This window comes from Helianthus annuus, chromosome 11 (genome assembly GCF_002127325.2).
Source record: "Helianthus annuus cultivar XRQ/B chromosome 11, HanXRQr2.0-SUNRISE, whole genome shotgun sequence".
Taxonomy (NCBI): Eukaryota; Viridiplantae; Streptophyta; class Magnoliopsida; order Asterales; family Asteraceae; genus Helianthus; species Helianthus annuus.
The window spans coordinates 40,877,878-40,949,966 of record NC_035443.2 but is presented as its reverse complement, the minus strand read 5'-3'; the positions used below and the strand labels follow the sequence as shown (position 1 = coordinate 40,949,966).

The 72,089-nt window shown below is 36.9% G+C and overlaps 3 protein-coding genes across 3 annotated transcripts; 1 reads left to right on the top strand and 2 right to left on the bottom strand.

The window, feature by feature from the left end:
• Nucleotides 1–28,032: 28,032 nt before the first annotated feature.
• LOC110890154 lies at nucleotides 28,033–32,041 on the bottom strand. The gene has a single exon (XM_022137726.2). It carries the CDS (start codon nucleotides 30,943–30,945, stop codon nucleotides 28,084–28,086), a length of 2,862 nt encoding a protein of 953 aa, XP_021993418.1. The 5' UTR covers nucleotides 30,946–32,041; the 3' UTR covers nucleotides 28,033–28,083.
• Nucleotides 32,042–51,947: 19,906 nt separating this feature from the next.
• On the bottom strand, nucleotides 51,948–52,475 carry LOC110888188. The gene has a single exon (XM_022135728.1). It carries the CDS (start codon nucleotides 52,473–52,475, stop codon nucleotides 51,948–51,950), a length of 528 nt encoding a protein of 175 aa, XP_021991420.1.
• Nucleotides 52,476–52,691: 216 nt separating this feature from the next.
• On the top strand, nucleotides 52,692–55,790 carry LOC110888187. The gene is made up of 3 exons (XM_022135727.2): nucleotides 52,692–54,066; nucleotides 54,334–54,959; nucleotides 55,092–55,790. Exons 1-3 carry the CDS (start codon nucleotides 52,692–52,694, stop codon nucleotides 55,788–55,790), a joined length of 2,700 nt encoding a protein of 899 aa, XP_021991419.2.
• The last annotated feature ends 16,299 nt before the right edge of the window (nucleotides 55,791–72,089 follow it).

Here is a 72,089-nt window from a genome sequence, read left to right as displayed (position 1 = left end):
TGTTCCACTGAACACAACCTAAGAGCATCACCAATAGGTGATTTTTCAATATTTTTCAATGCCTATGTGGCATGTTTGCATGTTTTTCCTATTGTGATGTTCGTTTTTCATACCCAATTTTTGGTGAATGTATGTCTACAAAAACAAGAAAAAATGGATGGATGGTGGGTCCATTCGCAGACAAGTGGGGTTGGGTATTAATTTAAAAAAAAGTGGTGATAATTTGTTAATGGTTTTAGGTTTTCTTATTGGGTGGGTTTAGGTGTTTTTAAAGAATTGGTGTTTTTATGAAGAGGCAGCTGACGTGACACATTTTTATGTGTTTTTAGGCTTCCTTATTGGTGATGCTCTAACTAGTTTAATCAATTGTTTATTACATCAAACAAAACCTAACTAATTTATGAAATTGGTTGTTATACAAAATCTAAATGGCCTGGTCTATTCGCACACGCCTTTTGTCTTTTTGCACATCCAAAGCGCCGCGCTATGGCCAAAGCGGGGCGCTTTGGTCTTAGTCAACAGACAAGGACTGACAGAAGTCAGTCCTTGTCCTTGTCTGTTGACCAAGACCAAAGCGCCCCGCTTTGGCCATAGCGCGGCGCTTTGAATGTGCATTTTAAACAGATTGGTTGGGTTGATGTGGGTTAGTTTGGTAGGGATTTTTGGTTGAATTAGTTTGGTAGAGATTTTTGGAGGAAAAAATTTTTATTTTAGTTTTATTACATATAATTCATAGTTGTTTTATAATTACGTCATTATTTTTATAGAATGTGTATAATATAAGTTCTTAACGTTTTTTATTTTGTTAAATTAAAACGAGCACGTTAAATAAAATGTACAGAAAGCCATAACAATTAAACGTAAACAATCCAAAACCAACGTGATGTAAATAGAAGATTAACTGCAATATATATATTTATATCAGTTTGTACATACAATACAAAACAAAAAGGTACAACTGAGTACATAATACATAACAAAACACTAAACAAACAAACTAAGGTACTAATCCTCGTGCGGTGGGGACGGTGGGAGGGGAAGTGGAGGCAACCCAGCGAGCTCTCGTAGAGCAACGAGCGTCTCGACGATCCAGTCAATGTGTGCGCCCTGACGTCTGAGGCGCCGGTCGAAGTCCCGAGCCACCTCACGCGCTGCCGGAAGCAGGTCAGCGTAAACGTGCTGCGGGTACTGTGGCGGCTCAGGAGCTGGCTGAACTGGTGGTATCGGGATCTCCTCGACCTGCTCCTCCTGCGCTGGATCCTCGAATATAGGCTGAGCCTGAGCCTGAGCCTGAGGCTGATCGATGCCCAGAGCCTGTAGCTGAGCCTGCCGAGCGGCCTGCTAAACATCAGGAGGGGCTAACACTCCAGGCCTCACCTCAATAACAACCGGGATGACCTCCGGCTGCCAAATCAGCCCGTCAGCACCCCTGAACCTCAGACCGACATCAAAGGTACGGGTGATCTACATGCTAGATACTGACGCGCGGCCCAACCTGGATGACGGGACCGGATCGGACAGCAGCGGATCATGCTCGGGCACGATCCCTAGCGAGCGTGCAATGGCGGTGATGTATGAGCCAGTGTGCAGCTGCCCGCGGAGCTGCCGGTGGTATGCTGTAGAAAAGTAATCTGCCAGGCTGGCTGCTAGATCGCAGGGCTGGCGGCGTAGTAGGCAGTATAGAAAGAAAAGGTCACTGAGGTTAACCTTCTCCTTGCTGGAACCCCGTGGCACGATAGTTGACGCGATAACATGGTGCAGGTATCGGTACAAGGGGTCTCTAATGGTGGTGGCCTTTTGCCAGGATTTCCCAAAGGGAGCCCTGGAAATGGCCCTCCAGAAACTGATAAGCGTCTGCCTGTCCATCATCGTAACCGCCTGCGTATATAAATCAGTATCAAGCTCAGGCTCTGTGTACAAACCTGTAACGACAGCAAACTCCCGCACACTCATCTGAAACTCTTGACCGGCGAGACGGAATGTAACCTCGTGGACTCGAAAATCCGGGTCCTCCACGTAATCCGCCGGATGCGGCGCGTATGTAAACGTAGAAAGAAACTCGACCGTAAGCTCAGGGTACGAGTCCTCCATCGCTAACTCAAATAGGCGCGACCAAGAAGTATCTAGTCCAACTATATCACGCGCCCGCTCGACCTCTCCCAAGGTAGTCAGCAGCTCCTAGTCTATCCCTACATGCTCCCCAATCTCTATGGTGCGCAACCTAGCGCATCTCCCCCTCGTCCGTGACCCCTGCGGAAACTGCAGGTACGGACATGCCGGCTCTCCCTCGTCCCCCACCTCTCCCTCAGCCTCCATATGCTCAATCTCGTCATCAGAGGAATCCATCCCTGCACGTTGAAAATATAATATTAAATAAACAAATAATATTAAACAAATAATAATATTAAATAAACAAATAATAATATTAAATAAACAAATAATATTAAACAAATAATATTATTAAATAAACAAATAATATTAAATAAACAAATAATATTAAACAAATAATATTAAACAAATAATATTAAATAAACAAATATTAATATTAAATAAACAAATAATATTAAACAAATAATAATATTAAATAAACAAATAATAATATTAAATAAACAAATAATAAAATTAAATAAACAAATAATAATATTAAATAAACAAATAATAATATTAAATAAACAAATAATATTAAACAAATAATAATATTAAACCATATTAATAAACAAATAATAATATTAAAAAATATTAATAAACAAATAATATTAAACAAATAATAATAATTAAACAAATAACAAATTAAAAAAAAATAAACATGAACCAAAGCGCCCCGCTTTGGCCTCGGCGCGACGCTTTGGTTCTTCATTTTGAAGAACAGAACCAGCCCCGATCGATTAAGGCCCCAATCAACACAATAATCAACATGTAGGTTATACCGAAACGATTAAGGGTGTTCGATCTTACCTTTTAGCGGTTGAAAGCTTGAAAAAATCGAAATCCGGCTCTAGTGTGTGAAATCGCACCTTATGTGTGTGTTTTTTGTTTTTGGGTGAAGTGGGGGAGAAGCTGCCCCGCTTCAGGTATAACGACGGACCGAAGCGCCCCGCTATGGCCATAGCGCGGCGCTTTGGTGTCCAAAACGTAGCGTTATGGCCATAGCGGGGCGTTTTGTGCCTTTTTTAAATTTTTTAAAATTGTTTTTAATTCACAAAGGCGTTGATAAATAGTCTAAATTTTACGTTTTTTCCATTATACATCATTTTTTAATATATATGGACTATACTGCAAGTTCCGGATCAAATCGGTTAAGTGTGATGTCTTATTCCGTTATTTCGTATCATTTTGGTTTGAAAGCACAAGTACTCCTGTGAGAAGTGTTATGTGTATCAGCCGCCTACCGTACATGAACATGACGTATTTTTTCATTAATTGTAGTATTATGATGTATATTGTCATTTTGGGTCGTACAAGTGCGTATTGAATCTGATTGGGTCGTGTCGGTGACATTCGGTTTTTAACGTGATGTAACGCATATATTGAACAAACACAAACGTGATTATTATTAAACACATTTAAGATACATCGTGAACATATGGGGTTAGATTAAGGTCAGGGGGACGATACGTAAGCATTTCGTACGCGTTGATCTGATCCATGTATAATGTATGCCAGGCTGCTGCGCGCTCTGTTCTGTTCGCTCTCCAGAGTAGGTTTGGGGGAAGCATTGGATAACAACCTCCAAGCTCTACATGTATGAAATGCCCATTGTCGACGAACACAACCGCAACCACCAGGGGAGGTTGCTCAGCTTCGTTTGGCCCGCCCAGCAGAGGGAAAATTGTATCGCTCCCACGAATGTCGAAGGTGTGAACAATCACACCGTATCGTTGGGCAATAAGAAACCCCGTCTCAGGCATCGTCATGTAATTTTCGATACCTGCTCGTCCCACCCCCTTGAAATCGATCCGTGTAACCAGCGCATCATAATGTCATATGTTTTCCGGATTGAAAACCTGCCTCCAAAGCGATTCGTTCATACGTAACTCCTTTAGAAGTTGTTTCTGGATCATCAAATATGAATTTTGTTTCACTCCTAACCCAACAGCCACCAATCGAAACCCACAATGACCATCTGGTTTCACGTCCTTTATTCTAACGATGTATGGATGGATCACTTTGGGAATCTGAGATGCGTAGTTGCGGATCGCTATATCCGTCTTAGGACCGAGCTTGATCATCGGGAAATCAGGGTGTAGGTTGAGCGGTTTGGTATTCTTTTCTCTTCTAGAATCTTCGGGTGATATGTACGAGCTGTGACGGGGAAGATCGTCTGAGGCCTCGACCCAAGTTTCTTCTGACGGAATGTAAGAGCTTTTCTAGCGGTTTCAACCTTTCTTTCTTCCTGCGTTTTCAATGTTGGGCGACCACGAGTTTTCTTCAGAACAGCAGGAGGTTTTTTGTTATTGTTCCCTGGATTGAGGATTTGCTGAAACTTTTCAAAGAAGCTCCTTTTCACTTGAGGGGGTGTTGGATCGATCTGTTGTTTCAATTTTTCTAATTCCGTGTCTACATCGATATCCTCTATGTTATTCCTTGCAGGCTTGAAATCAAGCTTCTTCCAGAACACGTCTATGTGTGTGATCCTGATTTGCTGACCTGTGGATGAAAACAAATTAGGTGGCAAAATCATACCGAGAAAGGTCAAAAATATTAATTACCGTTATTTTCCATCTTTTCCAAACGACAGGCACATGGCAAACCACAACTAGTAAAAAGTTGGCAACCACAGCTTGCACCGTAGGCTCTCAACCCGTCTTCCTTACGTTTTAGTTCCATACTCAAAAGCTCAATCACATATATTGAAACCTTTCTGAGAATATATGCAAGCATGGGCTGATTCTTGTGGTGCGTCATCACTTTTCGGAGGCTTGTTTCAAAGCTACTTCTAATCTCGGCGTATTGTCTATCAACAACATGATCAACATACAGTACAAGTTTATCCAGTGTGTTGCGATGACTTGGAAAGTGACTTTTTAATGTTACATGCATGCCCTCAACCCTGTTGGTCGTAGTTTGGTGAAAGTTGATAGTTTTGTTAATCCAGCAAGATACAAACTTTTCACGGTACAGATCCAACCAGGATTTCTTCAAATAATCAAAAACCTCTAAAATTAAAAAACGTAAATAGTCAGTTTTTGTTATTATATAAAATTTGAACATAATTATGTAAGAAATACTCACGTTCACGGTCATCTTCTTTCAGCTGTGCTTCAAGGTTTTCCATGTTATACCTGTATATTTCCTCGGTCGTAGACTCGCACAATGTAAAATGTACGTACGAATTCTTTCCACTCCTTGTCAGAGAATTTCTTCTTGCTGTTCTTATTAATATTTTGTTGAATATGGAACCGACAAAGATACTTATGCGCTTTTGGAAAAACTTGTTCACACGCGTTCATTAGCACAAAATCCCTGTTTGTTAAAATCACGCGCGGTTCCATACATCCTGCCAGTGTAGACTTGATCCTCTGCAACACCCACAGGTAGTTCTCTGACTTCTCAGCGGAAATTACCGCACAAGCAGCCGTAAACGATTTGTTTGTCGACGTCATGCCTACGACCTGAACAAATGGCAGGTTGTACATGTTCGTTTTGTAGGTGGCGTCAATCATTAGCACATGCGGGAAGGCACACCACATAGTGAATGATTTTTCGTGAACAAAGAAGACGTCTTCAACTTCGTTCGATATCTCATTCGTGCGCATGTAATAAGTGTATTTTTTTTCGATAAGAATGTTTTCAAGTTTTTGCATCGGAGACTTACCGACATTTTTTTCGGCGTTGATCTTCTGAACAACGTTATGTATATATCTTTCGGAATAAGCTTTCTAGCCGGATTGTTTTTTGTCAGCGTTCGCCAGATACTTTGGTTGGGAATATCTTGCTCTGCCAACTCCTTAACCAGTTTTTTGTCCTCTGAAGAAAGCCTTCTCGCATACGCGTGACCCTCGAAGTTTTCAATAGGAGTGTGGTTATGCTTCGCCTTCGTCACCTCGATCCTCCAAACACTTCCGGATGATTCCGAAAACCCGATCATCTCGAACGGGCAGCCTATTTTCTTGCTACCCGTTTTCCTCTGTGTAGCTATACTCTTATGCTCCCCACCAAAAGTACATTGAAACCAAATCTTATAATTCTCTCCTCTTTTATTCGACCTCTTAGTCACAATGAGGTAACCATTGTCTTTTGCCGTGTCTTGTTGTAACAACTCTCACTAAAATTAATAATTAGGATGGTAATTGTCTATTAAGGAAATCCTAATTGAGACACCCAAGTGATTCTGCATAAACCCTAAAAATTCCAGAACAATCGGAATCAGGATCAGGGCCCCTAAAACTCAGGGGGGGGGGGTTAAACCCTAGTAACGATTATCTAAATTAACTCGTTGTGACAGTAGAATTTTATTATTCTGTCAACTCAGCATGCCTAGTCCCAGACCTGGCTACCCTATAACTAGACTGCTTCCCTTACGGACCGTAAGGGAAGTGGCTTACGGTCCGTAAGCGTGTCCAAAAATCAGTATAAATAGCCGACATTGGCACTTGCATTCTGTCTCTGAAACGACGTAAAATTTCTTTACGTAGAACGAGTTATAGCAGAAACAATACAATTAACACACACGATTCACGAAGTGCTGCCGCAATCAGGGTAATAACTCGATCGCTATTACGATTCAACGTCCGATCGATTATAACTATCCAACGATTGTTTGAGTGCTACTCAAATTGAGCTGATACTTTGTTATTCGTCGTGATTTCAACTTGAATATTTGAGTGCTGTTCGAATTCGGACTATGCTCTGTTATTGGTTGTGAATCCGTTGAATTATTAAGTATTGCACCGTACTAATCGTTGTGAGGGTTTAATCTCGTGAATTGTCGTAACTGCTGTATTAGTTACTAACCCCGTTTGTGTGTATTATGAATTAAATTAGGTTAATCAAAGGCTAATCAGTAGGCTTATACTCTGCTCGTAAAATCCACAATGTGAGTCATTCTCTTTAATCAAATTATTTCCAAAACCCTATTTATTTTCAAAGGTTATAATTACAGGGATTAAGTCTTTGTAATCACCAAATTACAGCCGGTATGTGGGGTTTTGTATACATTACTTGTTTCCCGTCACACTTGGACAAACGGGTGGCCAAGGGGTGATCTGACCACAGTCACAGACACCATTGGACAAATGGGATAGCCAATTGATGGTCGAGTGATAAATACTGTGGGTAGTTGGGTTGATATCAGAAACATTGTAATCGCTCTTAATACTGTGAATTATAACAAATGTGTCGTTTTAGTAAAATGAATGATTCACTCAGTATTTCCCTGCTGACAAAACCTTTTTCAAACATGTTTCAGGTGATCTGTTGTGAGCAAAGAAAAAGTGCCGTGGCACACTACAAGCTTAGAAAAGTGGCTCAATGTAAATAAATAAAGAAACATGTTTTGAGAAATAAAGATTTCCCTGTGAAATCACCTTATTGTAAATTATGGGATTATCCCTATATTATATAAAACGAGCAGTTTTACTATTAAAAAGATCCTATTTTAGAAAGCTTCCGCTGTCATTTAAATAGATACCACGGGATTTCCTGCCTCGCGGCTCTGGACCGGGTTAAACCGGGGCCAAGGGCCGTGACAGGAAAAGGTGGTATCAGAGCCATTGTTTTAAGCTTACTGATTTAAGCTCACTGATTTAAGCTTACTATTGATTTTAGCCTATTAAAGTAATTGAAAAATACTTAGGAATTTGAATTACCATTCTGTGAATATGTGTTTTATTAACTGATTTATTTGTTAAGTTACAGTATGGGTAAACAAAGATTATCTGCTATCTACCACAAATTAGATACTGCACCCATAGAAAAAGGAACCTCTTCCTCCAAAAACCCAGCAAATATGGAAGAAGGAATTTTTATCCGTAAAGCAAATTATGAAAATCCTCTTACCCCAGAGAAAAGAAATTCAATTCTTAGGAAGGGTCAGGAGAAAATAAAGAAACCCCAAGCCAAGAAAGTGAGGTTTAATCCGGAAATCCAGGAATTTGTTACTAGTCCACCTTGGGAGGACGAATTAGATGAGAAATGGGCATATCTTTATATGCTAGCTACCGTAGCAGAAAATGCAAACCTCTAAAAAAATCAATAGGACTGATCTAGTAGAAAATTACTACTCCGTAAATAAATAAATCAAATCTAGTGTGTTCTCTTTCCTGATTATCCTTTGTACAAATTGGTATGCAATAAAACTTCAATGTTTATTTGTTAAACTTTGTTCCAAAGTTTTAACTTAGCACTTTGTGCATTTTGCATATATGTTGCACAACATGAATGAGATATCGGAAGCATTTCAGAATCTCAACCTCTACCCAGTACCAATTGAAGTCTCCCACGACTTTACTGGTTATATTGCTGACATAGAGGAACCCCTGGAATTCCAAGCTCCACCGCTGGAAAAAGCAAAACCTAAAAAGAGAAGAAGATATGTAGGATGGAGGAAAGTGCGCAGGAGGAAGCCAGCCACTAGGAGACTTCCTAAAATAGAAAATCATGTGAGTAAAGGAAAAGAAATAGAAACTGGAGAGAGTTCCAAACAAGCAGAAATAGAAATAAGGGAAGATATTAAGCAAAAGGGAATAGAGATCGGAGAGAGCTCTAAACAACCTGAGGAGATCACATTCCAAGACGAAATAGACCGTCTACTGGCAAATTGTGATGTCATAGAACCTATCAACAATAATCTCTACTCTTACCCTGCCACAGCCCAATTCCCAATAAACTTAGAACCAGCTATTCCAGACCCACTAATCCACACACGACCTTTAGGCCAAATGGAATAGTGGTGGACAAATGACTGGCAATTCCAAAATATGATCAATAGTCCCTATACTTTACTTCCTCAATTTGATCCAGAACCTATCCCCAACCCGCCAATGAGCTATGAAAACCTGGCCGAACTTCATCAGTTTGGTGAAGAACTGATAGGTACAGGGAATAGGATCCGGGAAATAGGGGAACAAATCTCCTGGAAGTACGACGAGAGGGAGCGTCATTACTGAACTGCCAGTTGATCAAAGAATAGTGGGGTTGGAAAGTCTGTCTGTATAATAATAGTAATAGTGAAATCTAACTCTGTAAAATGGGAAATAAAACATTGTAAGAAAGATAGTGTGTATTGACGCCTATATAATCTATCAAACAAAGTAGAAGTCGAGAAAATCGACAATTTTGGTTATAGATATGTGTTGTAAGGTTTTATGTGTTTATGTGTAATTGCCTTATTATATCTAACTAGCAATTATTTGACACTAATAAATTACACTTATACTAATTATCAGATGGAAAACGCTAGTAATGAACCAGTTAATGAAGAGAATCAATCTGAGCAAAATCAGGAAAACCAATACATGACTAGACAAGATATTGAAAATATCATCACTCAAGGGATAGCTAATGATATTCCTGCAATCATGGCTGCTGCTCAGAAACCTGTTGAGCCGCAACAGATTATTCCTAGTAAACGTACCCAGGAAGACAATTTTAGTCATAGTGTAAATGGAGGCAGCAATCATGACAATAACAATCCACGACAGGCTCCACCTCCTAAGAAAATGAAAGCTGCAACGCCTGGTTTCACTTACAAAGAATTTCTTGCCTGTAAACTAGCAGAATTTGCAGGTAATGAAGGGGCAACTGCAACACTGCGTTGGTTAGAGAAAACCGAAGCAGTAATTGCAATAAGTAAGTGTGCCGAAGAAGATCAGGTCATGTATGCTTCAAATTTGTTCAAAGAAGGGGCGCTAGAATGGTGGAACACTGTATTACAAGCGAAAGGAAGAAGGATAGCCTATGCGATGAACTGGGAAGAATTTAAGAGTCTTGTAGAAAGAAAATTTTGTCCCGATTACGAAAAGGAACAAATGGCAAACAAGTTCCTGAATCATCGTATGATAGGCGTAAATTGTCGGGGATATACTTCGACATTCTTCGAATATGCGAGAGTGGTACCTACCCTGGCTTCGCCGGAAACGGTACTCTTTTCCCGTTATATTTGGGGATTAATCGGAGAAATCCGTAACATCGTTAAAGCTGCGAGACCACGCACTATTGACGATGCTGTGGAGTTAGCTAATACTTTAACCGATGAACTGGTACGCACAAGAGAAGAAGATCGAAAGAAGGAATTGGCTCAGAAGATTACCCAAGGATTTCGTGTGGGTAATACTAAGAAAAGAGGAACAGGACAATCCTCATCACCTCCTTTCTGCAGAAATTGCAAGAAGAAACACTATGGACAATGCAATATAATCTGCAACTTTTGCAAGGCAAGAGGACATCATGAAGAAGACTGCAGAAGGAAAACAAGAATCTGTTATAACTGCAGAGAAACGGGACATTTCCAATCTGAATGTCCTAAGTTAGCCAAACCAGCAGACAATAAAGCTAAAACGGCCGATAGAACAACCAAGAAGAATGCCCGAGCATTTTAATTAACCACTTAAGAAGCTGAACTCATCCCAGATGTGATAGCCGGTACGTTCCTAGTTCACGACGTGTTTGCAAAAGTATTATTTGACTCTGGTGCAAACCAAAGTTTTATTAATACTTCATTCTGTCAAGCTCTTAATTTACCATTAACCACCCTTAGGCAGATCTTTACAGTCGAAACCGCAGAAGGGAATTCTGTTAACATAGATAAAGTTTTGCAAGAAGGAAAAATAGAACTATTAGGCCATAAGTTTTCTGCAAATCTGTTACCTATGAAATTAGCCGGATTCGATGTGGTATTAGGAATGGATTGGTTAGTAGCCAACCATGCTCGAATCCTATGTGATCAGAATTCCGTGGAAATTCGTACCCCCACAGGAGAGGTGATTTTGATTACAGGAGATAGACCTCGAAAGCCACTGAAATTCATCTCAGTAATGAAATTGGCTAGCTATTCGAGAAAACAAGAAATGGTGTATATGATTTCTGTAATCATTAACACTAAAAGTAAGGAACTTCAGAACATCCCTGTAGTCTCAGAGTACCCAGATGTTTTTCCAGAAGAATTACCTGGGTTACCACCCGATAGAAAGGTAGAGTTTAGAATTCATTTAATTCCGGGTACTACACCAATAGCTAAAGCACCTTATCGATTAGCACCCACCGAAATGCTAGAATTGAAAAAGCAATTAGACGAATTACTAAGCAAAGGATTTATACAACCTAGTTCATCCCCTTGGGGAGCACCAGTGTTGTTTGTTAAAAAGAAAGATGGATCAATGAGAATGTGTATCGATTATAGAGAATTAAATAAGGTTACAATTAAGAATCGATACCCATTACCTAGGATTGATGATCTTTTTGATCAACTTCAAGGAGCTAGATATTTTTCCAAAATAGACTTAAGATCTGGATATCACCAACTGAAGGTACAAGAGGAGGATGTCACACCCCGACCACGTAGAACATACAAAACGTGGCGGAAACGTCGGGGAGTGTTGTAACAGAATCAATTGTTTCAAATCCATGGCAAATGAAGTTTCGTTTTATAAATCAAACATGAAAGTTTACATTGTCTAAACAAGAATCAAAGTGTACATAACATAAATTAACTAGTTCTTGTCTCGTTTTAAGTCACTAAGGCATAGGTCCGCCTAAGTATGTCTTGATAAGTCCTATGCATCATCTCCTGAAAACACATGTGAAAATAGGTACGTCAGCATAAAAATGCCTGTGAGATACATTGGTTTTGTGAAAACGAAATTCATGACCTATGTTTGAGAAAATGTTTAGTCATGAACCTCGTATTTTGCTTTGTCTTGTAAATCATTTGAAAAACGGTAAGATCAAATGATATGTATAAATAAGAAGACACTGTATGGTTAAACGGATAACCATGAAAAATGCATTTGTATAAGATAAGTCGTTTGTAAAGCAATGTCTCGTGAAAAGTGTGTTATTTGTATAAAATGTCATATGTCTCAAATTGAAATGATTCAAATAACGCTACGATATGTTAATACCATACAAACACTTATATATAGGAAGTACCAGCGGCGTATCCACCATGCTTGTATCATATTACACACGCCTCGTTACTTAATCACTTACTCAAACCAAACCATCAGAATGAAATGTTTAACAACGGTAGAAATGTTCATGTATAGTTAAATGTCTATTGTCAAATGTAATTCATGTCAACGGATACAACTGGTTTACACGGTTCAATGGTTACAGACGGTTCATGAAATCAAAAGGGTAAGACGGTTCACATAGTCAAATGGTTACAACGGTTCAAAATGTAGCATAATGTGTTCATATGCTGGATGAGCATATACAACAGAAATGCAATGTAAAACAATGTACTAAGTACGCACACAATGGGCATACATAGCATGTAATGTAAAACAATGTACTAAGTACGCACACAATGGGCATACATAGCATGTAATGTAAGACGATGTACTAAGTACGCACACAATGGGCATACATAGCATGAAACGTAATGTAAAGCGATGTACTAAGTACGCACACAATGGGCATACATAGCATGTAATGTAAAACGATGTACTAAGTACGCACACAATGGGCATACATAGCATGAAATGTAAAGCGATGTACTAAGTACGCACACAATGGGCATACATAGCATAAACACAATGAAATCATGTACTATATATGTACTATCGAACATAGCAAGTATATGATGTGAAAACAGGAAAGCATGAAAGTAACAGATAGGCACATGTGTTTCACCCCAAAACAGTTTGGAAAACAGTAAAAGAGGGGTTCAATGTACTCACCTGAGATTGCTTTGAATTCCTTGTATAATAACCAGATAAGGCTAGAGGTCACGGGATATCAAACGGCACCTAATAGGTAGCTATATTAATATACCGGACTAAAATAGGAGGGTCGGATAGTATGCGGGTTCGTAAACCAAACGAGTATGGAGACTCGTGTAATATGGTTTAACAAAGCCTACATACTAAAATGAAACCTAACCTAAGTGCTTACGCCCCATCATGACCCGTTTAGGTAGCTTAGGCTACCCTAACGCGTCGTTCGCGTAGAACGCGTCTGGAACGCCTAACATCGTGACCACAAGGTATAACCTCGGAAGGTTATAGCTATAGTCACCTAATGTGTTTGGTCGGATCCTAAAGATCGACCAAATGGGTCGGGTTCGAAAGTATAAGCGATGGTTTAGATCGCTTACCTTACGACCCTGTATAAGCACTAAACTAAAAGTGACGAGCTAAGCATGTTAGAACATGCTTAACTAAGTTTAGAAAACAGGTTTGACATCAAAACAAACGGCTTTGATGCTCACGAGTAGTTTGGTTACAAAATATGCAAGAATGCACATTTTGGCTGAAACTACGACCCGTCACTGAGCCTAGTTAACGTGGTGATCAGTAGGTATAGTCACTACGGACTATAACCATCGTGATCACGCTCACGTTATGAAGTTCCATGAACTTCGCATCGACCATAAGCTGGTCAATGCAGAAAGTCAACAAAATGTTGACTTTCGGACTCGAAAAGCGATAAAAGAGCGAAAGAAGACTTACGGAAGGTCCCCGAGTGCTAATCTAGATCAAATAGCTCAGGTATGGAACAATGGTTCCAACTTAGAGCCTTAAGATCAGATTTTGTGGGTTTTTGGAACAAAGGGGGGGGGGTATTTATAGGAAAAGTGGAACCGTTAGGATCGTTTATCGAATATCGTGCCGCGATCTCGAGCGTACACTTGTCAAATTCTTGTGGTAAGTCAGAACTTGGCCCTTGGCTCCTGATTGGGTGAAAGGGCATTGCCCCTTGATCGAACGAAAGGTCAAACTACATTAAATGCAAAGATTTTTCTGTCTGACAGTCTCACGCGCCCCGCGTAAGGATTTGGTAAATCCTTACGCGCCCCGCCTAAGGTTCCCAGATCAGAATTTACAATTTTGGTCCCTGCACTTCAGAAACACGTATTTTGGCCCATTTTTGGCACGTTTAAGCCCCGTTAACCTCATTTCAAGGCTCTAAGATGAAGTTAAAGTGTAGGGGACATGAAATATGCTCAAAAATATTCCGGATGTCGGTTCGTTTGGCCGTACGATTGCGATGTTCGCTTAATTACGACGGAATGCGCATAAGCGCGAAAGACGATCCAAATGACGCGACGAATGGATTTTTCTCATGCCCAACACTAAGGCATAATATAAGGATGCTTACATAAATTTTTGGATGTCCGGATGTATTCAGAACGTAAGTTATGCGCGAAAGTGCAAACTTGTGCACTTTTTGACACTTTTAGTCCCTGAATGATCCAAAAGTTTGTTTTAGCATACCAAACACCTCAAAGCCTATTTCTAAGCTATGTAGAGGATATTTAGGGTATGTTTAACTTATGAACATGTTCCGGAATGTTCGTTACAGTTCAAATTGGCATACTTTCGCAGTTTGTCAAGTTTAGTCCCTGTAAACGAATTAACTTGTTTTTGCTATACCCAAGCCTTCAAAACTTATTTCTAAGTTATGTAAAGGTTATTTAAGGTATGTTGAGTATATGTTGATGTTCCGGAGTATTTGTCGCATTAAACTGAGTACGTTTACGCACCAGTTTGCGTATAATGCTCTAGAAAGCAATGTAGAGTTTGAAATTGAACAATAATTGATATGTGCAAAACATACACATATTTATACAAGATCCCAAGTATGAAATACAATATTTCATCGGCTTGGTATTTGTTTTATGGTCGCGGTGACACAGGTGTCACAGTCTCCCCTACTTTAGGAAATTTCGTCCCGAAATTTATTCGTAGGAGTCTACTTGTGAATTTGCCAAATAACCACCAATGATATGTAAGGCAATATCTTGTCATTTCCTTAACGGTCATTCTTCCGAAACGAAAATGAACAGACGGGTCATTTTCAATGGTTGCTTCATCAGAATTGGAAATGAAGGATTACACAACGGATATTCATTTCCTCAACGGATAATCTTCAGAAACGAAAATGAACAAACGGGGTCATCTTCAACGGTTGCTTCCTCAGAGTTGGAAATGAAGTATTACACAACGGATATGCATTTCCTCAACGGATAATCTTCAGAAACGAAAATGAACTAACGGAGTCATCTTCAACGGTTGCTTCCTCAGAGTTGGAAATGAAGGATTACACAACGGATATTCATTTCCTCAACGGATAATCTTCAGAAACGAAAATGAACAAACGGGGTCATCTTCAACGGTTGCTTCCTCAGAGTTGGAAATGAAGTATTACACAACGGATATTCATTTCCTCAACGGATAATCTTCAGAAACGAAAATGAACTAACGGAGTCATCTTCAACGGTTGCTTCCTCAGAGTTGGAAATGAAGGATTACACAACGGATATTCATTTCCTCAACGGATAAATCTTCAGAAACGAAAATGAGCAAACGGGGTCATCTTCAACGGGTATTCTTCAGATTTGGAAATGAAGGATAAACGGATATTCATTTCCTCAACGGATAAATCTTCAGAACGAAAATGAACAAACGGAGTCATTTTCCTCGACGGGTATTCTTCAGATTTGGAAATGAAGGATAAACGGATATTCATTTCCTCAACGGATATTCTTCAGAAGTGAAAAATGAATAGCTAGTTCATTTTTCCTCAACGGATGCTTCATCAGAATTGGAAATGAATAGGGTTAACTCTAGACACATGACAGAACTTCCTGTGATTTCTGTGCACTAAATTCCATAATTATGTATGCATCCATAATTACGCAATCCCTTGCACAGTCCGCACAGTTTGTTTTGTAATGTTTTGGGGAAGGATATCAAACTTGTGACGAGGGTGACTAGACTTCCATCGGTTCCTTTTAATTAGATCGACAGGGGATCCTCTTGGTTAGGCCACCAAGGAGTCCTTTCAGCTATATCATCACAGGATATCCCTAACCAGATTTTTGGATGAATCTGTTTAGCTAGACCACTCAAGGGGTCTAATTATGAAGTAGTACTTCATAATCCGAGGGACTTAACTATAACATAGAAGTCCATTGAGGATTTTAAGTAATGCCTTTGGGCATCCTACTATGAATCTCTTGTACACAGATATGTAAGATTCTACGAAGATTTGGATAACATAATTTGGATCACACAACAATACATAAGGAAACACATAAGCACATAGTCACATAATTGTTTATTTTGATCATAATTTGTTATTAACTTGTTATCGATTGAATACGGATATGGAAACCTGTCGACGGATCTCAATGTTCACTGGAATCTATCTGAGAAGATAGAAAGATCTCCCAAAATTCGATTTTTGATTACAAGGAATCACCACATTCGAATGAAGGTATACAACAATTAAAGACTTACGGGAAATTCCTAGGTACCCTATTAAGGATTTATAGTGGTACCTTGGGTATTCGTCTTGTGTTGTAACCTGCGCCTTGTACTTCGTTTCCTTGGAATAAACGGGTACTTAGGAATTCCGTGGAAGACGCAAGCGATTATAGAATGGGAGAATTTTGGGGGTAGTTTGTTCTTCAAGGAATACGGTTCCTTGATTGTCGGTATTGCAAGGGATATGTCGTTTATACATGCAACCATCGAAATACATTGCAATGTAAATGAAAGATTTATTTATAAACAACGATATCAACTGTTCCTTGGATCTTGACAACAAAAGAAACTTAATACATAAGACATGATTATTTCTAAACGATGTTGTCTTCTAGTCAGTCGGGTGATCATCCTTGTGCTAGATTTGCATTAGCAAGCTTTGGGCAATTTCTTCGGAAATGACCCATCTCGCCACAGTTGAAACAAGAATCTGGTAGGAAACGACCTTGAGCGGGATTGTTGCCAGCTTGGTTTGGTGCAGCTGCAGCTGGGCAGATTCTTGTTGTATGGCCTATGAGTCCACAAGTTTGGCATTTGCGGCACTGTACATTGGCGTGATGATGGAGGCTACATTGGTTGCACAAGGGTGCAGTTCCATTGTATGGTTTTCTAGCAGGGGGTTGAGCTGGTTGGTTGGGGACGGCTTGACCATTGTGAGCGACCACGGCGAAGTTCTGAGAAGCCTTTCGCTTCCTTGACTTCTTAGGAGATTCAGTCTGTTCATCCATGGTCTTTGATTCCTCGATTGGGTTCGATTCCCCGGCTGATTTCTTGTCACCTTTTCGAAAAAGTTTATGCTTTCTGATCTGCGATTCAGTCAAGGTTGCAGATAGCTCAATGGCCTGATGGAGTGTGGTAGGGTTGCTACCAGTGACAATGTCTTGTACCGAGTCAGGCAGGCCGTCGATGTACCTTTCGATAGCCTTGTCGAGTGGGGCGACCATAGTCGGGCAAAGTAGACTCAACTCCTCAAACCTATCAGTATATGCCCTGTGTTCGCCACTATCTTGTTTCAAATCATCAAACTCCTTCTCCAACGCTCGTTGTTCATGACGAGGACAAAACTCTCTCATCATAAGTGCTCTCAGTTCAGCCCATGTTTGTGCTAGAGCAACATCTGCACCACGGTCTCTCATTACCCCGTTCCACCATGTAAGAGCCCTCTTCTGAAACACACTCGAAGAAAACTCGACCTTGCGATTTTCCGGACACTGCACGTGGCGAAAGGTATTCTCGATGCTCTCGAACCATTGGAGAAGCCCAGTTGCTCCCTCAGAACCACTAAACTTGAGTGGTTTAGCCGAGTTAAAGTTCTTGAAATTGCATGTACCATTGTTGTTGTTGTTGGCTTGGTTCCATTGAGCAAAGAGATTTGGGAATTGAGCAGCCATCTACTGCGCAATAATTTCTGCCAGCTCGGCAATTGCTATCTGGTGTTCGCGTCGAGGAGGCATTCTAAAAGAGGAAAACATGAAAGGAAACAAATAAAATGGTATTGGGTAAGAATAGGATGTTACAATCACTGACCATAATCACGGTTGATGGTCACTTGTTTGAATCATGAAGCAAACAAACAACACCAGGGCTGAATCAAAGCAAATAGATCCTCATAGTGTATCGCGAAGACATGCTCGCCTATAAGTGGACACTCACCCCAAGAGTTCCCAGGTAAGAGTGACTAGTCCGATTATGCGGATTTGTACGAACACTCTAACCTTAGACAGAAAACCCAGGGTACAGGCATTCACCCTTCCAGTTCGCACGTGTTCACACTATTTAGGACCCAAAACTTTGACGGGAGTTTTGAAAATTCAAAGGGGTTCAAAACCTTATTACAAAGGGTTCAAAACCTTATAACAAAGGGTTCAAAACCTAGTAATCAATCATCCTAGAACAGATGATTGGTTTTCAAAGCGGTTTTGAAATTTATGTTCTTGTTGTGGTCGTCGCCTAAGGATAGGTGACGGTATTGTTTTGTGACTAAACGCAAGTAAACTCGCGTTAGGTTCCTAGGAAGGTTATAGACTAGGTCAAAGCATTACTAATAACCTAATTCCCTATAACCATTGGCTCTGATACCATATTTTCTGTCACACCCCGACCACGTAGAACATACAAAACGTGGCGGAAACGTCGGGGAGTGTTGTAACAGAATCAATTGTTTCAAATCCATGGCAAATGAAGTTTCGTTTTATAAATCAAACATGAAAGTTTACATTGTCTAAACAAGAATCAAAGTGTACATAACATAAATTAACTAGTTCTTGTCTCGTTTTAAGTCACTAAGGCATAGGTCCGCCTAAGTATGTCTTGATAAGTCCTATGCATCATCTCCTGAAAACACATGTGAAAATAGGTACGTCAGCATAAAAATGCCGGTGAGATACATTGGTTTTGTGAAAACGAAATTCATGACTTATGTTTGAGAAAATGTTTAGTCATGAACCTCGTATTTTGCTTTGTCTTGTAAATCATTTGAAAAACGGTAAGATCAAATGATATGTATAAATAAGAAGACACTGTATGGTTAAACGGATAACCATGAAAAATGCATTTGTATAAGATAAGTCGTTTGTAAAGCAATGTCTCGTGAAAAGTGTGTTATTTGTATAAAATGTCATATGTCTCAAATTGAAATGATTCAAATAACGCTACGATATGTTAATACCATACAAACACTTATATATAGGAAGTACCAGCGGCGTATCCACCATGCTTGTATCATATTACACACGCCTCGTTACTTAATCACTTACTCAAACCAAACCATCAGAATGAAATGTTTAACAACGGTAGAAATGTTCATGTATAGTTAAATGTCTATTGTCAAATGTAATTCATGTCAACGGATACAACTGGTTTACACGGTTCAATGGTTACAGACGGTTCATGAAATCAAAAGGGTAAGACGGTTCACATAGTCAAATGGTTACAACGGTTCAAAATGTAGCATAATGTGTTCATATGCTGGATGAGCATATACAACAGAAATGCAATGTAAAACAATGTACTAAGTACGCACACAATGGGCATACATAGCATGTAATGTAAAACAATGTACTAAGTACGCACACAATGGGCATACATAGCATGTAATGTAAGACGATGTACTAAGTACGCACACAATGGGCATACATAGCATGAAACGTAATGTAAAGCGATGTACTAAGTACGCACACAATGGGCATACATAGCATGTAATGTAAAACGATGTACTAAGTACGCACACAATGGGCATACATAGCATGAAATGTAAAGCGATGTACTAAGTACGCACACAATGGGCATACATAGCATAAACACAATGAAATCATGTACTATATATGTACTATCGAACATAGCAAGTATATGATGTGAAAACAGGAAAGCATGAAAGTAACAGATAGGCACATGTGTTTCACCCCAAAACAGTTTGGAAAACAGTAAAAGAGGGGTTCAATGTACTCACCTGAGATTGCTTTGAATTCCTTGTATAATAACCAGATAAGGCTAGAGGTCACGGGATATCAAACGGCACCTAATAGGTAGCTATATTAATATACCGGACTAAAATAGGAGGGTCGGATAGTATGCGGGTTCGTAAACCAAACGAGTATGGAGACTCGTGTAATATGGTTTAACAAAGCCTACATACTAAAATGAAACCTAACCTAAGTGCTTACGCCCCATCATGACCCGTTTAGGTAGCTTAGGCTACCCTAACGCGTCGTTCGCGTAGAACGCGTCTGGAACGCCTAACATCGTGACCACAAGGTATAACCTCGGAAGGTTATAGCTATAGTCACCTAATGTGTTTGGTCGGATCCTAAAGATCGACCAAATGGGTCGGGTTCGAAAGTATAAGCGATGGTTTAGATCGCTTACCTTACGACCCTGTATAAGCACTAAACTAAAAGTGACGAGCTAAGCATGTTAGAACATGCTTAACTAAGTTTAGAAAACAGGTTTGACATCAAAACAAACGGCTTTGATGCTCACGAGTAGTTTGGTTACAAAATATGCAAGAATGCACATTTTGGCTGAAACTACGACCCGTCACTGAGCCTAGTTAACGTGGTGATCAGTAGGTATAGTCACTACGGACTATAACCATCGTGATCACGCTCACGTTATGAAGTTCCATGAACTTCGCATCGACCATAAGCTGGTCAATGCAGAAAGTCAACAAAATGTTGACTTTCGGACTCGAAAAGCGATAAAAGAGCGAAAGAAGACTTACGGAAGGTCCCCGAGTGCTAATCTAGATCAAATAGCTCAGGTATGGAACAATGGTTCCAACTTAGAGCCTTAAGATCAGATTTTGTGGGTTTTTGGAACAAAGGGGGGGGGGTATTTATAGGAAAAGTGGAACCGTTAGGATCGTTTATCGAATATCGTGCCGCGATCTCGAGCGTACACTTGTCAAATTCTTGTGGTAAGTCAGAACTTGGCCCTTGGCTCCTGATTGGGTGAAAGGGCATTGCCCCTTGATCGAACGAAAGGTCAAACTACATTAAATGCAAAGATTTTTCTGTCTGACAGTCTCACGCGCCCCGCGTAAGGATTTGGTAAATCCTTACGCGCCCCGCCTAAGGTTCCCAGATCAGAATTTACAATTTTGGTCCCTGCACTTCAGAAACACGTATTTTGGCCCATTTTTGGCACGTTTAAGCCCCGTTAACCTCATTTCAAGGCTCTAAGATGAAGTTAAAGTGTAGGGGACATGAAATATGCTCAAAAATATTCCGGATGTCGGTTCGTTTGGCCGTACGATTGCGATGTTCGCTTAATTACGACGGAATGCGCATAAGCGCGAAAGACGATCCAAATGACGCGACGAATGGATTTTTCTCATGCCCAACACTAAGGCATAATATAAGGATGCTTACATAAATTTTTGGATGTCCGGATGTATTCAGAACGTAAGTTATGCGCGAAAGTGCAAACTTGTGCACTTTTTGACACTTTTAGTCCCTGAATGATCCAAAAGTTTGTTTTAGCATACCAAACACCTCAAAGCCTATTTCTAAGCTATGTAGAGGATATTTAGGGTATGTTTAACTTATGAACATGTTCCGGAATGTTCGTTACAGTTCAAATTGGCATACTTTCGCAGTTTGTCAAGTTTAGTCCCTGTAAGCGAATTAACTTGTTTTTGCTATACCCAAGCCTTCAAAACTTATTTCTAAGTTATGTAAAGGTTATTTAAGGTATGTTGAGTATATGTTGATGTTCCGGAGTATTTGTCGCATTAAACTGAGTACGTTTACGCACCAGTTTGCGTATAATGCTCTAGAAAGCAATGTAGAGTTTGAAATTGAACAATAATTGATATGTGCAAAACATACACATATTTATACAAGATCCCAAGTATGAAATACAATATTTCATCGGCTTGGTATTTGTTTTATGGTCGCGGTGACACAGGTGTCACAGAGGACATACCTAAAACTGCTTTCAGAACTAGGTATGGTCATTATGAGTTTACAGTCATGCCCTTTGGATTAACGAATGCACCCGCAGCATTCATGGACATGATGAATAGGATCTGTAAACCATACTTGGATAAATTTGTGATCGTTTTCATCGACGATATACTTATTTACTCCAAAAGCCAGAAGGAACATTGCGAGTACCTACATGTACTCTTAACTTTGTTAAGAAAAGAAAAGCTCTATGCCAAATTCTCGAAGTGTGAATTTTGGCTGCAAGAAGTGCAATTCTTAGGTCATGTGGTAAATCACGAAGGAATTCATGTAGATCCTGCTAAAATAGAAGCAATCACTAAATGGAAGGTCCCACAAACAGCTATGGAAATTAGAAGTTTTCTAGGCTTAGCTGAATACTACATAAGATTTATTAAGGATTTTTTCTAAGATAGCTGTCCCCTTGACTAAGTTGACCTGTAAAGCCGTTAAGTTTGAATGGGGACCTAGACAAGAAGAAGCTTTTAAGATTTTAAAGCACATATTGACAAATGCTCCAATTTTAGCCTTACCCGAAGGAACAGAAGATTTCGAAGTATATTGTGATGCCTCAAAGTTAGGATTTGGAGGTGTGTTAATGCAACGCAAAAAGGTAATTGCGTATGCCTCTAGACAATTGAAAAAGCATGAAGAGAATTATACGACTCATGATTTAGAATTAGGAGCCATAATTTTTGCTCTTAAGATTTGGAGACATTATCTGTATGGAAGTAAGTTTACTGTTTATACAGACCATAAAAGTTTAAGATACATATTTGGACAAAAAGAGTTAAATATGAGGCAAAGAAGATGGATGGAAATCCTGAGTGATTACGACTGTGATATTCAATATCACGAAGGAAAAGCGAACGTAGTCGCAGATGCCTTAAGTCGTAAGTATCATGAGAAGCAAAAGCGAGTCCGTGCTCTTAGATTAAATCTACAAATAGATTTAATGCAGCAATTGAAGGAAATTCAGGAAACAACAATCAAGGATGATGCTGAAGGAATGAAAGGTTACATAAAAGAATTGGAACAAGGAAATGAGGGAATTTGGAAATTCCATAAGAAACGAATTTGGGTACCTAAACAAGGAGAATTAAGAAAGAAGATTTTAGAAGAAGCTCATAAATCTAGGTATACTGTACATCCAGGAAATAATAAGATGTACCAAGATTTAAGGAAGAATTTCTGGTGGATAGGAATGAAAAAGGATATAGCCGAATACGTATCTAAGTGTCTAACCTGTTCACAAGTTAAAGTCGAACATCAGAAGCCTTCAGGACTACTACGACAATTGGAAATGCCTGTATGGAAATGGGAACTCATAACAATGGATTTTGTTACTAAGTTACCCAAAACCAGAAAAGGTAATGATGCGATTTGGGTAATTGTGGACCGATTAACCAAATCAGCCCATTTCTTACCTATGAAAGAAACCTTTAGCATGGAAAGGTTAGCAAAGTTGTACGTAGACGAAGTCGTATCCTTACATGGAGTTCCACTCTCCATTGTATCAGACAGGGATAGTCGTTTTACTTCCCATTTCTGGACTAGTTTCCAGAAAGCAATGGGAATCCGACTAAATTTGAGTACTGCATATCATCCACAAACAGACGGACAAAGTGAAAGGATAATACAAACCTTGGAAGACATGCTCCGAGCATGTGTGATAGATTTTGGTGGTAATTGGGATAGCCACCTACCTTTAATTGAATTCTCCTATAACAATAGTTATCATTCAAGCATTGAAACTGCTCCATTCGAGGCACTGTATGGACGCAAGTGCAGAACTCCAGTATGTTGGGCAGAAATAGGAGAAAATCAATTATCAGGTCCAGAAATCGTACAAGAAACTACTGACAAGATAACTCAGATCAAGGAAAGACTGAAAACAACTCGAGATCGTCAGAAGAGCTATGCAGACAATCGTCGCAAGCCATTAGAATTTCAAATCGGAGATAAAGTTCTCTTGAAAGTCTCTCCTTGTAAAGGAGTAGTACGATTCGGTAAGAAAGGAAAGCTGAGTCCAAGATACGTAGGACCTTTTACAGTAGTCCAACGAATAGGACCAGTTGCTTATCGTCTACAACTACCAGAAGAACTCGCTGGAGTACATGATGTATTTCATGTATCCAACCTCAAGAAATGCTTATCAAACGAATCCCTGGTAGTACCTCTTCAAGATGTAGAGGTAAACGAAAAGCTGAAATTCGTAGAAAAACCACTACAGATCGAAGATAGAAAAGTCAAGTTTCTCAAGCATAAACGACTAGTGCTAGTCAAGGTCAAATGGAATTCAAAGAGAGGACCGGAATACACTTGGGAGCTAGAATCAGAAATGAAGCGCAAATATCCTCATTTATTCCAGTAAATCTCGAGGACGAGATTTTTCATAAGGTGGGGAGGATGTAACAACTCTCACTAAAATTAATAATTAGGATGGTAATTGTCTATTAAGGAAATCCTAATTGAGACACCCAAGTGATTCTGCATAAACCCTAAAAATTCCAGAACAATCGGAATCAGGATCAGGGCCCCTAAAACTCGGGGGGGGGGGGGGGGTAAACCCTAGTAACGATTATCTAAATTAACTCGTTTTCACAGTAGAATTTTATTATTCTGTCAACTCAGCATGCCTAGTCCCAGACCTGGCTACCCTATAACTAGACTGCTTCCCTTACGAACCGTAAGGGAAGTGGCTTACGGTCCGTAAGCGTGTCCAAAAATCAGTATAAATAGCCGACATTGGCACTTGCATTCTGTCTCTGAAACGACGTAAAATTTCTTTACGTGGAACGAGTTATAGTAGAAACAATACAATTAACACACACGATTCACGAAGTGCTGCCGCAATCAGGGTAATAACTCGATCGCTATTACGATTCAACGTCCGATCGATTATAACTATCCAACGATTGTTTGAGTGTTGCTCAAATTGAGCTGATACTTTGTTATTCGTCGTGATTTCAACTTGAATATTTGAGTGTTGTTCGAATTCGGACTATGCTCTGTTATTCGTTGTGAATCCGTTGAATTATTAAGTATTGCACCGTACTAATCGTTGTGAGGGTTTAATCTCGTGAATTGTCGTAACTGCTGTATTAGTTACTAACCCCGTTTGTGTGTATTGTGAATTAAATTAGGTTAATCAAAGGCTAATCAGTAGGCTTATACTCTGCTCGTAAAATCCACAATGTGAGTCATTCTCTTTTATCAAATTATTTCCAAAACCCTATTTATTTTCAAAGGTTATAATTACAGGGATTAAGTCTTTGTAATCACCAAATTACAGCCGGTATGTGGGGTTTTGTATACATTACTTGTTTCCCGTCACACTTGGACAAACGGGTGGCCAAGGGGTGATCTGACCACAGTCACAGACACCATTGGACAAATGGGATACCCAATGGATGGTCGAGTGACAAATACTGTGGGTAGTTGGATTGATATCAGAAACATTGTAATCACTCTTAATACTGTGAATTATAACAAATGTGTCGTTTTAGTAAAATGAATGATTCACTCAGTATTTCCCTGCTGATAAAACCTTTTTCAAACATGTTTCAGGTGATCTGTTGTGAGCAAAGAAAAAGTGTCGTGGCACACTACAAGCTTAGAAAAGTGGCTCAATGTAAATAAATAAAGAAACATGTTTTGAGAAATAAAGATTTCCCTGTGAAATCAACTTATTGTAAATTATGGGATTATCCCTATATTATATAAAACGAGCAGTTTTACTATTAAAAAGATCCTATTTCAAAAAGCTTCCGCTGTCATTTAAATAGATACCACGGGATTTCCTGTCTCGCGGCTCTGGACCGGGTTAAACCGGGGCCAAGGGCCGTGACACTTGTACCCAACGCACCAACTCTTTACGTGACGAAAAGGTCTGCGTTGTATCAAACGAAAATGTAACCGGGTAACAACCTTCCTCGTCAACAGACACATCCTCCGGCTCACCATCGTCACCGAGGTTCGAATAGACTTGATGTTCAAAGCTCTGTTCACAACCGTAACTCTGGTTTGGATAACACTCCTGCTGTACAAAGCTTTGCTCGCCACCGTAACCGAAATTCGAATAACCTTGTAAGCTCTGTTGACAACCGTAACTGTCGTTTGGATAACACTCCTGCTGTACAAAGCTATACTCGCCACCGTAACCGAAATTCGAATAACCTTGTTGTGCGTAAGGGTCCTCCACAGGGGTATTCAAATCCAGCTTCACCGTGTTATCACGATAACGAATGCCAGATACAACCTCTGTCTCCCTCAAGTTGGACGACACCGGTTTCTCAAACGAGTCAGAAATAGCGGTCCCTCGTAAGAATCAGGAACAACTGACTCGTCAGAATATTGACCGAAAAGATAGTTGCTTAACCACGACATCGTTTTTTCAAAACATGTAACTAATAGAGCAAAGAAAATCGACAAAAAACAAATCGAATGATGAATGTCGAGTCTGAGCAGGGATTTAAAGTGAGCATTTGGGGTCGAAGCGCCGCGCTTTGGCCAGGGTTCACGGGACAACTGAAACCTCGTATCACCTTTATGTCTCTGCATGTCAGTCAGTCAGTCAAACCTCGTATCAACTTTTGTCGACCTAAGCACCCCGCTTTGGCCATAGCACAGCGCTTAGGGGTGTGAAAATTATTTTTGAGGTGTATAATTAGCATGACCCATCTAAATAATCTGTCTTTCATTTTCGGTTCAAACTGGTATTCACCACCATATGGGGACACCACCTTCATTGGTTTCTTTCACCCATTAGGTATACAACCCGTATTTCTACTGACCCCCCTTTCCTTTTCCCAATAATTCTGACACTGATTTGGGATCTTGGATTGTTGTGAGGTTTCCTATTCATTTTATTATATACTACTAGACAAATATTGTAGAATTCCCCTTTTTTACTTGTTTGATTTTATCAAGTGTGACTCAGATTGTTACTTGTAATGTTATATTATAATATGATCATATTTCAACTGTGTCTGAATTCTTTAGTGTTACGTGCTTTATGTTCAAGGCTTGATGCAAAACTACTATGGAGTCGGGGTCACACCGAAGCAGACTCTCTATTCCTACGGGGTAGAGATTAAGTTGTCTACCTTAGTTTTGCTATTGGTGGGATTTAATGAGTATGATGTTGGCTATTAGTGGGATTTAATGAGTATGATGATGATATTTCAAGTGTGTACTTAGCTAGTGGCGGATCTAGCCCTAAAATTCAAGGGTATCTCAAAAGAAAATTAGGGGTATCCTTTGTATAAAACTGAAAAAAAAAATTACACTATGGAAACAGAGTTGAGGGTAGCCCGTGCTACCCCTACTTATACACTATATGTGCTCTTTGTTCGGGTAATCTAACCCTTTAATGACCCTTTAAGTTTGACTCATAAATACATCAAATGTGACCAAAATAGACATTTTCACAAGCTTTTAAGCTAAAATAGACATCGACTTTTAGCCTTGAATAGCTTTTAAGCCAAAATAGATATTAACTTTTAGCTTACTAAGTTATAATCATATTCAAAAACAACCAATTAGAAAGGTCACATAAGTTAAGCCGGCTAATAAGGCTTAAATTTAGGCGGCACAAAAAACAGTGAAAAGTACTACGAGATCCGCAAAACAACCAAATAAATCAATACACGTGTATATGACTATATGTTGGAACTTTAGCCGATCGTTACTCAAGCATCATCGTCCCGATACTCAAAGTGATTGTCGGCCAAAGTTTAGCCCTTTGAGTAACTACCGGCTAAGTTTAGCCGACCTTTACATATGCATTGATTTAATTTATTGTCTTATGTACCCATAAGTACTTTTCAAGGTTTTCTGTGCCGGATAAATTCAAGCTGGCTTAGCTTATGTGGCATTTTCTGATCAGTTGCTTTTGGATATGTATATTTTATAGTACGATAAAAAGTCAATGTCTATTTTGGCTTAAAACCTCGAAAAAATGTCTATTTCGGTGATTCTCCCCTCAAATATGGTCCAATTCCTTACTAGCATCTTGTCACTAGTAAACAATAACCAAACCCTTTCAGTTTCATAAAATGCCAGTGACAGGAAAAGCAGAATAGTATATAATTCTTCAATCTTGATCAAGTGTCATATAATGTAAAAGGGTCAAAATCAAACAACATGCTAGATTATACGGTGGGAAAATTGATCTACTAATTAATATATCAAAAACTAATCTAGTTTCAAATCTTACTACTCATTCTAACCAACTTTGCTAATGTTTCTTGAGCAGCCAAAGTTTGAGCATGATTATGGCCAAGCATAACTGTCCTTATACTAATACATGTCCTGCACAATTCTTCCCCATTATCAAAACACCCACCTCTCATCAACAATTTAGCTCTTGTTTCCAGCAATGTCGCCTTCAAAAGCGTCACGTCTTGCCAAACATACTCGTCGATTCGCTGGTGCGAGCTCATCTTGTTCTTCCAACAAAGCGATCCATGACACCAATCTTGTATTTGCGAAACAAACGACTTCTCCACTTCTTCGAGAACATTTGTGCAGACTTTTAGCAGCTCCAAAGATGAATTACATCTTGAAAATGTGGTGAACGCCTTGATCGCTAACGGGAGAGCGGTTTTCTTGATGAACAGGACCATGTCGTGGGCTTTTAGTTGGACTAATGGTGGCTCGGATTTGTACCCGAATACGAGAAAAGCCAAAGCCCAAAGATGGTCCGAGTTTGAAACCGGGTTTCCTAGTTTTCGGATGCCTTGAATTGTTGCTTTGGCTGGAAGTAGACCGCCTTTTAGCTTTGCGAATGTTTGAGTGATCGGGTGAAGTAAAATGTAACATCCGGGATGTCGATTTGATCTTCTAGCAAGCCCTAATTTGACTAACACGAGAGCGGAATCTTCTTCGCTTTTAGAAGTTTGACTTTCGATAAACCCTGAACAACAAAAGAAAGTCATGTTTGCACACTTGGCCCATTTCTTGAACGGGTTGGTCGAACCGTTTATACTGGTTGCAGCTGCGGCTAGTAAACTCGCTGAAACGGGCAATGGAGCAAACCAAGCCCCGACCAGAAGCATCTTCGACGCAAGAACATTTCGAGTCTCGTTATCTTCTTGCAAAATAGTTATGCAAAAGATCAAAACTTTGAGTAAAAACTTATTATTCCCCCAAAACACTTCATCAAAATGAGATGAAAACTCCTCTAAGCCAATATCATTTATAGCTTCAAAAAGAGTCGAAGGCGCGATCGCAAGTTCCGAAAGTAACGACCCGATCACCGACAAGCCGAAACTCGATCTCCCCAACTTCTCATCAAACTTGGCTAGAACTTCAACATCTTGAGCCGGGTACTCTTTCTTTCGTCTTCCTTTCATTAACAAGATTGCGTCTTTTAACGGCAACGGTTGAAGTTGCATTGGATCAAAGCTCATAACTCTTGGTAACCTAGTTGTGATAATAACATGCGATCCACCGGTGTTTCTTGGTATCAAATCATGCAAATCCTTCCCTTCCCACCAATCATTTTCGGTTTCAAGATCATCGATTATCAACAAATACGGCATATCGCGAAACACTTCACGTTTTACCCGTTTGAAAGCTTCGGTTTCTTGTTCATCAAAGCTCCTGATCCTCCCTCTTTCTTTCTCTTCATCTGCACTTATATCTAATCCAAGGTTCATTGACAGATTGAATATGTTCTGCCTGAAATACCTACATTCACCACCTACCCATAATACCATTTTGTATCTTTGAGAATATCTGTGTGCAAACTCTAATGCAAGTTCTGTTTTCCCCACTCCTGGACCCCCATTGATGCACACAATACTACTTGCAAGATTCTTGTATTTACCACTCTTTGTTTTCTTATATTTTGGTCTTTTTAATGAATTTCTACCAATAACAGGCTCAACCCATGCTTCTAACTTTGGTTCTTTACACTTTCCAACTTCTAAACTTATAAACTTTCCTTTTCTACCCCCATCCCCTTCACTTTCCTCATCTGCAAGCCCTTCTGATGTTCCTGGTGTTCTTTCTCTACCATCGTTTACAACGTTTTCGCTTTCGATACCCCGACACCCGAAGAAAGCGGCTTCGATTTCCGCTAACTCCTTCTCTCGGCCCACGAAAAACCGGCTTCTTGAAAACTGGATTTCGTCGATGTTTTCGATTTCTTTCTCAGCTACACTCATTCTTCCGAGTTTCCCCCTCAAGATCGCGGCTGTTTTCGACACGCATGACCGCCAATTACCCTCGTTTGCTTCGAGTTTAAACTCGTGCGACTTTGTTAACCCATCGATCACTTCCTTTCCTTCTTTAGTGTCTGCATTCTGGCCCAAAAGATTTACAACTTCATTTATATCAGTGTCAAAGAACAATGGGATCAGATTCTTTTTTTGAGAAAAGAATCTAATCTCTTCTAGACTTAAATAACTCAACAGGCTATCTTTAGTAACCACCACAACTCCAAAAGTGACAGAACAAATAACCCTGTCAGCAACCTCATGACTTTGAGAATCTGAGTACTTTGCTCTGTCAGCAACAAAGCATGCAATGCCTTGAAGCTCTAGCTCTGACTTGACCCATTTACAGAACCGGGTCAAGTTCGGGTTTTGCCCATGGTATCCTATGTAAACATCACAGCTTCTAAGTTTAGCATTAGCAGGAGAAACAGACCCTTTCTGGAAGGAAACTCTAGGGATGGGGAACGAGAATGAGACACGTGGCGGGTTATTAGAGGCAGTGTTAGTGTCTGAAGAAGGTATTTGAACACAGTTGACAATCTTGGGCATTGGGTTGTTGGAAAAATCTGATCTTTCTGATGGTGGAGTGTTGGAGGTTGTTGGGATGTCATCGGTTTCTTCATGGTGGTCTCCGGTGGCTCTTGGAGATATGTATGGGGATTGTAGGGCGGAGACAAAGGCGGAAGATGGTGGTGAGATTAAAGATGGTGAGTTGTATGGAGATGTTGCCGGAACAATGTTGGTTAAGATCTCTTTTTTTGGTTTTTGGGTGGTGTTTGGTATTTTGATGGTGAGGTTAGTGGTGGCTGATGGTGGTGGTGGTGGTGGAGGTTGTTCTTGATTCATGTTCAAAGACGAAAGACGATGTTAACAACAACCGTACCCAGTATATCTCGCGAATAGCAAAGATATTGCCAAGAAATCTTGTAATGTAAAGATTGGATTTTTATCCAAGAATTAGGATTTTACATGAAAAGGGTATGTAAAAAACTCAAAATCATTCAAGAAAACATCTTTTTTATCAAGATTGAAAGTGGGTATATGGGATTCATGTTCAAAGACGACAATAACAACCGTACCCAGTATATCCCACAAATAGCGAAGATATTTTCAAGAAATCTTGTAGTGTAAAGATTGGATTTTTATTCAAGAATTGGGATTGCATGAAAAGGGTATATGTCAAAATCATTCAAGAAAACATCTCTTTAACCAAGATTGAAAGTGGGTATGTGGGATTCATGTTCAAAGACTATTTTCAGGAAATCTTGTAATGTAAAGACAGGATTTTTATTCAAGAATTTGGATTACAAGAAAAAGGGTATGTCAAAATCATTCAAGAAAACATCTTTTTAACCAAGATTGAAAGTGGGTATGTGGGAATCTATCAAAAACAGAAGTTTGGTTTCAGTTTGATCAAATTTAAGCTGACAGAATAAGTCAAAAAAGGGTTCAAATCTGTGGGGGTGATTGTGACTGTGACTCAGAAACTGTGGTGAATGCAACAGTGGACTTATATGTGCAGGAAGAAGGGGTTACATACATGTGAAATAATACTTCAACTTGTTTCTTTTGTGGGCCTTCACTAGTCAGATCTCACAAGTATAACCAAACCCATATATGAGATTTATTGAAGTACAACATCAAAAGCTAAAGGTACATGTTTACCTGAAAATTTTGAAAGTTATAAACTCAGATAGAGAGAGAGAGAACCCTATTTCTCTTTCAAGAAGATGGGTTGGATTCACAAGGTTTTGATTATATAAACTATTTGTTTTAGTGGTTTTAAAAGAGGCTGCAGAGAGTGGATTATGGGTGTAAACAAACCATTTTCATTGGGGTTAGATTATATGCTTTTGTTTTATGTGCTGTCCAGTTTACAATTCAAAATCTTGGGAAATTACTAAACTGGACACATGTTTTGACTGGAATCTAACATGGGTTTGGCCCAAGGTTGGTCAGAAAAGTAAATTTTGAAGAGGAAAGAGGCTTTTGGAGATGAAAGCTCAGAACTTGTTGGCAATGGTGATCTTTTTAATTAATTCTTGATGATATAATAATAGTCTTGAAATTAGTTATTAATAAGTTTGATTCCTTAGCCAGCCAGGTCCTGGTCCAGGGTAAATGTTAAAACCTCACTTCCCTTTGTCTTGACATGTATGAATGTATGATGGTAACAGTGTTTCTGAATTTGAATATTAAGTATGGATCTAAGATAGTCGGGACACTTGTTTGTTTAATATTGTAATGTAATGTTTGATTGTTTAATATTGTAATGTTTTATTACGGTTTGGTTTGGTTTGGTTTGTTTCGAACTTCATATTCCAAACGTTAAGGGGGCGTTTGGTTCGCGGAATGTGTAGAAATTGGAATTGGAATCCCTATGGGAATTGGAATTTAAATTGGAATTTGATGGATTCCTTTGAAATCCATATATTTGTTTGAATGATAAATGTATTAATGGAATTAGAATTTAAAAATAACTAAAAAGACAAAATTACCCCTAGTTATAAACAATTGGCAAAAGTTTTAAAAACAACTATCTTAGCTAAAAATTCAAAAAAATTCTAAAAAATCCAAAAAATTATAAAAAATACAAAAATTCAAAAAAATTCTAAAAATCATAAAAAATTATAAAAATCCAAAAAATAAAAAAATCCTAAAAATTCAAAAAAAATCTAAAAAATAATAAAAAATCCAAAAAATTCTAAAAAATAATAAAAAGTTCAAAAAATTCTAAAAAATAAGAAAAAATCTAAAAAATAATAAAAAATCCACAAAATTCTAATAAATCTAAAAAATAATAAAAGTTCAAAAAATTATAAAAAATCAAAAAAATCAAAAAAAAATCAAAAAAATTCTAAAAAATAATAAAAAAAATACTAAAAATTCAAAAAAAATCTAAACAATAATAAAAAATCCAAAAAATTCTAAGAAATTCTAAAAAAATAAAAAATATTCTAAAAAATAATAAAAAGTTCAAAAAAAATCTAAAAATCAAAAAAATTTATAAAAAATAAAAAAATTCTAAAAAATAATAAAAAATCCAAAAAATCTAAAAAAATAAAAAAATCCAAAAAATTCTAAAAAAAAATAAAAATCCAAAAAATTATAAAAATCAAAAAAATTAAAAAAAAAATACTTTTTTAGATTTTTTTTATTTTTTGATTTTTTAGAATTTTTTGGATTTTTTTTTATTTTTAATTTTTTAGATTTTTTTAATTTTTTAATTTTTTTGGCTTTTAGAGTTTTTTTGGGTTTTTTTTAGATTTTTATTAATTTTCTGATTTTTTAGATTTTTTTTGGATTTTTTGGAATTTTTTTTGTTTTTTATAATTTTTTGGATTTTTTTATTATTTTTTGATTTTTTAGACTTTTTTGAATTTTTTAGAATTTTTTGGATTTTTTAAATTTTTTGGAAATTAAATTTTTTTTTTATTTTTTATAATTTTTCGGATTTTTTATTATTATTTTTTGAATTTTTATTATTTTTTTGATTTTTTAGGATATTTTAGATTTTTTATTATTTTTTAGAATTTTTTTATTTTTTAGAAGTTTTTGTATTTTTTTTATTTTTTTGGATCTTTTAGAATTTTTTGGATTTTTTGGATTTTTTATTTTTTTGATTTTTTGATTTTTTTAATTTTTTTTTGGTTTTTTAGAATTTTTTTGGGTTTTTTTTAGATTTTTTTATTATTTTTTGATTTTTTAGAATTTTTTGGATTTTTATTTTTTTTAATTTTTAGAATTTTTTGATTTTTCAGAAATTTTTTTTGATTTTTTAGATTTTTTATTATTTTTTTTATTTTTTCGAGTTTTTTTTTATTTTTTAGATTTTTTTTATTTTTAGAATATTTTGGATTTTTTATTTTTTATTTTTTGATTTTTTAGAATTTTTTTATCTTTAGAATTTTTTGGATTTTTTATTTTTTGATTCTTTTGAATTTTTTAGATTTTTTTTGATTTTTTTATTATTTTTTGGTTTTTAGACAAAAACGAAAGAGGCATGGGGTTATTTCCGTAACTTTGGAAACATTCCCGTGGTTTTTAAACTTTCCTTTGAAATTTAGAAGGAATTTGAATTCCATTATATAGGGGATTTTGTTGGAATTGAAATCCAATTCCCTCCAACTAATTTGTCCAACCAAACACACAAAGGAATGGAATTCAAATTCCAATTCCCTTGAAATCCTATGAATTCCTGTCAACCAAACAGGCCCTAAGTTTCATTTGTGAGAAAGTATAAGCTCGCCTCGACTCAGAATTAGTTTATTTTTTAATAGTTATATTATTCGTACTTATATAATTATTTTTATATAGTTTCAATATACGCTTGAGCTCAGGGTTGAGCTTGTTTAAGCTGGGTACGATTTAAGCTTTCGATAAGTCGTTCGAGTTGACAGCTCAGCTCATATATACCTCTTAGGGGTTGTTTGGTTCGTAGGAATTCAATGGAATTCAAGAGAATTGGAATTTGAATTCCATCTCTTAAGATGTTTGGTTCACAAAATTTGATGGAATTGGAATCTCAATTCCAATCTTCATGTGTTTGGTTAACAATAGAATTGGAATTGGAATTAGGCTTGAATTCCTTCAAATTCCTTTAACTAAAGGAATTCAAAATCCCTCCTATATGTGAAGGAATTAAAGTAAATTCATTGGAATCTTTCGACCATTTCGACACGCACCGTTTCAACCCGTACCGTTTCGACCCGTACCGTTTTGACACGTACCGTTTCGAAGCGTACCGTTTCGACACGTACCGTTTCGACCCGAATCGTTTCGACCCATACCGTTTCGAATTGAACTGTTTCGACCCGTACCGTTTCGAATCAAACCGTTTCGACGCGGACTGTTTCGATCCCTAACGTTTCGGCCTGTACCGTTTCGAATCGAACCGTTTTGACGCGTACCGTTTCGAATCGAACCGTTTCGACGCGTACCGTTTCGATCCGAACCGTTTTGACGCGAACCGTTTCGACCCAAATTGATGGTTGTGGGTGCCGGGGTGATGGATTCCAATTTATTTGACAGCCAAACACAACAAAAATGGAATTGAGATTCCAATTCCAAGAATTTCCAATTCCAATTGAAATGTTTGAATTCTAATTCCAATTCTTTCAAATTCTAATTCCTATAAAAATTCCAATTCCAATTTCAAATCATTCCGCGAACCAAATGCCCCCTTACTTTTCTCTCACATAAAAAAGCTAAAGTTCTAACGATTGGTTATTTAGGATATTGTGGTATGTAAAGTTGATGATGTTTTTTTTTGAACGGCAAATTTGGATCACTGACGGACCACTGGAGTATCATCGTGCCACCAGCAGAACCACCCGATCATATCCATCTCCACTAGGCAATAATGCCTAAACACCAATTCAGGAGGAAACCCAATAAATCTGGGAAAACCCCCTTTGTGGGAATCGAACCCATGACCTAATGGTCATAAGCCTTATCCCACCCACAATACCACTAGGCTATAATGCCATGGGTGTAAAGTTGATGATGTTACATATGATATTCATATGGTGGTTCCATTCACTTAAACTTAGAGCACTTGCAAGTTGCAATTAAAGTTTTACATATGATATGGTGGTTCCATTCACTTAGACTTGGAGCACTTGCAAGTTGCGATAGATGTATCATGTATGTGGGGCGTATGTGGCATACGTGGCACCCTTGTGATACTGAACAACGAAGAGATACAATAGATTGTCCACGCTGAACTATAAGAATAAATATTATCTAGAGTTTCTTAAGACAACAATAATCATTATGTAATCTATATTTATATTTATATTTATATCTATATCTATCTATATTATATAATAAAAGAAATTAATGTGTGATATCAGCAGTGGCGGACCTAGGATTTTTTTCCTAGGGGTGCGGAATTTTTTTAAAGATTTTAGACCTCTAGCTATATAAAAAAATCGGTTCATAGCGGGTCGGATCGGGTCGGGTCATGTAAAACAAATAAAAACAAACAAAAAAAGTTTCATAGCGGGTCGAATCAGATCGGGTCGGGTCCATTTCAATTCTCAAACAATCAAACCCTAGTTCCTAACTTCCTATCACATTAACAAACAAAAAAACATCAAAGTTCAAACCATCCCTACTTTTATTTCTCTTAATCATTCAATAAAAGAACAAAAAAACTTATCTATAACATACCTTGGTCTTTAATTAGAATAATCCGGCGAAAAAAAGTGGTTCAACCCCTTTTCTTTTGAGAAATCGCGGCATAACTTCCTTACTCATTGTTCATTCCTAATCCTATCACATACAAAATAAACAAGGATCTTCAAGTGTTCAACCATAGCCCATGTTCCTTAATTTTCAATTTAAAATTTTGAATTTCAAGCCCTAGTAATTATTATTTGCTAACCAACAATCATATAATCAACAAATATGTTTGCCAACCAAAATTTTGAATTTCAAGCCCTAGTAATTATTATAAGCCCTAGCAAAAAACATGTACCTGTCAGGGGCAACCTGAATTAACCAGTTTGCAACCGAAATTTTACAGTCGCCGGCCGGAATTACGCTGTCGCTGGGTGCTGAAGTGAGGCAGAGGGAGGGCGGGAGTCGCTGGCAAGTGGCAGCGATTTGGGTTTTTTTTTTTTTAATTATGTGGACTGGTTTGTTTAACAAAACTAGTAGTTGGGTTGGGCTTGAATGGGTATTAAGTTATTGGGCTTGATGGATTGAATTTAAGTTTTATTAAAGGGGTTAGTAGGCTAACTTGTTTACATAATTTGATTGGGTTTCAATCCGTGTTCATAATTTTTTTATATAAATTGCTAACATTTTTTCTAAGGGGTGCGGACGAAAATTTCCAAGAGGTGCGGTCGGAATTTTTCAAGGGGTGCAGACAAGGGGTGCGGTCGGAATTTTTCAAGGGGTGCGGACGAAAATTTCCAAGGGGTGCGGTCTGGATTTTTCGCGAAAAATACCACTAAAATTTTTTTTTCAAGGGGTACGGCCGCCCACCCACCCCATAACTTGGATCCGCCCCTGGATATCAGATCCGTCCTCAAGAATTCTTAAAAAATTTAAGCCTCAGGAGACAAAAAAAAAAAAAAAGGGGGCCCAAAACTGTGGTTAAGGAGAAATGAATTAAAAAAAATAAAACCTTGGTGGTGGAGGCAAGACTTGAACTTGAGTTTTCTACATAACTTGGGATGATTTTTCCACTCCACCACCAACACTTTTTAGAATAATAAAAGAATGCATATACTATATATATAGAGCTCGGTTCAAATGAAAACCACCACGAGTTGTAAAAACCGTGAGAACTTTTTGTTCCCGCGCGAGTTGGGCCAAAATTTTTTTGCACAAACGTAGATGAAAATATTATAAACACATCTGTAAAAAAAAATTAAAAAAAAAGTTTAGCCGGTAGTTTTGAATGATGCAAGTTTTGTTTACGCGCTGGTGTAAATTTTGTACGAACATAAATATTTTTTTATGCCTCATGTAAATGTGGGTATGAGGCATTTTTTATAATTTTTTTTGCTGAAACAAGTGATATTTTATTATGACTTTGAGAAAAAAACTTTCGAAAAAACCTTTTTGATGGCCTAGTTCTCACGATTCTCACAACTAAGGTGGTTCTCATTTTAACCCATCCCTATATATATATAAGCTTATAGAAACCTTTCGGGCCCTTTGAAAATTTGGGCCTCGAGCGACGACACGGTTTCTCGGGCCCTGTGTGACACGTGTTATCCATTAAAGACATCTACTTTTTTGTTTCCCTACCTTTTTTCTTAATTGTCTTATATTAATTGAAAAGTAATAAATTAATATTAAATCTTATCTTACTTTAAATGGTGAATAGAATTCTTTTATTTTCCAAATTTTATTCTCAAATTTAAATTGTTAATTTAAAATATTTTTATATAAACCAAATTATTTATCACAAAAAACAAATTTTGTAGTGATATATTATTTATTTTTTATTTTCATTATTAAAAAAAGTTACTACATCGATTTTGTTACATAATTTATAAATCAAATTGTCAGAATCGGTACCAACATTTTATCACTCAATTGACTGATGAGTTGCTTCTTGAATAATGTGTTTGACCATTGTATCTTCTTTCCAAGAACCATCTTCGCAATCACCTTATCAATCGTGTATCGAATATATTAAAGATATAATTTTTTTTATTATTTGGTATACAAAAATACATTTATTCAACCCGTACAATACACGTGGTTCTTAAATATATAACACTTTTATTATTATTTAATATATAAAATTACATTTTTTTAATACCAACGCTTGCTCCTACTCTATTACACCAATTATTTTAAAATATTCTCCTTTGTCTCGGTTTGAACCTGAGATCTCTTCTCTAAGAAATATATATCTTTACCAAGTGGGTTAGCCTCACATATATTCAACCCGTATAATAAATAATGTTTTTAAATATATATTATTTTATTATTTAGTATATAAAATAGCTTATTAAACTCGTGTAATACATGGGTTCTATACTATTTACTTTAATAAAAAAAAGTACATAATGCAAAGTGTTCTTCATCAACTAGGAAGTATGATAAATCTGGTGTTTACAAAATAAAAATATATGGTATATGCCTATTCTGATTAATCGCTTTCAGTCACTAAAATTTGTAATGTTATTTTGGCTAAGCTACATATTAATGTATTCTTAATTGTAATGTTCTTTTGGCTAAGCTACATATTAATGTATTCTTAAAACAGATGTAATCAGTTAATTAACTAACTAGCTAATAAGTAAACAAATTTAATGAGATAATTCATACATATTATGTGTTTAAATTTTAACAATTTAGCGTTTGTAAGTACGTTAAAACAATTTGCTACTTTTATTATGTTTTATAAAAAAGTAATTAAATTGCCTACTTTCTATATACTGAAATAAAAAATACTGTACATTCAAATAAAATTATAAATCTTGAAAATTCTTTATTTATCTATACTATATAATAAAAGAAACCTGTTTTGGGACACTTGTCATCATATTAGGCCATGTCTTATAGATAATTATTATTTTAGTTTAATCTTTTTTAATTAATTATAGATAATCCTCCTACTAATATTATTTAGTTTAATTATTACTTTTATATTTATCTATTTACTTCAAATTCAAACTTAGTTATCTAATTTGATATTAGAGTAAATTACGATTTTGGTCCCTGTGATTGTATCACTTTTACCCTTTTAGTCCAAAAAGAAATTTTTTAACATCTGAGTACTCAACGTCTTTTTTTCTAACCCTTTTGGACCCCAACGTCTTTTTTTCTAACCATTTTGACCCCTAAAAGTAAATGGATTTGAACGTTTTGTTTAGTTTGGTATCAAATAGATTTTACGAAACTTAAAATAAAAGTTAACTAATATTGTACGAATTGAATAAATCTAATTTTGTATATCAAATAATAAAAAATTATATCTTAAAAAACTTCATGTATTAAACGGGTCGAATAAATGTAAGTTTGTATAGTAAATAATAAAAAAAGTATATCTTTAACATGTATTACACGGGTTTAATAAATGTAATTCTATATACCAGTAATAAAAAGTCATATCTTTCAATATACTAATGGATAATACTCGATACACTCTCAACCTGTACAATACACGGGGTTCTTAAAAATAAAACTTTTTTTATTATTTGATATATAAAATTACATTTATTCAACCCATGTAATAAACGAGATTTTTAAATATATATTGTTTTATTTTTTGGTATATAAAATTACATTTATTCAACACGTGTAATACACGTGGTTCTAACCTAGTGTTTTTATAAATTCATATGTAGATCATATATGTTGATATAAATAAACTTATGATTGCTGTACATTCAAATAAAGTTATATATCTTGAAAATTCTTTATGTTTTTATAAATTCATTAGATCATATATGTTGATATAAATAAACTTATTACTTATGATTTTCTCCGGCTTTAAAGATGTTTAAATTAGTATATAATAATTCTTAGTAATTCGATCTTGCATTATTAATTAACTAATTAACTTTTAATTGCTCCGGCTTTAAAGATGTTTAAATTAGTATATAATAATTCTTAGTTATACCGATCTTGCATTATTAATTAATTAACTTTTAATAGAGTATTATTTTGTTTGCTCATTAGGGATATAGGTTTCAGTTGTTAAATTACACTATTAGCTTGTCGCTAACTCCTCATAATTAATTACCATATCCGAAACTAATTAATTATATTGCTCTTCATAATTCATGAATTTCGAATAAAAGAATAAGTTTATTCCTTTAATTTCAAATTTTTAATAAAATAGTAGGTGCCAACAAATACAACACAATTCTCAAATAGAAATTCAAATATTTGATCATATAACACGTTTCAACAAAATTTACAATCAAAAGTAGGAACATACACAAAACACAATATTATCAACCACATCCAATCTATTCTTCGAGTTTTTATTTTTCTTCGTGACGTGAATACAACTCATCAATTGAAACTTGCAACTTCAACTGTGATTGACGAATAGTTGCAACCTTTTCAGTTATTTTTTCATTGATTCGTTTATCATGGGCGATGATGACCTCATCTACAATTTTTTGTAAGCGTTGAAGAAGTTGTGTTTCGCTTAGACCCAACATTCTGCATAACAAATATATACATCAAACTTAAAATTTGAAACAAAGTGAATAAGGAGGTTGAAATTTTGGGATTCGATCTAATAACAGGCTCAGAAAAGACATTTTATTCTAGCTGCAAATGAAGCATTTGCCATGGCATTACAATAATTATCGTATATGGTTTATCATCATTGCCTCGGGAAAAAAAACCCAAATGAAGCGTTATAGGCTTTCAGCAAGTGGAATGCAAAACTAATATGATGACCCAGCCTCAAAACTACAAGCAACAATAGCATCAAACAACAATATCGCAAGTACGATAGCTCTAAATTGAGCTGACAAGTAACAAAAACATCAAGCAATAACAAAGGTTAGGTACAACAGCTCAAAGTCAACAAATGTTACAAATTGAAATTATACAACACATGGCCAAGACCCACTTAATATGGTAGGGTTTTAAAAACCATCTAGTAAGGCAATACATATACGCGTGGCCCACGACCACCTGAATCACCAAAAGCCAAAATGTAAACAAAAAAGTTATGGGTCAAATCGAATGAGCTGGTACAACATCCCAAACTAAGCTTACAAGTAAGAACAACATAAAACAACCACAAAGCTAGGGGTACAACAACTCAAATCTAACAAATATTGATAATTGATATTATCCAAATGTAACTCAGGATCATGAAGGCAATACATATGGTTGCTTTTGTAAAGCCGTCTCAATAACCAATTCGAATATGCATCATCATTGTGGATTATCCCGCATCCGTGTGCTCAGATACACATCATAGCCTAGATAAATAAACCAATAATGGTTTCCAAACGCAGTTCGTAAAGTATATTTGAAGCGTCTCGTCAAACATCCCGTGTGCGCATTTTCAAAAAAGGGCTCAAACACGTATCATAGCCGCTTAAACACGTATCATAGCCTCATGATGTGACACACGGCAATCAGTCGCGTTAATCCATAGATCTAATTAATCAGGTTTTGCATTAATTACATACAATTAGACTTAATCATGGTTAATTAAGTATATAGAAGTATAGCAAAACCCAATTAAAAGCATTGGTTTGTATCCGATAAATAATAGTTTTTGTCGTATAACTATAGTTTATTAAAAAAATATATCATATCATTTTATGTGAAAATGGTATTTTCATCAAAATTCAAGTCTTTGATTTTTTTATATAAATTTTATACAATCTAGACTTAGAATATATTTTTGATATAAAACATATATTTTTAAAGTCTTAGAGTATGAGTTGTTGAACCATAAACCCCAAAATGTCGAATAAATGACTATTCAGTAAGTTTACTTGAAAAAGGTAAATTATGAATATTTGTATAATTTTATACATTCTGGACTTGGAACGATTTTTTGGTGAAAACTATATATATGTCAAAGTCTTAGGATGAATATTGTTGAATAACAAATTTCGGAAACTCGAATAAACGACTATTCGGTAAACGTACTTGAAAACGTTGATTTGTATACTGTTATTGTAACACCCCTAATGTTTTTGTATATATACGTTTGGACAAGTATGAATATGTTATTGTGTGTGTGTATATATATAACTCTTATATTTCAAATATTGTTAAAACGAGTAAATAACAATTCAAATGACTAGTAGAATTATGAGTTGTCTAGTTTAGTTAAGCATTTACTACTATAGGAGACCGTATAATAATAGTAATAAAATATATGCATATCTGACCATTTCTACGTTTTTTAATGAAACTTAGGTAGAAACGTAGAGAATGTTGAGCAGATTCCAATGATATATTTGAAAGTTTATAAAAAGTCATATATTAAAAGTTATAAGAGAAAAACGAGATTTGAGCCAAATTAATTTTAAGAATATAATATTTAAAACAAAGATTTGATAACTCATGCATACAAATGTACAACTCATATTCTATCCTATATCTACATAATAGCTTTAACACATGGTTGTATGCATGTCTATTTTTATGGATAAAACTACACTCAAACTCTTGACAAAATACTCATCAAGCCACCTTGCAAATTTCAACTGCACGTTACTTTGGCACCCCACAAAAGAAATAACTCAATTGCACTTCCTATATATAAAGTCATAAAAATCGAACTTCAAATTGTACCAAAAAAATCATGAAATTCTCTTGTCACACACACCCAACGTTTTTATAATAATCGTATTAAGTTTAGAAACCGTGTCTGAGGATCCCGGTGTTAGAGTTGCTAAGCAAAGGTGTTGTTCGTTAGGAGTCAACTGTTTCTAAGAATTGTTAAGTTGTGGTTCAACCAAGGTGAATACGTTTATTACTTTCAAAATTATATAAATGTTTTTTATACTCAAAACTCGCATGCAAACTATTATATGTTTAACACATAGAGGGTAATCTATAGAAAGTACTCAGGCTATTATATATACGTATTGTTACGCCCTAATTCGTATTTGTCAAAAGTCGCAGCGGAAATTCGTACCATAAAATTTCTTTCATTACAAACGTCTTGACTTACTTGAAAGTTCGTTTTAAAATGTATCTTTTACAAAGATAAAATATAAGTCATGTTTACTAATAGTACATACTTAATTATTCCCGTACAATCTATCTCGTGACTCGGTCTTCGATCTCTAATTCTTGTGATAATCCGCCCGTTATCCGTATAACCTGCACTCACCACATACATTCGTAACATTAGTACACATTATATAAACAAGATTCATTCGCGTACACTTCACATTTCGTCATCTTTCAAACTTTAAGCATTTCATATGCGTATCCATTTCCTGGTGAGGCTTCAATAATGTACCTGCATTACTTTCCATTCTCAAGGTGCACCATTAATAACGTTAGCCCTCAACGTGACTAAATTATGCATACATGCGTAATTACATACATACATACACATCTACATACGTACATATCTTCCCTACAATTTTACATACGTGTATACTCTCATACATGTCTTATTACATACATACATATACTTCTACATACGTACGTACCTTTCCTACATATTTACATACATGCATACGCTCGTACATATCTTTATACATACATACATGCACATCTATATACGTACAAACCTTTCCTACATCATTACATACATGTATACACTCGTACATATCTTTATACATACATACATGCACATCTATATACGTACAAACCTTTCCTACATCATTACATACATGCATACACTCGTACATATCTTTATACATACATACATACACATCTATATACGTACAAACCTTTCCTACATCATTACATACATGCATACACTCGTACATATCTTTATACATACATACATATACATCTATATACGTACAAACCTTTCCTACATCGTTACATACATGCATACACTCGTACATATCTTTATACATACATACATACACATCTACATTTGTTCATACCCTTCCTACGTCATTACATACATGCATACCTTTATGTACACGTGCTAGATCACGCGTACCTCTTACATAATCATACATTATTTACATGGGTCTTAGACTTAGCTTTATAGCTCATAAACATCTAAGGAACCATCAAAATCATGTTTGGAAGGTCCGCCGTAGACCACGGATGACAAACCGAAGCCTACGATACATAAAATAACTTAAATAACAAGATTTCAGCTTTTGGAACTTGGGGAGGCCGTCGCCGACGCCCCTAGGGCCGTCGGCGACGGGCCTTACATTTACCCGTAGCCCAAAAACCCGTAGACAGGAGATTAACCCGTCAGCACAAAAATTCACTTTCTGGAGCCCGTCGGCGACGCCCCCATACCCGTCGGCGACGCCCTCTAGAAACTGCAGTTTTCTGCAGTTCCGTTTCGTCGTCCGTACGCACTAAAACGCGCATAACTTTTGAACCGTTTACCCGTTTAACCTCCCGTTTCTTCCTACATGCTTGTAAATTCACATTCTATCATATCAACTTAAAATCCTACCTCCGAAATAAGGAATTTCTTAACTTACGTGCATTCGACATATTACCCTTTTCTAACTATTTGACCCGTTCGTGCATTTATCAACATAATCTGATTACTTAACCTCGACTCCTCATGAACCTTTTAATATCAACGTCATTTATCATAGAGGATTAAATTCTTGGATGTCTTACCTATTTTTAACATATTTTTGGTCAGAAGCTTACCTTGACCCGTTATGGGTATTTATGCATTAAGTAGTTTATGACATACAAAAACATACTCCACATTTTCATGCTTGACCAAAATATTATACTAATCGAATATCTTGATTCCAAACGACTTCTAAGGTCGTTTGCCCGATATACCTATCAAGGGCATTTTAGTCAATTATGCTATATCCTTAATAACAAAGGAATTTCTTGCATGAGTAACCAATCTCACTACTTAGCTACAATTTCTTAATCACACCTGCCTAGCTTGGATCAAACTAAGATCCGTTTAATACTTTATTGACATCATACAACTCATTCCTATTTGACCTCAATTGTCACATATAATTAGATTGCATATAACATTACATAACAACTAAGAAGTGATTGCGGAATCACTTACCTTAAGCGTCCGTGTTCAAGCTTGCTTCCTCACCTCCTCATGACCCGTTAGCGTTCCGTTCTTGAGTCCATGCTAATGTGATCCCTATCCTTTCATGTCATTACAATCACATTATGGTTAGCACAAATGCTCATTCATACTAACATTCATTTCCTTCCATTCATATATTACTTGCATTTTTATTAACCAAATACCACATACATAAGGCATAGACTAAAAGTTACCTTGTTCCACATTCACGCATCTCAATCATCATCGTACACGACATGTAGATCATCTAGTACATAACACATTACTTCTCTACTATTATAATTGTGTCCGAAAGGCTAACCATGTTATTCATTCATTGTTGACTTTCAAAAAGTCAACTGTCTTACTTACACACTTTCAACTTATGAACATGTATCCATCTTAATATGGTAGAGCATAGTATTAACATTATACGCATTTCATGATCGTATTATATGACATATTAAACTACATGATCACCTAATTATATACACATGTACATACATAATCCATTTCTTCCACACCAACATTTTCATATCTTCACAACTAACACCTTAACTCATACTTAGCTAACCCAACATCCTTTCAACATAGCCTCCGCATGAACTATATCTAAAACGCACTTCTCATGTTAGTTTACTATCAAATACATTATTATCACGTTCTATATATAATTACATATTACTTGCATACAATTTCACACATCATTTCCATTTAGACATTTCATCAAACACTTGGTGTGCGTACAACTTTCTAGGCCTAATGTACAAGTATTTTATGCATAATATTACATGTTCATATCAAGATCATCAAGTTCCACTAGAATCATAAAATTCTCATAATATACCCAAATTAACTAACAATTACTCATTACATACAACATCATACATGAATTTTACACAACAATTAAACATGTATGATTATCCATATCATCATCTTCACTACTACAAGTGGGTTTCATCCAAAATCATCAAATTACTTAGAATCTTGCATAGTTCATGTTCTATATAGTGATTCTAACACATGTACATGATCAATTTCGTACAATTTCATGGATTGTTCATAACCCACTTCATAGCAAGATCATTAAATCGTAAATTACAACTTACCACATGTTTAATAGGGCTAGATCATCAAGAAAACGTGTTCATGCATTAGTTTAGGCTGAAATCCTTCTTCAATTTGATGGTTTCTTGAGGGTTAGGGTTTACACCCCTCACTCCCTTCTCCTGATCGTTCTCACGCACACACACACCTTGTGTGTGTGAGATTTTTGTTTTAATTAAATTCACTTTCAACTTTGGCAATCCTAGTCCCTCAAGTTTATTACCCATCATAGTTACCACAAGTTTCAATCCTTTACTTAATTTGCTAGACATTTAACTAGGTTTACTAACCTAGTTATTATACCCCCTTTTGTTAAACATGATAACAAACTAGCAAATTAATAATTCGGTTTTGGGGCGTTACAAGTCTACCCCCCTTAAATGAGGTTTCATCCCCGAAACCTTTCTCACTTCCATTTATACATACACCTATCATGTTTGACTTCTTCTTAACAAATCTATACTTCCCATGCCATACTTCCACGTAACCTTCTCATTTCCTTGACCGACTAGTAATAGTTCATCGTCCCTATATATTCAAACCTATATTAATGCTTACTTATAAAGGCATTCATTACATCCTTTTATGTTTTAAATCCGTCCCACGGATTTAAACGTAACATCCATACCCTTCATTCCTTCTATGTTTGAATCCATCTAGTGGTTTCAAACATGTCATTCTTACCTTTTCTTTCTTACATGTGTTTAACAAAAACTTAAAGTTTTACCTACCTTCAGCAACAAGGTTTTAAGGTTAGTCATCTTAGTTGTCGAATCATAATTACTTCATTTTAGTTCTATTCATATAGGAGCTTTCTTCTTTCTTACACATTCAACTACCCAAGTAAATGGGGTTCGGCATAAACGCTCTCAATGAGAGTTAAGCATACACATTCCACTACCCAAATAACTGGGTTTGGCATAAACACTCTCAACGAGAGTTAAGCATACATATTCCACTACCCAAATAACTGGGTTTGGCATAAACACTCTCAACGAGAGTTAAGCATACACATTCCACTACCCAAATAAATGGGTTTGGCATAAACACTCTCAACGAGAGTTAAGCATACATATTCCACTACCCAAATAACTGGGTCTTTCGCTTTTAATCATAACTTCTTCTTTCAATCTGTACAACGGATTAAGCTTCTAGCATTCATTAGAGCATTCAAAATCACCCGTTTAAAAACGGATGGTAGCTTATTCTTATTCGACTTGTTCGCTAGAACCGGTCGACTCGCATAACTTTTCATAACCTTCGTTAGCATAACCAAATCCGCAATGGATTTGCTTTTTCGCATTCGCTACAACATAGCGCCCACCTGCTACCCAGTTCTACCGGACATACCTGCAATAATTGCCACGGTCTCACGAACGTCATATGCTTCTTGCGTACTGGCCAGGTGCGCAATTCACACACTAGTTTCGTGCCTTCGTGTAATCATCGCCTTATGCCCGAGAAATGGGTTTCAGTTTCGTGCATATTTCTAAAACTTCCCCAAGACCACATCATTGTCTTTCGTTTAATAATTACCCTCCCAAGGAGACCCCTTCCTTTTTCTTTTGACATCGGTACTCATACATGTTAGTAGTGTGTACCTGGGGTTAATTTGCCTATTTGCACCTTTGCCCGCCTTAGCGTTCATCCTATTCTGCATTCCCGGATCATCCTCTTTAAACTCTTAAGCTTACTTTGCACATAACATACTATTAGTTTCCTTCAAATACATAATCTAATACATACTTACATTTGCTTTTGCATTTAGGCCTCGATCGAGTCTTGGATTGTACGGGTTCTTGATTACGAGAGCATACCGGTTTGAGTTCAAGCATTTACTTTCTATTACTTGATTCTCTCAAACCAGGGCTCTGATACCAACTTGTTACGCCCTAATTCGTATTTGTCAAAAGTCGCAGCTTAGCATTTTCCGTTGGTACTTATCATTATTACATTCTTTCCAATTTATTCTGTTTAGTGTTATAAACACCCACAATTCCTTTGTTTTGTTAATTATTTCACCGACCCATTACAGTTGGCTTTCCAAGGTCTAACTAACGTTTCTTAATTATCATGGATGTAATGAAATACACGATTGTATTTCTTTCCATTCATGCTTACATACAAGTACTTTAATACATCCTTTCCGTTCTTCTTACAAAACTTACCCTTCCCGTCCATACTTAAGTTATTGTTCGGGTCGTAGCCCGTCATTCATTTTGACCCACAAGAGTCATTTAGTAATATACCTTTCATGTAACTTGCTCATAGCTTATTTCTTTCAGCTAAGGTTTCTTGCTACTACAATAGCTTACATTGGCTTTACCTACATAGTAAATCAAATACTTCATGCTAACTTTACTAATGCCTGCTTAGCAACTATCACTTACTTTGTTTAACTTGTTCGGAAATCCAATTGTAAACTACATTCTGACCATATGTCTACCAACTACCCATTTCTGGCACATCCCTCTTTAGTCGAGCTATAAGCCCTTACTCAAAAGAAAGCATAAATTTGTACATACCTTGCGCGAATCGAAACGCCACCTTGCTGTGAGCATCCCACCAATCCTTCGCCTGATGGGTTAGTAAACCGGTAGCGAACATCACTTGATCCTCCTTATCACACCGACTTCGTATAAAGACCGCCTCTATGTTCGAGATCCATCTTTGACACTCAACAGGATCTATTTTACCGTCATACGTCGTCGGATGGCATGCCATAAAATCCTTATAAGTGCACCTTCGTTCCTTACCTCTACCCTTGGATCCTTCGATTAATTCTTTCAATTCTTCAAACCTACTGGTCATCATAGCATCCACCACACCCAGAACTCGGCTTTCTACTTCTTGAGCCAACCGTGGTAGATTGGCTTGTATAACCCCTTCCGCTACTTCCGTGACTCTGTTCTCGAATGCTTCTTGTCTAACCGCATCATTGTTATCATCATTATCATCATTATCATCATTGATATTTCTTGCATCAGCCATCTATACAAGGTCATGGTTACAGTTAATACGAATCATAGATTTTAGCATTTCATAATTCATCATTCCGTGTCACTTATACTCGTTCTTACATTTCGAATTTTATTCCATACATTCGCCGTTTATCTCATATCTTCACATACATTTACTTCAACGTTTGTTGGTTTTATACCCTTACCATTATCTACCTATTTACTTACATGCTTATTCTGCTCCATATTGATCCGACAAGATTATGAATCCGGCTCCCGGAAAGTTCCGTTAAATAAAAATATAAAATTTCAAAGAAAATTGTGAGCTGGATCAGACAAGCCGTCGGCGACGGCTTACCAGCTCGTCGGCGACGGGCCTTGCAAATGGCCGTCGGCCATTTTACCCCGTCGGCAGACGGTTAACGCGTCGGGAAAAGGGGTGGCGTCGGCGACGGGAGGGTACCCGTCGGCGACGGCCCTTCGTTTTGCAAAACGCTGCAGTTTAGTTTTTTGGGCTGTTCCGACTGTTTTCCGGGTCTGTTTTCAGCTTCCCGGGTCCCGGTATTTCTCATTTTACCCATCTTAACATTCCTTAACATAATAAACCCCAGTTCTTTACCCGTAACGCATAATACATGATCATATTAAACAAACGTTTTTAAAAAAAATTTACCTCCTTGGCGATCTTGGAGCGAGCACATTTGCATGAGCCATTGGTTTGAGTTCGGACACTAGGACTCTTGCCGAATCTCTCAAACCTTGGCTCTGATACCAACTTGTAAGGACCGCTATTTCTAAAATACTAGATTACATGCTAAGCAAGATCTTTCGGACATTGAAATACAATTTTGACACTTAATAGAAAATTTTTACAAAAAATTTGGGCATGACCCGTTTGTAAAACGAGAATACCCCCTGTTTTGACATAACCTACAACGTTTACAATACGACCCTTTTTTCATAAAACCAACCCAACAAAAATGACAAGTTTCCAATTCTAAAACATTCCAACAAAGTTTAACTCGTAATAAACACGACCCAAAAACATGCATATAAATTGCGGAAGCGCTTGGTATTATAAGGCTTGAACATGTGCTCGCTCCATATCTCCATATCGCCTATAGAGGTGCTTTACCTACATTGACATCCACAATTTAAAAAGTTAGTAATCGCCATAGAAAATCATAACCTTACGTCTTAGCTTTTTCCATATAAAACATTCATTTCTTTTTACTCTTAAGCATACAACAACCCAATAATTGGGTTAAGCATAACCACTCTCATAGAGAGTTTGACATACACATTCAACCCGTTTGATTGGGCTTAGCATAAACACTCTCATAGAGAGTTAAGCATACGCATTCTTTCTTCTATCCGTAAAACGGATTATGACTTTCATCCTTAATATAGCATTCAAGCTATCCATTAGAACGAATAGCACTCATCTTTACTTGACACGATTGAATCTCAATCGATCAAACGCATAGCTTAATACCACATTCAATAGCATTCCCAAATCCACAAGGGATTTGTCGCTTACTTACTACTTTATCACGTTCGTTATACAAGGATAGCTTTTACATTAAATTTGATATAAATGGGAAATATAATAAAGATTCGTATAAAACGAAACATACCTCGATCTTGTACTCCTTCCGCTTGCTTAGTGCTCGTACCTTCTTCTTTTACGCCTACATTAGAACATTCATTCCTTCACTTAGTTTGTCAATATTTTCTACTATTCTCATGTACATTCATCTTTTATGCATTTCATCGAACACTTGGTAGGCGTCATATTTAAGGTACAAGGTACAAGTCTATTAAGCATGTTCCTACTAATTCATTACAACACAAGAATCATCTTCCCCTAATTTCACATAATTTTCATTCTAAAATTAGTTTATCTAGTATTCAAGCATCACAACAATTCCACATATCAACTAAAACATGATCATAATCCTTATGAATTTCCTATTAGTAACATAATCTTAACAAAGTGGGTTTTTCACTACATTTTTCATACTACCTAAAAATCAAACATAATTCTTGCCCTAGAAGGTAATTTACATCTCAGATTTCCCTATTTTAATTCAAGAAATCGAGATTGGGATTATCCCCTCATCCTACAATTCAAGATTTTTCAGAAATTGAACTTACCACTTAAGAGATTAGGGTTAGCTAATCACAATTTAGGGAACATGCATCAGATTGGCTCATGAATTTGGATTGATTCACTTGATTCTTTGAACTAGGGTTTCCCCCTCCTTTGGCCTTGTTTGATCGCAGAGAACTCCCACACACGTACTGTGTGTGGGGTTTTTCTTAATTGTTATTTTTAACTATCAAATTTTGATAGTTACAACCTTGACCCCTCTATTTTCATCTTAATTAAATTTAGGCATCATTTCTTTACTATTAGATTTAATCTTATGTTTATTCAATATTTTTGGGGTGTTACAAGTCTACCCCCCTTAAAAGAGGTTTCGTCCCCGAAACCTGAACATAATTTAAATTTTTGACATACCGAAAAGAAAAGGATAGTGTCTCCTCATTTCATCTTCGGCTTCCCACGTAAGATCCGAACCCTTCCGGTGCCGCCATTGTACCAGCACCTATTTAACAGCCTTGTTGCGGAGATTCTTCACCTTGAAATCTCTAATGGCTATGGGTCTCTCTACATAGTTTAACCTCTCGTCTAACTCAATGTCATCGAGAGGTACTAATGCTGTGTCATCCGCGAGACATTTCCTCAATTGAGACACGTGGAAGGTACTGTGAATCCCGTCTAGAGCAGGCGGTAATTCTAGTCGATACGCAACCCTTCCAACCCGAGCCAAAATTTTAAACGGCCTAATGTAACGAGGACCTAGCTTTCCCCGTTTGCGAAAACGGATTATACCCTTCCATGGGGACACTTTTAACAAGACAAAATCTCCGACTTGGAATTCGATAGGACGCTTTCTCTTGTCTGCATAAGCTTTTTGCCGATCTTGAGCTGCCTTCAACCTTGTTCTAACCATTCCGATCTTTTCATTCGTTATTGCTATTAAATCGCTTGGTGCAAGTTCTCTTTGTCCTACTTCACCCCAACATACGGGAGTCCTACATTTCCTCCCGTAAAGTAGCTCGTAAGGTGCCATTTGAATACCACTATGGTAACTGTTATTATAAGAAAATTCGACTAGTGGCAATTGGTCGTCCCAGCTTCCCCCGAAATCTAAGGCACACGCCCTCAACATATCGATGAGTGTTTGAATGGTTCTTTCTGACTGGCCGTCAGTTTGAGGGTGGTAGGCGGTACTAATGTGCAACTTCGTACCCACAGCAAGGAGGTAGGCGAAGACAGACTGCAAGTTATGACTTGGCAGGAGTTTAAGGGGCCCTTCATGAGATATCATTGTCCTCAGTCGGCTATCGACAAGATTCAGGAGGATTTCTTACGCCTCCGGCAGAAAAACGAATCAGTGAATGAAATAGCAAACAATTTTATGGATAAGATGAAGTTCTGTGGAGAATTGGTAACAACCGAGAGGATGAAGATAAGTCGTTTTTATGGCGTGTTAAAGGCAGAAGTTAGAGAGTTCACCACTCCCTCAAAATGTGAAACTCTTGAAGAGCTCATTGATTTAGCGCGGGATAGAGAGATCGAAATTAAAAGGCAAGAGGAGCGAGGTGAAAAGAGGCCGAGTGAAAAAGGTGCAAGTTTTAGTCCATCCAAAAAGGGGAAGTTTCAGGATCAAGGAAGAAAGGGTAAGTCGAAAGGTGGGATTACGCCATGCAAGACGTGTGGAAAGCTCCATACCGGAGAGTGTTTGCTAGGTAAGAAGGGGTGCTTTAAATGCGGTAAGGAGGGGCATTCGTCCTATCAATGCCCGGACAACCCAAAGACTTGTTTCAACTGTTTCGAAAAAGGGCATATCAAGTCGGAATGTCCAAAGCTTCAACAAGGGTCAAAAAAAGAAGATAAGAAGCAAGAGGGTTCTAGGGCAAAGGGGAGAATGTTTCAGATCACGTCTGAAGAAGCCAAGTCCCAGTCAAATGTGGTCTCAGGTATTTTTCTAATAAATTCTATACCGGTTTACGTTTTGTTTGACACCGGAGCTACCATGTCGTTTATCTCTAGTGAAATTGCTCAACATCCATCCTTTAAGATTGAACGAATGTCGATGCCCTTAGAAGTAGAGATAGCAGATAGTAAAAGTTACTTGTTGCACGAAATATGTAAAAATTGCAAATTGACCATTGAGGATGAGGAGTTTGCTATTGATCTTATCCCCATGATCTTGGGGGAATTCAAAGTAATAGTGGGTATGGATTGGATGTCTCAAAACCATGCAGAGATAAAATGTGAAACCAAATCTATACTTCTCCAAACTCCAAGTGGAAGACGATTAAATGTACAAGGCGAAAGAAAGATGGAAGCGAAGCTATGTACTCTCGTTCAAGCCACTAAGTACGTGCTTAATGGGAGTAGAGCATACTTAGCTTACGTAGTAAATACTCAACAAAGCTTCCCAAAGCTTGAAGATGTTGAAGTTGTGAACGAATTTCCGGATGTATTCCCGGAAGAATTGCCGGGACTCCCTCCCGAGCGAGAAGTGGAATTCAATATCGAATTGAATCCGGGTGCGAAACCGGTCGCGAAGGCTCCCTATAGATTAGCTCCCACGGAAATGCGGGAATTAATGACACAAATACAAGACCTCCTAGACAAGGGCTTTATACGCCCAAGTGTGTCGCCTTGGGGAGCGCCCGTCTTATTTGTTAAGAAGAAAGACGGGTCGATGCGCATGTGCATCGACTATAGGGAGTTAAATAAGCTAACCATAAAGAACCGCTACCCTTTACCTAGAATTGACGACCTTTTTGATCAGTTACAAGGGGCGAGTTGGTTCTCCAAGATAGATCTGCGATCGGGGTACCATCAGGTTAGAGTACGAGAAGAAGACATTCCAAAGACCGCATTTAGAACCCGTTACGGACATTATGAATTTGTAGTTATGTCCTTCGGGTTAACAAATGCGCCGGCGGCTTTTATGGACCTTATGAACCGTGTATGCCGACCCATGTTGGATAGGTCTGTGATTGTATTCATAGATGATATTCTGGTTTATTCACGAAGCAAAGATGAACATGCAGTACACTTGCGTGAAGTACTCGAAGTTCTCCGTAAGGAGAAGCTCTACGCAAAATTTTCAAAGTGTGCCTTTTGGCTTAGGGAGGTACAGTTTCTGGGGCACGTGATAAATTCGGAGGGTGTTATGGTTGATCCTTCAAAGATCGATGCTGTAATGAAGTGGGTTCCTCCGAAGAATCCAACAGAGATAAGAAGTTTTCTGGGTCTTGCTGGATACTACCGAAGGTTCATACAAGATTTTTCCAAGATGGCCTTACCCTTAACAAAATTGACAAGAAAGAAAGAGAAGTTTGTATGGGAAAAAGAACAGGAGGAGGCTTTTCGAATGTTGAAAGAGAAACTATCAAGTCCTCCGATCTTAACACTACCAGACGGAACCGAAGACCTGGTGGTCTATTCAGACGCTTCACACCAGGGATTGGGTTGTGTTCTAATGCAAAGAGGGAGAGTTATCGCTTATGCTTCGCGACAATTGAAGCCTCATGAGGTGAACTACCCCACACACGACTTGGAATTAGCGGCAGTAGTGTTTGCATTAAAGATTTGGAGGCATTATCTATATGGGGCAAAATGCACCATCTACTCGGACCACAAAAGCCTTAAATATTTCTTTGAACAGAAAGACCTAAATATGAGGCAGCGGAGGTGGCTGGAACTCATCAAGGATTATGATTGTGATATCCTCTATCACCCGGGAAAGGCAAATGTAGTAGCCGATGCGTTAAGCCGTAAAGAGTATCCATCTCCCATAAGAGTGAAATCCATGAAGATGGTAGTTACGCCACGATTACTCGAGGCGATCCGCGAATCCCAAATAAAGTCGCTCGGAGCGGAAGACCTGAAGAGGGAAAGATTAAAAGGTGTGATCGATGATCTAGAAGAGAATTCGACCGGGCTTAAGACACGGTTCGGCCGAATTTGGATCCCACGATTCTGTGAAGTCAAGGCTGCCTTGCTCGACGAGGCACATAAGTCTCGATATTCGGTCCATCCCGGGGCTACAAAAATGTATCGGGACTTGAAAGCCAACTATTGGTGGCCAGGTATGAAGCGTGACATAGTTAAATACGTCGCGAAATGCTTAACATGCTCCCAAGTGAAAGCAGAACATCAAAAGCCGTACGGAAAGTTACAACCTTTGGAGATACCGGTATGGAAGTGGGAGGAACTAACGATGGATTTGGTAACCAAGCTTCCTAAAACAAAGAAAGGGCACGATACAATATGGGTAATCGTAGACCGACTTACAAAAAGCGCTCACTTTTTACCCATCAAAGAAGTATTATACCCCCTTTTGTTAAACATGATAACAAACTAGCAAATTAATAATTCGGTTTTGGGGCGTTACAAGTCTACCCCCCTTAAATGAGGTTTCGTCCCCGAAACCTTTCTCACTTCCATTTATACATACACCTATCATGTTTGACTTCTTCTTAACAAATCTATACTTCCCATGCCATACTTCCACGTAACCTTCTCATTTCCTTGACCGACTAGTAATAGTTCATCGTCCCTATATATTCAAACCTATATTAATGCTTACTTATAAAGGCATTCATTACATCCTTTTATGTTTTAAATCCGTCCCATGGATTTAAACGTAACATCCATACCCTTCATTCCTTCTATGTTTGAATCCATCTAGTGGTTTCAAACATGTCATTCTTACCTTTTCTTTCTTACATGTGTTTAACAAAAACTTAAAGTTTTACCTACCTTCAGCAACAAGGTTTTAAGGTTAGTCATCTTAGTTGTCGAATCATAATTACTTCATTTTAGTTCTATTCATATAGGAGCTTTCTTCTTTCTTACACATTCAACTACCCAAGTAAATGGGGTTCGGCATAAACGCTCTCAATGAGAGTTAAGCATACACATTCCACTACCCAAATAACTGGGTTTGGCATAAACACTCTCAACGAGAGTTAAGCATACATATTCCACTACCCAAATAACTGGGTTTGGCATAAACACTCTCAACGAGAGTTAAGCATACACATTCCACTACCCAAATAAATGGGTTTGGCATAAACACTCTCAACGAGAGTTAAGCATACATATTCCACTACCCAAATAACTGGGTCTTTCGCTTTTAATCATAACTTCTTCTTTCAATCCGTACAACGGATTAAGCTTCTAGCATTCATTAGAGCATTCAAAATCACCCGTTTAAAAACGGATGGTAGCTTATTCTTATTCGACTTGTTCGCTAGAACCGGTCGACTCGCATAACTTTTCATAACCTTCGTTAGCATAACCAAATCCGCAATGGATTTGCTTTTTCGCATTCGCTACAACATAGCGCCCACCTGCTACCCAGTTCTACCGGACATACCTGCAATAATTGCCACGGTCTCACGAACGTCATATGCTTCTTGCGTACTGGCCAGGTGCGCAATTCACACACTAGTTTCGTGCCTTCGTGTAATCATCGCCTTATGCCCGAGAAATGGGTTTCAGTTTCGTGCATATTTCTAAAACTTCCCCAAGACCACATCATTGTCTTTCGTTTAATAATTACCCTCCCAAGGAGACCCCTTCCTTTTTCTTTTGACATCGGTACTCATACATGTTAGTAGTGTGTACCTGGGGTTAATTTGCCTATTTGCACCTTTGCCCGCCTTAGCGTTTATCCTATTCTGCATTCCCGGATCATCCTCTTCAAACTCTTAAGCTTACCTTGCACATAACATACTATTAGTTTCCTTCAAATACATAATCTAATACATACTTACATTTGCTTTTGCATTTAGGCCTCGATCGAGTCTTGGATTGTACGGGTTCTTGATTACGAGAGCATACCGGTTTGAGTTCAAGCATTTACTTTCTATTACTTGATTCTCTCAAACCAGGGCTCTGATACCAACTTGTTACGCCCTAATTCGTATTTGTCAAAAGTCGCAGCGGAAATTCGTACCATAAAATTTCTTTCATTACAAACGTCTTGACTTACTTGAAAGTTCGTTTTAAAATGTATCTTTTACAAAGATAAAATATAAGTCATGTTTACTAATAGTACATACTTAATTATTCCCGTACAATCTATCTCGTGACTCGGTCTTCGATCTCTAATTCTTGTGATAATCCGCCCGTTATCCGTATAACCTGCACTCACCACATACATTCGTAACATTAGTACACATTATATAAACAAGATTCATTCGCGTACACTTCACATTTCGTCATCTTTCAAACTTTAAGCATTTCATATGCGTATCCATTTCCTGGTGAGGCTTCAATAATGTACCTGCATTACTTTCCATTCTCAAGGTGCACCATTAATAACGTTAGCCCTCAACGTGACTAAATTATGCATACATGCGTAATTACATACATACATACACATCTACATACGTACATATCTTCCCTACAATTTTACATACGTGTATACTCTCATACATGTCTTATTACATACATACATATACTTCTACATACGTACGTACCTTTCCTACATATTTACATACATGCATACGCTCGTACATATCTTTATACATACATACATGCACATCTATATACGTACAAACCTTTCCTACATCATTACATACATGTATACACTCGTACATATCTTTATACATACATACATGCACATCTATATACGTACAAACCTTTCCTACATCATTACATACATGCATACACTCGTACATATCTTTATACATACATACATACACATCTATATACGTACAAACCTTTCCTACATCATTACATACATGCATACACTCGTACATATCTTTATACATACATACATATACATCTATATACGTACAAACCTTTCCTACATCATTACATACATGCATACACTCGTACATATCTTTATACATACATACATACACATCTACATTTGTTCATACCCTTCCTACGTCATTACATACATGCATACCTTTATGTACACGTGCTAGATCACGCGTACCTCTTACATAATCATACATTATTTACATGGGTCTTAGACTTAGCTTTATAGCTCATAAACATCTAAGGAACCATCAAAATCATGTTTGGAAGGTCCGCCGTAGACCACGGATGACAAACCGAAGCCTACGATACATAAAATAACTTAAATAACAAGATTTCAGCTTTTGGAACTTGGGGAGGCCGTCGCCAACGCCCCTAGGGCCGTCGGCGACGGGCCTTACATTTACCCGTAGCCCAAAAACCCGTAGACATGAGATTAACCCGTCAGCACAAAAATTCACTTTCTGGAGCCCGTCGGCGACGCCCCCATACCCGTCGGCGACGCCCTCTAGAAACTGCAGTTTTCTGCAGTTCCGTTTCGTCGTCCGTACGCACTAAAACGCGCATAACTTTTGAACCGTTTACCCGTTTAACCTCCCGTTTCTTCCTACATGCTTGTAAATTCACATTCTATCATATCAACTTAAAATCCTACCTCCGAAATAAGGAATTTCTTAACTTACGTGCATTCGACATATTACCCTTTTCTAACTATTTGACCCGTTCGTGCATTTATCAACATAATCTGATTACTTAACCTCGACTCCTCATGAACCTTTTAATATCAACGTCATTTATCATAGAGGATTAAATTCTTGGATGTCTTACCTATTTTTAACATATTTTTGGTCAGAAGCTTACCTTGACCCGTTATGGGTATTTATGCATTAAGTAGTTTATGACATACAAAAACATACTCCACATTTTCATGCTTGACCAAAATATTATACTAATCGAATATCTTGATTCCAAACGACTTCTAAGGTCGTTTGCCCGATATACCTATCAAGGGCATTTTAGTCAATTATGCTATATCCTTAATAACAAAGGAATTTCTTGCATGAGTAACCAATCTCACTACTTAGCTACAATTTCTTAATCACACCTGCCTAGCATGGATCAAACTAAGATCCGTTTAATACTTTATTGACATCATACAACTCATTCCTATTTGACCTCAATTGTCACATATAATTAGATTGCATATAACATTACATAACAACTAAGAAGTGATTGCGGAATCACTTACCTTAAGCGTCCGTGTTCAAGCTTGCTTCCTCACCTCCTCATGACCCGTTAGCGTTCCGTTCTTGAGTCCATGCTAATGTGATCCCTATCCTTTCATGTCATTACAATCACATTATGGTTAGCACAAATGCTCATTCATACTAACATTCATTTCCTTCCATTCATATATTACTTGCATTTTTATTAACCAAATACCACATACATAAGGCATAGACTAAAAGTTACCTTGTTCCACATTCACGCATCTCAATCATCATCGTACACGACATGTAGATCATCTAGTACATAACACATTACTTCTCTACTATTATAATTGTGTCCGAAAGGCTAACCATGTTATTCATTCATTGTTGACTTTCAAAAAGTCAACTGTCTTACTTACACACTTTCAACTTATGAACATGTATCCATCTTAATATGGTAGAGCATAGTATTAACATTATACGCATTTCATGATCGTATTATATGACATATTAAACTACATGATCACCTAATTATATACACATGTACATACATAATCCATTTCTTCCACACCAACGTTTTCATATCTTCACAACTAACACCTTAACTCATACTTAGCTAACCCAACATCCTTTCAACATAGCCTCCGCATGAACTATATCTAAAACGCACTTCTCATGTTAGTTTACTATCAAATACATTATTATCACGTTCTATATATAATTACATATTACTTGCATACAATTTCACACATCATTTCCATTTAGACATTTCATCAAACACTTGGTGTGCGTACAACTTTCTAGGCCTAATGTACAAGTATTTTATGCATAATATTACATGTTCATATCAAGATCATCAAGTTCCACTAGAATCATAAAATTCTCATAATATACCCAAATTAACTAACAATTACTCATTACATACAACATCATACATGAATTTTACACAACAATTAAACATGTATGATTATCCATATCATCATCTTCACTACTACAAGTGGGTTTCATCCAAAATCATCAAATTACTTAGAATCTTGCATAGTTCATGTTCTATATAGTGATTCTAACACATGTACATGATCAATTTCGTACAATTTCATGGATTGTTCATAACCCACTTCATAGCAAGATCATTAAATCGTAAATTACAACTTACCACATGTTTAATAGGGCTAGATCATCAAGAAAACGTGTTCATGCATTAGTTTAGGCTGAAATCCTTCTTCAATTTGATGGTTTCTTGAGGGTTAGGGTTTACACCCCTCACTCCCTTCTCCTGATCGTTCTCACGCACACACACACCTTGTGTGTGTGAGATTTTTGTTTTAATTAAATTCACTTTCAACTTTGGCAATCCTAGTCCCTCAAGTTTATTACCCATCATAGTTACCACAAGTTTCAATCCTTTACTTAATTTGCTAGACATTTAACTAGGTTTACTAACCTAGTTATTATACCCCCTTTTGTTAAACATGATAACAAACTAGCAAATTAATAATTCGGTTTTGGGGCGTTACAAGTCTACCCCCCTTAAATGAGGTTTCATCCCCGAAACCTTTCTCACTTCCATTTATACATACACCTATCATGTTTGACTTCTTCTTAACAAATCTATACTTCCCATGCCATACTTCCACGTAACCTTCTCATTTCCTTGACCGACTAGTAATAGTTCATCGTCCCTATATATTCAAACCTATATTAATGCTTACTTATAAAGGCATTCATTACATCCTTTTATGTTTTAAATCCGTCCCACGGATTTAAACGTAACATCCATACCCTTCATTCCTTCTATGTTTGAATCCATCTAGTGGTTTCAAACATGTCATTCTTACCTTTTCTTTCTTACATGTGTTTAACAAAAACTTAAAGTTTTACCTACCTTCAGCAACAAGGTTTTAAGGTTAGTCATCTTAGTTGTCGAATCATAATTACTTCATTTTAGTTCTATTCATATAGGAGCTTTCTTCTTTCTTACACATTCAACTACCCAAGTAAATGGGGTTCGGCATAAACGCTCTCAATGAGAGTTAAGCATACACATTCCACTACCCAAATAACTGGGTTTGGCATAAACACTCTCAACGAGAGTTAAGCATACATATTCCACTACCCAAATAACTGGGTTTGGCATAAACACTCTCAACGAGAGTTAAGCATACACATTCCACTACCCAAATAAATGGGTTTGGCATAAACACTCTCAACGAGAGTTAAGCATACATATTCCACTACCCAAATAACTGGGTCTTTCGCTTTTAATCATAACTTCTTCTTTCAATCTGTACAACGGATTAAGCTTCTAGCATTCATTAGAGCATTCAAAATCACCCGTTTAAAAACGGATGGTAGCTTATTCTTATTCGACTTGTTCGCTAGAACCGGTCGACTCGCATAACTTTTCATAACCTTCGTTAGCATAACCAAATCCGCAATGGATTTGCTTTTTCGCATTCGCTACAACATAGCGCCCACCTGCTACCCAGTTCTACCGGACATACCTGCAATAATTGCCACGGTCTCACGAACGTCATATGCTTCTTGCGTACTGGCCAGGTGCGCAATTCACACACTAGTTTCGTGCCTTCGTGTAATCATCGCCTTATGCCCGAGAAATGGGTTTCAGTTTCGTGCATATTTCTAAAACTTCCCCAAGACCACATCATTGTCTTTCGTTTAATAATTACCCTCCCAAGGAGACCCCTTCCTTTTTCTTTTGACATCGGTACTCATACATGTTAGTAGTGTGTACCTGGGGTTAATTTGCCTATTTGCACCTTTGCCCGCCTTAGCGTTCATCCTATTCTGCATTCCCGGATCATCCTCTTTAAACTCTTAAGCTTACTTTGCACATAACATACTATTAGTTTCCTTCAAATACATAATCTAATACATACTTACATTTGCTTTTGCATTTAGGCCTCGATCGAGTCTTGGATTGTACGGGTTCTTGATTACGAGAGCATACCGGTTTGAGTTCAAGCATTTACTTTCTATTACTTGATTCTCTCAAACCAGGGCTCTGATACCAACTTGTTACGCCCTAATTCGTATTTGTCAAAAGTCGCAGCTTAGCATTTTCCGTTGGTACTTATCATTATTACATTCTTTCCAATTTATTCTGTTTAGTGTTATAAACACCCACAATTCCTTTGTTTTGTTAATTATTTCACCGACCCATTACAGTTGGCTTTCCAAGGTCTAACTAACGTTTCTTAATTATCATGGATGTAATGAAATACACGATTGTATTTCTTTCCATTCATGCTTACATACAAGTACTTTAATACATCCTTTCCGTTCTTCTTACAAAACTTACCCTTCCCGTCCATACTTAAGTTATTGTTCGGGTCGTAGCCCGTCATTCATTTTGACCCACAAGAGTCATTTAGTAATATACCTTTCATGTAACTTGCTCATAGCTTATTTCTTTCAGCTAAGGTTTCTTGCTACTACAATAGCTTACATTGGCTTTACCTACATAGTAAATCAAATACTTCATGCTAACTTTACTAATGCCTGCTTAGCAACTATCACTTACTTTGTTTAACTTGTTCGGAAATCCAATTGTAAACTACATTCTGACCATATGTCTACCAACTACCCATTTCTGGCACATCCCTCTTTAGTCGAGCTATAAGCCCTTACTCAAAAGAAAGCATAAATTTGTACATACCTTGCGCGAATCGAAACGCCACCTTGCTGTGAGCATCCCACCAATCCTTCGCCTGATGGGTTAGTAAACCGGTAGCGAACATCACTTGATCCTCCTTATCACACCGACTTCGTATAAAGACCGCCTCTATGTTCGAGATCCATCTTTGACACTCAACAGGATCTATTTTACCGTCATACGTCGTCGGATGGCATGCCATAAAATCCTTATAAGTGCACCTTCGTTCCTTACCTCTACCCTTGGATCCTTCGATTAATTCTTTCAATTCTTCAAACCTACTGGTCATCATAGCATCCACCACACCCAGAACTCGGCTTTCTACTTCTTGAGCCAACCGTGGTAGATTGGCTTGTATAACCCCTTCCGCTACTTCCGTGACTCTGTTCTCGAATGCTTCTTGTCTAACCGCATCATTGTTATCATCATTATCATCATTATCATCATTGATATTTCTTGCATCAGCCATCTATACAAGGTCATGGTTACAGTTAATACGAATCATAGATTTTAGCATTTCATAATTCATCATTCCGTGTCACTTATACTCGTTCTTACATTTCGAATTTTATTCCATACATTCGCCGTTTATCTCATATCTTCACATACATTTACTTCAACGTTTGTTGGTTTTATACCCTTACCATTATCTACCTATTTACTTACATGCTTATTCTGCTCCATATTGATCCGACAAGATTATGAATCCGGCTCCCGGAAAGTTCCGTTAAATAAAAATATAAAATTTCAAAGAAAATTGTGAGCTGGAGCAGACAAGCCGTCGGCGACGGCTTACCAGCTCGTCGGCGACGGGCCTTACAAATGGCCGTCGGCCATTTTACCCCGTCGGCAGACGGTTAACGCGTCGGGAAAAGGGGTGGCGTCGGCGACGGGAGGGTACCCGTCGGCGACGGCCCTTCGTTTTGCAAAACGCTGCAGTTTAGTTTTTTGGGCTGTTCCGACTGTTTTCCGGGTCTGTTTTTAGCTTCCCGGGTCCCGGTATTTCTCATTTTACCCATCTTAACATTCCTTAACATAATAAACCTCAGTTCTTTACCCGTAACGCATAATACATGATCATATTAAACAAACGTTTTTAAAAAAAATTTACCTCCTTGGCGATCTTGGAGCGAGCACATTTGCATGAGCCATTGGTTTGAGTTCGGACACTAGGACTCTTGCCGAATCTCTCAAACCTTGGCTCTGATACCAACTTGTAAGGACCGCTATTTCTAAAATACTAGATTACATGCTAAGCAAGATCTTTCGGACATTGAAATACAATTTTGACACTTAATAGAAAATTTTTACAAAATTTGGGCATGACCCGTTTGTAAAACGAGAATACCCCCTGTTTTGACATAACCTACAACGTTTAATACTTTATTGACATCATACAACTCATTCCTATTTGACCTCAATTGTCACATATAATTAGATTGCATATAACATTACATAACAACTAAGAAGTGATTGCGGAATCACTTACCTTAAGCGTCCGTGTTCAAGCTTGCTTCCTCACCTCCTCATGACCCGTTAGCGTTCCGTTCTTGAGTCCATGCTAATGTGATCCCTATCCTTTCATGTCATTACAATCACATTATGGTTAGCACAAATGCTCATTCATACTAACATTCATTTCCTTCCATTCATATATTACTTGCATTTTTATTAACCAAATACCACATACATAAGGCATAGACTAAAAGTTACCTTGTTCCACATTCACGCATCTCAATCATCATCGTACACGACATGTAGATCATCTAGTACATAACACATTACTTCTCTACTATTATAATTGTGTCCGAAAGGCTAACCATGTTATTCATTCATTGTTGACTTTCAAAAAGTCAACTGTCTTACTTACACACTTTCAACTTATGAACATGTATCCATCTTAATATGGTAGAGCATAGTATTAACATTATACGCATTTCATGATCGTATTATATGACATATTAAACTACATGATCACCTAATTATATACACATGTACATACATAATCCATTTCTTCCACACCAACGTTTTCATATCTTCACAACTAACACCTTAACTCATACTTAGCTAACCCAACATCCTTTCAACATAGCCTCCGCATGAACTATATCTAAAACGCACTTCTCATGTTAGTTTACTATCAAATACATTATTATCACGTTCTATATATAATTACATATTACTTGCATACAATTTCACACATCATTTCCATTTAGACATTTCATCAAACACTTGGTGTGCGTACAACTTTCTAGGCCTAATGTACAAGTATTTTATGCATAATATTACATGTTCATATCAAGATCATCAAGTTCCACTAGAATCATAAAATTCTCATAATATACCCAAATTAACTAACAATTACTCATTACATACAACATCATACATGAATTTTACACAACAGTTAAACATGTATGATTATCCATATCATCATCTTCACTACTACAAGTGGGTTTCATCCAAAATCATCAAATTACTTAGAATCTTGCATAGTTCATGTTCTATATAGTGATTCTAACACATGTACATGATCAATTTCGTACAATTTCATGGATTGTTCATAACCCACTTCATAGCAAGATCATTAAATCGTAAATTACAACTTACCACATGTTTAATAGGGCTAGATCATCAAGAAAACGTGTTCATGCATTAGTTTAGGCTGAAATCCTTCTTCAATTTGATGGTTTCTTGAGGGTTAGGGTTTACACCCCTCACTCCCTTCTCCTGATCGTTCTCACGCACACACACACCTTGTGTGTGTGAGATTTTTGTTTTAATTAAATTCACTTTCAACTTTGGCAATCCTAGTCCCTCAAGTTTATTACCCATCATAGTTACCACAAGTTTCAATCCTTTACTTAATTTGCTAGACATTTAACTAGGTTTACTAACCTAGTTATTATACCCCCTTTTGTTAAACATGATAACAAACTAGCAAATTAATAATTCGGTTTTGGGGCGTTACACGTATGATTTGATCAAATAATACACGCATGATGATTATGATCTGGTGGGTCTTGTATAAATATATCATTAGATCAGGGGCATAAAATACTAAAAGACATCGATAGTATTGTATCTTAAAGTTGCGGTGCTATTAAAATTGTTATGCCAGTGTATACAATAGTTATTTTAATGTGTAGATTACTAATTCCAACTATGTTTGAACTATAATAATACCGCACACCAAAAATGATTTGTGTCATATAAACGATATTCACCAGCTTAATCGCTGACATATTATGTTGAAACATTTTCAGGTAAAGAATAAAATATATGTTAGGCCCAGGTGCATGCTGAAAGGATATATAAATTCCATAGGCATAGGATACCGTGTGGCTTATAACATATAAATATGAATAAACGCTAAAGGAATTAATCGACTCTTCAAGCCTAAGAAATTTTATTTTCATTTTATATTTTGAACCTATTTGAGACAGGATGTTTTGATAAAATATTGTGTGCTATGAACTTGTGGATTTTAAACCCACAAATATAAATAACAACTATAATTATTTGGGACCAAAAAAATTCTGCTTCAACATATATCCAGGTACCAACACAACGCACGCCACGCCAGGAGGTCCACTGACCAGGGTGTGACAGGTTAGAGCTACCAGTTTTAGTGAATTAGATACTTGTAGATAGAACGAGTGTCTAGACTTTTAACCTATGAGTGAAATTGATATTATCGGATTTGCATTAGTTATATGTTTATCTATTATCTTGCAAATGTATGACCATAATAGTTCCTATGGTTAACCTGTGAGTGGTAATCAACATGTAAATAACCCACAAATAATGAATGACATACAAAAATGGGAACATGAATCGACCCAATGACTACATAGACTTGGACGATTTGGTTAGAGAAATTGAAAGTAACAAGATCAATAGTTAGAGTTCAATGCTCAAGCATGAAAGCATGATGGAGTCTTTGGAGAACTATGAATCTTCTGTTCACAATAATTGGAGTTTTAAAACAAGCTCACCACCGACAGTCTTTACATCAAGTGGTTCTGGACGGAGAAGGATCTAGCAGGCATAGTGTGCCACCCACTCAAGCCTACTTTACTCAAGAGCTCTTTAGTGCCGCTTCATGTTGAAAGGAGAGAGTTAGGCCAGGAAGTTGAGGATGGAATTCCAGTGAGAGATCCATATCGGTATCATGTGTATTATGACGAGCAGCAAATCAAGAGTATGCTACTAATTTCAAAAATGTCTGGTTAATGAATATTGTGTACCATGATCTGATGAAAAGAAAGATAGCACCCCCCACCTCAGTACGGCTACCCGGATGTATACCCTTGCAATACCGAGGAATACTTGGATCGCACTGTTCACGAAGGAATACTTGAGGCGGGGGTGCTCTCTTTCTTTTCATCAGATCATGGTACACAATATCCGTTGGCTAGACAGTTTCAAAATTGGCAACATACTTTTGATTTTGCTGCTCATCATAGTAAACATGATACCGATATGGATTTCCCACTGGAATTCCATCCTCAACTTCCTGGCCTAACTCTCTCCTTTCAATAATAAGCGGCGCGCAAAAGAGCTCTTGAGTATAGTAGGCTTGAGTAGGTGGCATACTATACCTGTTGGATCCTTCTTCGTCCGACACCACTGTTGTAAAGACTGTCGGTGGTGAGGGTGTTTTCAAACTCTAGTTATTGTTAACAGAAGCTTCATAGTTCTCCAAAGACTCCATCATGCTTGAACATTGAACACTGGATATTGATCTCGTTACCTTCAATTTCTCTAACTAGATCGTCTAAGTCTATTTAGTCATCGGGTCGATTCATGTTCCCATTTTTGTATTTCATTCATCATTTGTGGGTTATTTCACAGGTTAACCATAGAAACTCTTATTGTCAGATATCTGCAAGAGAATAGATAAACATATATCTAACGCAAATCCATTAATATCAATTTCACTGCTTCTATCTATAGAAAAAGTCTAGACACTTATTCTATCTACAAGTATCTAATTCACTAAAACTGGTAGCTCTAATACCAACCTGTCACACCCTGGTCAGTGGACCCCCTGGCGTGGCGTGCGACGTATCCTAGATACATACATACATACATACATACATACATACATACATACATACATACATACATACATACATACATACATACATACATACATACATACATACATACATACATACATACAATACATACATACATACATACATACATACATACATACATACATACATACATACATACATACATACATACATACATACATACATACATACATACATACATACATACATACATACATACATACATACATACATACATACATACATACATACATACATACATACATACATACATACATACATACATACATACATATATATATATATAGGAGGGTTCATTGGGGAACACTGAAAAAGTGGGGAACCGGGGAACACTCTTAAAAATTATATTTAACATGTTAAAAATTATTTTTTATAAATTTTTTTAGCGTTTTTTCTTATAAATACATGTAGAAACACGTTTAATAAAAAAATCAAAAACTAAAAACATAAAAAAATGTTTAAAAAACAGTTAAAAATATATATCTTATAAAATTAACTTAACATGTTAAAAATCACTTTTAAAAAAAATCCAGCGCTTTTCCTTATAAAAATGGGTAGAAACTATTTGAAATAAAAAATATTTTTTTTTTGTAAAAAAAAAATCAGCCTTTTTTAACCGTTTTTTTCTTATATTTTTAGTTTTTGATTTTTTTTATTAAAAATGCTTCTACAAGTATTTATAAGGAGAAGCGCCGATTTTTTTTTTAAATTGATTTTCAACATGTTAAGTTAAATTTTTAAAAGTGTTCCCTGGTTCCCCACTTTTTAGTGTTCCCCAATATATATATATATATATATATATATATATATATATATATATATATATAAAGCATTGTAGCGGAATTTTTTGGTCCCAAATAATTATAAATAAACTTTTATTTATATTTGTGGATTTAAAATCCACACGTTCAAAGTATATAATATTTTATTAAAACATCCTGTCTCAAACACGTTTACAATATAAAAAGAAAATAAACTTTTTTACGCTTGAGGAGTTGATTAATCCCTTTAGTCACCTAAACTATTTTTTTCAGTTTGGTGCCTTAACTGTCAATCTTACCCACAAACAAATGTTTATATCACTTCCCATTTAATGCAATAAACTATTTTTGTCTTTTTCTATTTTCTCCCATCTCTCCCACTAAAACAATACATATTGTATTTCTTCTATCTCACTAAACAATGCATATTGCATTTCTCCTCTCTCCAAAACAATGCATATAGTATATCTACTCTCTTAATCAAACTATTGCTACAATTAAGAACATGAAGAACGATTAACTTTCAACTTGCATACGATTATATTAAATAAATAAACCATCTGATACAAGTGATTCTCGCTCAATCTGCTCTATGTGTAACTCTTTCATGAATGGCTCTCTAAACTGGCTCACTTCGTCAATGAGGTAAAAACAACTTTAAATACCCATTAATCTAACCTTTCCTACATGGGCTTGCCTGGCCCACATGGCCTATTTGATGCATCAGTCCCATATATTAGGCCCAACAATGAGAGCAGAGAAATACTACATACATTGTTTTAGAGAGAGGGGAAATACAATATGCATTGTTTTAGGGGGAGAGATAGGAGAAAACAGAAAAAGACGAAAATAGTTTATTGCATTATATGGGAAGTGATATATATGTTCGTTTGTGGGTAAGACTGACACAGGTAAGGTACTAAACTGAAAAGACCAGGATCTATTGTGACATGTTGATAGACTCTGTTTTGACTTAGAAAATAAGTTGTCTTGTGACATGATTGAATCTAATGTATGACTCTAGTGGGGAGCATCACTTAGAACTAGTAAAATTTCTATTTGACAACTTGTGTGATTTCCTGATACACACTTGTTTGTTCTAGGGTCCGAAATCGAATCTGAAACATTCTAATATCTTCTCTGTTTTGTGAAAACAAAAACCTGAAGATGCAATCAGCTTCTGTTTCGCGAAAGCGAAGACCTAGTTGGTTGTTGTTCAAAGCCAATGTGCTTCTAGATCAATCAAAACACCAAAAGATACCATATTAGTCCAAAAATATGCCAATGTGCACAACAAAAGAGACCCTCTAGTGTCTAAAACCCTTAAACCTTAATCATATGAGAAATCATTTGATCTGTATATTATACCATCTTTATATCTATTATGTTCTTTTCTCAACCCAGTCCCAGATAAGATTTCAGATTCTAGGGCAGATACTGTGAAAATATGTGGTAAGGAAAGTACATGCTTGATAGAATGTATTGAATATGTTCTAGGATCTGTGTGAGCCCACTTTAGATCATGACTACATTAGCTTAGAGAGATAGAAGATGTTTTGCAAATCTTGTGAACATCTTCTATCTCTCTAAGCAACATGATTAGGTGTCATCTTTGAGAAAGAAGCAATGTTTTGCAGGTGTTGTGTGATCTCCCTTGCAACGGCGCCAGAAGCTTAAAGTGTGAAAATGTGTATATTAAATTCGAACAAGTTTTAAATTGGAATCGCTAACTAAACCACACACAATCGACAAGTGTACCGGTCCCAATGTAGCAAGTAGACAAGAACGGCTATCAATCCGTGGACACTATGCTGCAACTTTTTATAATAAACCTCTATTGACTCCTAGCTTATTTTTAAGAACTTGGTTTGTTTCTATCTAACAACTACGAAAACAAATAAAAATGAAATTAGTAGAAAGAATGATGGTGGGAAAAATTAGAAGTAACTAAATTCGAAAAACTGTCAGATATGAGAAGGTGACTCATAACTTTCAGAAATTGAATAATTGACTGGCTACCGGATTTAACGATGTGACTGACTCAAGAAACACTAAGTAATGCTAGATCTCCTCCTAGTCTCAACTAACACGATTCAAAGAATCCTAAGGGACGTGTGAAACGCACTGATGTATGGGTTTAGATCTCCTCCCAGTCTCACTAAACTAAGAATGCTAAGTACTCGAAATCTAGATATCCTCCCGGTCTCAATAGAAACAATACACCCAAAAGTGTAAGGGATGCACAAAGTAGTCTTTCTATCAGGTTTATGACTCGGAATCGCTAGGAACTAAAGACGCGTTAGGAATGGGTCACCTCCCGGTCTCATCTTAACCCGACACCTAAAGACCTAGACAACCCGACATTCTATCTCCTCTCGATCTTAAGAATGGTAGAACACTAAATCACCAAATAACACACTCTTGTTCCTAGGGTTCACTACACGGTCTAGCAAGAACTTGATATAACCAAAAACACCAAGACTACGATAATCACACGAAACCTAGATCAACTAATACACAATCAAGTAACCAAAGGAATCATGTGGAACAAATATATGATCATATGTAGATACGTCAAAAACCACAATAGAAAAACCGTTACGAAAACATTCCCCAATCAATTAAACAAATCTGATAGTTATTCATTCAAACAATATTCATCAAAACCTAGGTAGTTTAAAGATTTAGCTACTCATCATGTTCATAAGCAAAACAAATCCAGAAAAAGTAAATAACATGTTTGATTTAGAATCTGTAATGAAATAAAAACCGATTAGGAGCTTCAAACAATGAAAAGCAAACCAATTGCACTTCAAATCTTCAATCCAAAACTTCCAAACCTCGCCTTATGCTCCAAAACCTTCAATTCTTGGGAAACCAGTAGCTTCTAGTCGCCCCCATGCGATTTTGACCATCATGTTGCTTAAATACTAAACCCTATGGTATTTCACGTGTCTAGGCCAATTTGTGTTGCTTACGACCCATAAATACTTTGAGAGTTACAACCCATAATAAGCCCAAAGCCCAATAACAACACTGCGAACGCACTGGTAAGTTTTTGATGCTTACAGCCCGTAAACACTTTGATGCTTACGTTCCGTAAACACTTTGATGCTTACGGTCCGTAAGTCAAGAATC

Bases quoted from the DNA above. Each gene is read 5' to 3' on its own strand.
- LOC110888188 (XM_022135728.1), bottom strand. From the start codon at position 52,475: ATGGCACCTTACGAGCTACTTTACGGGAGGAAATGTAGGACTCCCGTA.
- LOC110890154 (XM_022137726.2), bottom strand. From the start codon at position 30,945: ATGAATCAAGAACAACCTCCACCACCACCACCACCATCAGCCACCACT.
- LOC110888187 (XM_022135727.2), top strand. From the start codon at position 52,692: ATGACTTGGCAGGAGTTTAAGGGGCCCTTCATGAGATATCATTGTCCT. The intron at 54,067-54,333 runs GTGTGTCGCCTT...ATGAATTTGTAG, and splicing joins CAAGGGCTTTATACGCCCAA to TTATGTCCTTCGGGTTAACA. The intron at 54,960-55,091 runs GTGAACTACCCC...TTCTTTGAACAG, and splicing joins GACAATTGAAGCCTCATGAG to AAAGACCTAAATATGAGGCA.